We start from the raw sequence: 60948 nt of genomic DNA, 5'->3' as shown, positions 1-60948 counted from the left end.
CCTATTTTGTGCTAAAGACTCATTCTTTGGTAATTTTTCAGGGCAAAGACTCGATCTTGGTCTCTACACGCCACAAGGAAGCATTTAGGCTACAATCTCTTCTTCTCCGGTGGTCTTTCAAGCAACTCCGGTCATCTTCCACAAATTCCGGCGAAATTTTCCGGCGACCCTCAAGATTTTTCCGGCGATTTGATACCGTGCGCACTCCAGTCTTGACAAGGCACCCAAAAGATCCAAGGTAACTCACGGTGCTTCTAGTTCTCGGTCCACCCCTTCTATGTTTGTGAATGACAAAGCTAGGGAGCGTTTTGAACATGCTAGACTCCATAGGAAACCAATCCCTGAGCGTGGATTTAATTCATTTATCATCGATTTATTTTGGAGACACAAATAGAAAGAAGAGGGTGGAACCATTTTGTAGCACAACCGAATGCAGCCGTGGTTCCGGTTGTGCGTGAGTTTTATGCCAATGCCCAGAGGGGAATGAGTTTAAGGCGTTTGTAAGGGGACGTCGAGTCCCGTTTGATTCAAGGACAATCAATGATATGTTGGGTTTGCCGTCAGTGGATGATTCGGTGTTTCAGGCGTGGGTGCTTAACCCGGATTATGATTTGATCATTCGCACACTATGTTATCCGGGCACCATGTGGAAACAACCGGGGACGTACACGGTTTTTCTTGAAAAAATTTTGAAAATGGAGGAGGCTTTGTGGTATGCCTTTTTGTCGAAGAGATTGATGTCGGTCGGGCATACAAGTGATGTGCAGCGTGAGCGGGCGGTTGTTCTTTATGCCCTCTGTACTGGGATGGCGATTGATGTGGGCAGGCTTATTTTCGGACAGCTCACCATGTGTATTGATAGCAGCAACTTAGCTTTTTACTTCCCGACGATCGTGACTGAGCTGTGTGCCCGAGCGGGGGTGATATTCGAGGATGATGATGAGTGGTTGCAGCCGATGCAAGCCATTGACGAGGCTCTTTATATATCCAAGAGGGAGAAGAGACAGGCTGAGCTACCCGCGGAGGTATTTTTCGGTTATGGGCGAGCAGCTCAACCACCTCCAGCCTTAGGACATGCACCACCACCTCCGCAGCCACGCCGCCGTGCCTTACGAGATCGCGTCGCCGAACTGGGCGCTTGGGCCAATTATCAGACTCAGTACCAGGCCGTCAATCAAGCTCACGTTCAGAACATCGAGTACCTGGTGCAAGGGATCTCCACTCATTTGGGCATCGACACTTCCGGCCGGCCACCTACGCCCGCATACCTGCCACCCTTCCATTTTCAGTACAATTATCCTATGCCCCCAGCAGCTGACGAGGGAGTTCCACCGCCCGAGCATGAGGAGGATGACGATTTCTGATCAGGGGAGTTTACTATTTCCCCTTTCTTTTTATTTTGCATATTCTGTCGTTGCATTTGCATTCATATGTTTTTTATGTTTTTAGTGTTTGTTTCGTTTTATGCTATGAGGGCATTGCACAACTCTAGTATGAGGGGGGGTAGATTGTTTTGTTTGTTAAAGTAATTGGTTTTAAGTCGTTTAGTATTGCATGTTTGGTGTCGTTTATGGTGAGAAGACATAGTTTATGAGCCAATGATGATGATTAAATTGAAAAAAAAAATAAATAAATAATTGGTATGGATTGGGTCACTTCATGAATGGTACTCCTAATTGTTAAAGCATGAATTTTGGTACAAAGTTTGAACTTTTGAGCACATATGTGTGGGTGCTAGAATTTTGTAGGAATTATGGTGAAATTTGAAGGTCTTGTGTGGTTAACTTGAAAGGCATCATGTATGAGTTGATTTGGCATGTGAACCCGTGAAAATAAGTCACTAACTGGGACCTTGAATGAGAATATTTGATTTGCCTTGAACTTTACATATACCTCCTCTCCAATGCACTGAATTAAAATGTCATACTCCTAACCAGCTGTAATCCAAAGTTATACTTTCTTCACCTAGGGAGTACATGTGTGAAAATTGTGCATCAAGAAAAGGAAAAACATGTTGAAATAACAAAGTTTCTTGCAAAATAACTTTGAGAAAAAGGAGATGTAAGGTGAGGGGGAGCCGAAATAAAAGGAATGGAATTCTATTCCTAGGCTAAAAGTTGGAGATGTAAGGAGACGAGGAAAGTCAGACGAAAAGTCTTGACGATTGCACAATGAAAATGATCGGTGTACTCCCAACTTTTAGCCACTTGAGCTTATTTTCCTTCCTTTCGACACCCTTGTCTACACTGAAGAAGTGAATAAAGTTCAATTTATGGTTAGTGATAAATGGACACGGGGGTGCATGCTAGTGAGACTTGTATTGAAGTGTTAATTGAGTGACTCGCATGATTTGATAATTGATCTATTTGAAGTACGAATGACTAGACCCATCATGACACACACACACGTTCAAATTAGTGTCAAGATTTATGTGGAGATGAGAACGAGTATTCGGTTGTGATTTGACTTGATTATGGTTTGTATGTGGGAAAGTTCACTGAGGCATGAGCATAAAAGTTGTTAACTCACCATTGACATTTACTTGTGTTGGTTTTTCTTGTTTGAGTTTTTTTTTGTGTTTGTGGTGTTTGTTTAGAATCTCGTGCTTTAACCTATTTTACTCGAGGGCGAGCAAAAGGTTAGTATGAGGGGGTTGATAGGACTCGATTTTACGTGTTTTTAGTGTTGGTTTTGAGTCGCATTCATGCATCATATTAGTTTGTTTTAGTTTAATTGTGCATTTTTCTAGCATTATTTAGCATATGACTGATCTCGTGTATTTTGTGGTTATTTTGTAGGAATTGAACCAAAAAGTGGGATAGAAGTGTACCACCATATTCGACGTATTTCGCTAGGGCGGTCAAAAGTGACCGCCCCAGCGAAACCAGGGACATGGCCGAGAAAGCTGATTCGAAGTATCTCGCTAGGGCGGACACAATTGACCGCCCTAGCGAGAAGCAGATCCGGAAAGATTTGTTTCCAAATTTTATGGACTCTATCCGACCACCTAACCTAATACACGAGAGGGGCGCCGTTTTCAGGGATCTTATCATCATATTTTCGATTTTTCTTAGAGAAGAAGGCTAGGAGCAAAGGAGATTTCAAAGACCTCGATATTTCCACGCGTCGTGGCCGTCATCCATCGTCACATTTAGTATTTTCATTATTCAGTATTTTATTTCATACATTGATTGTGGTTTTTATTATGAATTTTAGTAGCTAAACTCTATATTTGTTGGGATTTGAGGGGATCCTACCCAGTACTCGGTGTTGAACATTATTTATCGACGTTTTTATTAGTGATTTGTTTATGCTATTGTTCTTTCTTGTTTCAATCGAAGCCTAGCTAACTTCCTTTGATTATTTCGTATTGTTGATGATTTCGAGAGAATAGTTAACAATAGAATCGAATAGTATAAACCGCGGATTTACAATTTTAGTAGATATACGGAATTGGATACATGTCGATAGTGATAATTCACCCGAATGAGAGCTAGTGGATTCCATAGAACGTACTGCAATCTTGAACTGTTAAATAATTGAGGACACTTGAATACTGCATGTTTATGATTAATATTAATATAGCTCGACAGAGTATATTAATTAGTCTAGGGAATTCCGTCGAATGCACAAGTAAAAGTCGAGTATAATTATTTAAACACGAGTGGTAGGTGAACTGATAATTCCCAACAAATTCATTCTCATTTAATTTATTCCAAATTAATCATTGCTTCCTTGAATACGTTTTTCTTGCGTTTTAATTATTTTAGTTGTTTAAGTTACATTAGTTTAATCATCCAATCATTTTATCGTTACTAAAGAATTTTTACTTGAAAATAAAAATAGTGTAACACAGTCCTCGTGGATCGATACTCGTATTCACTTGCGTTTACTAAAACTTGACTATCGTGCACTTGCGATATTTAAATCGAGCTTTCAATTATAAAATAAATTTTGGGACTATTCACTGTGCAAGTTTTGCTCGATCATATTACCCTGTCTGAACTGCTGTCGAAACTGTGGCTGTTGGGGTCGTTGCGAATACTGAGGACCTCTCTGTCTAATGATCCCGGTTTCAGCTCCCTTGGCTCGATCAAGAGCCTCAGCAAAAGTGTTAGGCCTTCTAGTATTAACCAAGGTATATATATCTGGGTTAAGACCATTTATGAAGTGATTGGCCTTAGCTTCTTCATCGGATGCTACATGAGGAGCAAATCTCAGTAAATTCGAGAACTTAGCAACATAGTCCTCAATATTCAGATTTCCCTGCTTTAAATTTGCAAACTCGGCTCCTCTATCTTTCCTGTAAAAAGTAGGAAAGAAACGCTGATAAAATTCAGATTTAAAGATATCCCAGGTAACAATCGTACCTCGACCCTCTAAAGCTTTCTTGGTCATGATCCACCAACTCTTAGCAAAATCTAATAACTGATGAACAACTAATTTGATTCTACGATCATCTGGATACTCAAGAGATTCAAATAATTGATCCATATTCTCCAACCAATTCTCACACTCTAATTCATTCTCTGTACCCTTCAACATCGGTGGGTGCAAAGACTGAAATCTGGCTAACAGTGTTTCCATCGGAGTAGGAGTTATATCCATCTGAGTATGAGTAGCATTGCCCTGATCTTGTGCCACCGGTACGTCCTGTCTAGGTCTACCACGAGTAGCCATGTCGAATATACAATAGATCAAAAAAATATAAAATCACAATATCATAATCATCTCGATCTTGTATCAATCATCTCTGGCTCTCGAGACTCAACAATCTCAAAACAATCTCGAATAAAGCTCAACAATATAATATCTCAATTTAAATCATGTATTTCACATCATAGCACAATGAAAATGCTAGCAAATATATCACATGATAAAGCAATTCAAACTGACTCGATCTACCCTTTTCCCAAATATCTTACGCTCTGATACCACCTAATGTGGGGCCCCGGGTCCGATTTCTAATACTATTAATTATAATTGTAACAAACCAAATGATTGAGTAAAATACATAATTTGTTGTTCACAAATCCACATAAACATCATCAAAATAATTTAAATGTTTCACATGTTTAAAATATAATTTTCAACATGCCAAAATAAAATAGTGAACCAAAGAAATCCAAACATCATCACATAGCTCCTAAGACCCGAGAATACCACTCTAACTCGTATCTCCTCACCTGGAACTGGACTCTGGCATCCCAAGCCTCGCCTCACCTACCGTCAAGCACATGAAAACAAGAGGTAGCCGACATGCCGGTGAGTATAAACCCAGTATGATACAATCAATAACATATGAGAATTAAAATTTCATATAGTTCATATGAATTCATAAAGATTCAATATAATGCAATGCATGATCAGAAGCTATGGGCTATCAATAAATCTCAAGATCAAGTGAATCATCTGGTCATAGGGTACCCAAGGGAATAGAATCACCCAACAACATCCACCGACTCATCCGCTCGGGGTGGATTTCTGTGTTCTACAATCCCAGGACTATGGTGCACCTATAGAGAGTGTTCAGGCCATAGCAGCGACCTCCGCATACACTATGCCAACTCAATTATAGCCCCATACGTCCAACAAATCGATAAATCAAGGCGACCTCCGCCATATCAAATCTGAATCAACAAGTGGCTCAATATGCAATGTCATGATGCAAATCAATATCATCATATCGGTATCATAATCAACTCATCTAAATACAACAATCATCATCAAATCACCAATAGTTCATCAAGCCATAGAGTTTTCAATTTAAAATAAAAATGATACTTTTACCTTGTATGTTACCGACCGTAACATACCTTTCAAATATTACCAAAAGAAGATCGAAATGCGTAGGTGAGAAGTCTTGCACCTTTGAATTCTACTATAACTCAAGGACTTTGATCATCTATCAAAACAGAGTAATTTCTGTTCAAAATTCATAATTAATTCAATACTGCTTCGAATCAAGATCCGTAAATTTCTTAACCTTAATATGCCATAAAAACATTCATTGAATCATTTCATCAAACACATGGCATGCGTGCTAAAGAAATTAGCTCCTATACTTTGCCATTGGCTTCAATTCTATTTTATATTCAAACCAACACAATTTCAACATCTCCAACATCTCAAATATCAACACAAATATCAATTCTAAACTTCATCCCATTTCCAAACTTGAATAAAAATATAACATACTTACACCATCTTGAAGATCTTGGAGAGAGGATCACAAATCTAACTTCATTTCATAATTTCCTTGAACAAATCTCCCATAGATTGAAGAATAAATTAGGAGATGAAAGGAAAAATGAAGAACCCTAGTTCTAAACCGATAGAGAGAAGAGAAGGAGAAGGAAAATGAGTAAAAAGAGGATCCCATTCGATTTTATGCCTTCCCAAACACCAAAACACGCTTTTTCAACTTGCTGGCCGCCCAAGCGGACATCTTTTTCCGCCCGGGCGCGGAACTCTTGGCCAAAACATTATTTTCCCGAACAAGATCCGCCCGGGAGCACATTGATTCCCGCCCGGGCGCGCACACTGCGCACCTCCACTACAAAGATTGCTTCCGAAACGCCTCTTCCTTTCAAAATTTGGAAAAGTGGTAAACTACAAAGTTGTAGCCCTTTGTCTTTTCTTGAAGCTGTCCAAATTCAGATCATTTGGAGGTCTGCGTAAAAAGTTATGCTAAATCTCCCAACATGTGTCATTGTAGGAACAACGATGCGCATGACACACTTCGGGGCGCTTTTGGCTCGTCTTCCCTAATGATTTGACCAAAACTCAAAATAAGAAAGTTATAGCCTTATGTCATATCTTTCTAATGGAAATGGCCTCACATCAATTGGATCAATATACAAAACATTATTTTAAAAACCACAACTATTGCCACATTTTTCATACCGTTTATGCACTTCCATTACCTATTTAGCTCAAAACCCACCTTTGATTCTACCCATCCATTATCTATTCCATTCTATAACATTCATTACCATTCATATCATAACATAAAGCCAAGAACCATCACAACTACTATCACATTTTAAAAATTCGGGCATTACACATATTGCCACATCAGACAATTTGTAATTAACTATAAGAGGTTGCTTATTAGCAGCTGTTATAAATTGAGTAGTCTTTTTATAATATTTAGAAGGGACAATTCCTTCACTGATGCAATTTACATCAGCTCCTGTATCTAATAAAGCTTCAATAGTGATTTTAAATTTTTTATTAATAATTAATGTTACTTTTGAGTACCATTTTTGAGAAATAATTTGATCAATTTTATTGACCCATACCATTTGATTTATTTCATTATTATTTTTGGATAAATTATTTTCTTCTTCTTCTTCTTCATCAGAAGTAGAATCTTTTTCCCAATTATGATCATTATTAATACTAAGAGTATTTACTCTTTCTTTTAAATATTTTATTTCAGATTTTATCTGATCTATTTCTCCTTTTAATTCAGAAATAGTAGGCTTCCTCTCTTTTTGTTTAGCCTTTTCTAATATTTTATTATAAGAATATAATTCATGTTCTTGTACATTATTTTGTACAAGTTTAGTAGGCTTATGATTTGTCATATTTAAATAATGTTCTATAGCTTTTCTTTTTTCTATAGGATCTTTTATTTGATCTATAAGATCTAAAATGAAAAGTTTCTTCATTTGATATAACATTTATTTCTAATCCCATAAAATTTATGAGACATGTATCACAATCACAATTAGGATCACATATTTTATTTTCTGATATTTCGGAATCATTATCTGAACTACTATTAGAATATTCAGATAATTCGTCAATAATATTTATATAAAAATCTTTTTGTTTTAAATCTTCTTCTTTATTAAGAAGAATATTTATCAATGATTCTTTTAGATCATTGTTTATGTTGAGATTATTAATCTTTTTCTTGACATAACACTTATTAGCTTTATGTAGAATTTTTCCACATTTCCAGCATACTGGAACTTTAGAATCATTTTTTATAGGTTTTTTAAACCTTTTCTTAGAATATTTTTTAGATTTTTCTTTATCTTTTAGATAATGTTTTTTCCTTTTAAAAGGAAATCTTTTCTTTTTCTTATCCCTTTTAGGATATTGTATTGGTTGAAAGCCTATTTGTTCACAAAAATCACCAATAATATTTCTATTTTCTTCTTTTTGCATATCAAGTTGTCTTTTTAACTTGATATCATTACAGAGAGTAATTCCTTCTGCAGTTATTTCCGCAGATAAATCTCCATAAGTAAGAATACTCCAATCTATAGAATTTGTTGGAGATTTAGATTTTAATCTATTTTTTACTCTTTCAGCAAAAAGTACTGGAAGTCCAGAAATAAATTTTTCTTTCCAGAAATTTGCATTGCAATCATTTCTAGTTAAAACTTTTGTCATGAAAACATCTTTATACCATCTAAATTCAGATAATGTTGGACATGTCAAATTCATTAATTGCTCTTGAGATCTATCTAATTGGAGTTCATTAGCTCCAATAAAATTAGATAAAATTGTATAAATAAGTGTATTTACTGCATCTGATTCTTCTCTTCCATTAAGATCAATTATAGAAGAGTTTAAAATTTTATTTTTTGCTTCTCTAGAAAGATAAAAATCCCACCAACCTTAAAGCTGGCCTGTAAAACCAGTAATAATGGCTTGAGCAATTTGCCTATCATTATTACATTTTATCTTTGCTGCAGAGGAGTATATTAACATTTGTTTAATAATAGTCTTAATCTGATATTCAGATTTTCCATCTATATTCCATTCAGTAATGGCTTCTCCATTGAACTGAACATAATCTTTCTTTTCTTCAATTTGAAGATCAACAGGTGTTGCCTTTTACAATTGACACCCTATGCATTTTATTAATTTGCATCTCATCTTCAGAAGAATTTGAAAAATTTTCAAGTTGTTCGGTTTTAGTAATTACCGAAATAGAACCCTTTTCTTTTATATTAAGTTTTTGTAATCGATCTATTAGACCTTCCAAAAAATCATCGTCCTTTTTAGAACTTAAAAGAAAATTTTCTCTTTTAAGATTAGGAGGAGGTTTTATCATTAAAGTTTTTGAACTTTCACCACTAGAAATTCCTTGTTTAGGTTTTGATAAAATTTCTTCAATTCTATTAGTCTGATTTCTCAAAGAGTGTAAAGTAAGATTTGTAAAATTATTTTGTTGAATTATATGGTCAAAATTACCTTGTCCTATCTCTGATTTTATAGGGGTAGCAAAAATTTCTTTATTACCCTTTTTAATTTGTAAAGTAGTAAAAAGGGGATGAATCTCAAAAGATTCTTCTCCTGTTTCATGAACATATAATTTATATGTTGATTCAAGGGTATTTATAAAAGACTCATCTGTAAAATTTGAAAATATTTTATTTCTTGCTGGAAAATATAATTTTTCCATCCATTTGAAAAAATCGAAATTTGATTTAGTTTCTTCAACCCATTCTGTATACCTAGAAGAATATAAATCTTGTTGTTTTGAATTTAAACAACTTAAAAACCATTTTTTCTTATTTAGATTTTTAATCTTTTCCTTCTGAATAGAAGTGTTATTATTAATAACCATTACATTATAACCCATATCAGAAAAAGTAGGAGAATTAGATTTTCTATTATTAACAGAATAACTTCTTTGAAATCGAGAATTACTAGATTCAGGAATATCTACCTTATATTCAGGATGAGATACATTATCGTTTGTCTTTTGAAGACCAGATATACTTATTTTTTCAAAATCTGATATAGAAGAAGTAGAATTTCTACTTTCTTCAAGAAGTTTAATTCGTAAGTGTCTTTGAGATGAGAATTTTATTTCAACATCTCCATCAACATATTGAACTATACTTTCAAGTTTTCTAGATTCCTCTTTAAGAGAAGGAGCAATATTCTCCATTTTCCAGATTTCTGGCAGAGTAACTTGATTCCAATTAATTGTTCTAGGAATCATGATATTGCTTTTAGTAATATCAGTTATAAAAGAGTAGTTTCTCCTCTTTTTGAACTAATTTGATTAGTATTGATTCTAAAATTAGATATTGTTGAATTCATAACTTTGTAACAAATTCTATATAATAGAACAACATTTTCTGTTCCATCTATCATATCAAAGCCTTCTGTTTTTATATTTAAAGTAAGGGCTTTCATGATATTTGGATCAGAAAGAGAAATTGGAAAATTAGGAAAACAACTAAAATGTATTGGTCCTTCGCATAATGAGGACTCTACAATTCCTAATAAGGAATCTTCGAATTTATTATGCCTTTGATCTCATACAAGAATTAAGGCAGAAGTATTTAAACCTAATCTGGTAAGAGGTTTTAAACCTACTTGTATCATTCCCATATGCGTAAATTTATAAGATTGCTTATGAATATTAATAAGATTTTGAGACAATAAACTAAATGAGTCATATCCTCCTTTTAAAGGAATTGCTTCTTCTATGGTTTTAATTATATAATCAGATTTGAAATTAAATCCATTGGATCTATAAATCTTCGTATTAGAAGATGCTGGTATTTTTCAGTTTAGAATATTCTTTTCTAAATTTTCAGAAATAATTAATTCTTTGTTTTTAGTATTACTACTTGAAGATTTATTCTTCGTAAAAGATCGTATTATTTTATCCATTCAGGAATATGATAGATACTGTCAAGGCTTTACCCTGCCTTACCCTTTAGGCTTTACAGGCCTTATGGAACCCGACTTAAGGATTTCTCCTGGGTATAACTACCTTCTTCCTTACAGAATAAAATAATAAGATAGTAATAGAAGAATAACTTTTATTAATTCTTGAAGAATCATGCAAAAATTTAGAAGAAATCGATCAACACTTTAAACAAATTCAAAGGTGTAGCAAACCCCATTCAAATCATCACTAAATGATTTTTATAGTGTATTCATTTCTCACTTTTAAATTCCATAATAATGGGTATTACATGCACCATAATTCTATTCAAAGCGTCAACCCATTTATGCTAGCAAATCAACGTGGGTATGCAACAAAAAATGAGATTAAACCAACGGCAGCAAGGGAATAAGAAACCATTCAAATCCATTCCACTTCTTGACTTGTAACTCTCACCTTAATGCATATAATGGCACCTTTAACACCTCTTGTAACCATCACCTCCATCACATAACATTTCTCCATCCCTGTGACCGAAATAATCAGAGAAAAACAGCAGCTTAGAGGCGTGAGTAACAACAAAAAACAAGAAAGGAAATCTAACTCCGCTCCGCCGCTCGTCTTCGTCGTATTGATTTGTTTTGTGTCAAAACAAATTTCAGGCATGTATATATTGTTGATTTGCTCTTCAATCAAGTCATATTAGATATTTAAATCAGTATATGATCAAGATTCATGAGACAAACCGAAAATGACAGCAAGTAAATGTTTTAAAGAAATTCTGTACAGGCCTCTCGGCCATATTGTTTTTATCATTCACGGTTGCTGAGTTTTGCTGAATCCAGGTGGGTGCTTCGGTTCCAAGCTGTCCAAGCTGCATATAGGCATGCTTCAGAGGGTGTTAGGGTGTTGATAGTCCATTTTTTTTAAGTCCATACACCCAGTATAAAGAATTGACAGCAACAATCCCATTAAGTTGCAGATTTTGTGTTAAAATTGTGTTTTTTGTTGCTTGGAATGAGAGTTCGAATCATGGTTGTCCTAGGGACTGTAGCCATGGTTAGAATCCTCCCTTACATGTCTAGGATGTGATCAAATTATCTTTTTAAAGCTAGGTTCACATATCCATAAAAATTTTACCAAAACAATATAAGTTCATTTCGGCTGTCTTCTTTTGCTGTGTGAGTACACTTCGGTTATGGGGTGTTGTTGGGATTGTGGTTGGCTCCTAGCCCGTAGCCATGGTTCATACAACACTCCATCATGTCTAGATCGAGCCATGGTCGCACAAATGGCCATTGGAACGATACAAGACAACAAAACAATGCAATACATTACACTATAAAGAGAGTGGCTCTCTCAGTTTTGAGCTGTGATTGTCCTAGGTGTTTGCTTGGTTTGTGGTTGGCTTTTAGCCCTTAGCCATGGTTCAAGCCATACCTTAGGATGTTGGTAAGAGTCTTTGGACAGTAGTTCAAGCCCATAGTCAATTATTTCAGGATTTTCACTACAAACACACAAGTTGCTACTGCTGTAATTTGACAGCAACTTTGGGTCACGGTTTTGATGGTGGTTTGAGTTCTTGGTTGGCTTTTAGTCCATGGCCTTGGACTGGACAGTACCCCAATGAGTTAGAAAGGCCATGTTTTTGGCCGTTTGTGAATTGGTTAAGTTTAGAAGTCGTACGAGAATTTACGGTGAAAGATGCCAAAATGACTCTCGAAAGAGTGTTTTATGTTTTTGGATTCCTTTCACCTATTTTCGTGTTTTACAGTTCTTATGCATATTTTTCAGTATATTTGGTATATTTTTAATCATTATTAAACGTCGGTTTAATGTTGGTTCGAGTTGGTACGATACCATAATTTTAAATCAAGTGGTTGGTCCTAATAGTCTCATTGTTGGTTCTATTGTTAAGTTTTTGGTTAGATTGTCAAGTTTAGGTCAAGACAATATTATTTGCATGTGTCACATATTAGAATTAAATCGCAGCAAGCCTGGAAGCGATCCAACTCATCCGGTAAAAATAAGGTTATAATTGTATTACGTGCATAAAAATATAAAATGTTTATTTTTGAGATATATGTTATATGTCTTGTGGCCACCTTATGTTTATGGGTTTGGAAGTCGGTAAGCGCAACCGAGGACCTCTCCACCCGGTGACTTACGACCGGTTTATGATTATGTATGGGTACGGACATCCAGTCCAAGGACTGTGATTGATCTCTACCGCCCAGTATACTGTGGTTTAGTCTGATCAGGCGCTCACGTTATGTTATGGGCCACTAGCTTAGAAACATCATCTCTACCAGAAAATTATGATATGTTATGACAGAGCTCTATTGAGCAAAGCTTTTACGTATGATTTTCAGATATGCACGTAGTTATAATTATTCATGATACGATTTTCACCGTACGCTTTACGATACTTTATTTTTACGTTGCATGCGATTTTATGATATATTTACTTGTTATTCACGATATATACATGTTGAGTCTTTAGACTCACTAGACTTGATTGTTGTAGGTATTGATGAGGTCGAGACTGCGGGCGGAGACCAGTGAGTTATCTTGGGCAGCAGTAGTAAACCCGAGGACCTCATGTTTTAGCTTATGCACCTTTTATCATTCAAACACTATTTTAATATGTTGGATTATTTTTAAGTTGTTGTTGAAACACAATGTCGACTTCCGCTGTTATTTTTAAAGTTTAAAATTATTTACATGATTATTTTATAAATGAGGCGAGTTAATTATTTAATTAGAAAATTTTTAATAATTCCGCAAAAATACAAATACGAAATACGGGCCTTTACACATCCCAGTGGAGAATTGCAGGTTGACAAGTTAAGTTCTCTGTTTCAAACAAGAGATCTTATGCATCGCTTGTCCAGAGAGAGAGAGAGTCTGCTCTTAGGCTGACACTTCAATGCCTAAGAAATATTTTAGAGCTTCCATGTTCCAAGTCCTCCGTTCAAATTCTCTAGACATATAGTTCCAAAGCTTCTCCATCTCACTGGAGTTATTCTCCTATGATAAAGGTTTCGCCAACATAAACAATAAGTAGACTAATATTATCTACATTTCTCCTATGCATAGCTTGCTTAAAAGCAAAATTGTTTGCAAATTTTTCAAGGCTATGAAAGCATTCGACAAATCTATTTAAAGCTTCAACATTTTTGCAATAAACTCATATAAAATGTAAATGGGATTGCATGGACAGAGAATCAGCAGTTCTCCAGAAAGTCACAACAATTCCAAAAAAATTCCAAATTAGGGGCCATTCAACAAAAAAGGATAGGAAATAGTCATTAAAAAGAATATGTTACTCAGCTGCAGTGAACAGCTTAATCACCTTGTTGTCAATACCACGAAATGAAGTGGTATATGGATACTCATTGTCAGCCTCATTTGTGTGATTACATACAACATATAAAATCACCTGAAAAAGCAAGAGCACCATATGCCATGTCAAAGATTTCAAAATGATAGGTAGGACAAGCAGCACAGAGGCATTACGAGAATGAAATAGATTTTCAAATTTAAAAGTCATAAAATGGAAGAAGAATACCTCTATTCCAATTGTGAAGCGCCTTAACCATTTATTTAAATTCTCGAGAAGCAGTAAGGGGTCCTCCACCATTACTCGCATACCGACTCATAGGAGCAAAGAAATTTATAGTTGAATAACCCCAAGTCTTGATCTTTTTTAGAATCCAATTCGAAAACATTCAACAAGGATTCATCAGAAAGCAATCTCAAAGTAAAAGGCAACTTGTATTTATGTTTAAATAATGTAAAATAGTTCAAAAAACAGACTTGTGATCAATAAAGAATTACTGCAGTGACACTAAAAACAAACTCAATGAAGCCCAAGACAAAGATTTTCAGGAGTGAAAAAAACAGAAGACCTCAGTTAAGCATACCAAGTGAGCTCTTGAATTAGGGCGCCTTTGGAACTCCATTTCATCAAACTCAAACACAGGTAACAACTCAACTGCATTGATTCACAGCTCCACAAGGTGGGGTATCTTGCAAGAAAGGAAATTAAGCATTTTCAAATTTTGGAAACCAATTAATTTATCACAGGCAGCACGTTATACGACAAATATAAACATTTTCGATAAAAATGCCTAGTTTCAGTTTTCCACAGAACAAGTATCTAAAAAACGAAAGACATTTTAAAAAGTCCATAACCATTTAACTTAGAAACTAGTGCTGACAATTTGAAAGTCAATCTGCATCATCCTATGAGAGAGAGTAAAAAGTCATATGCTTCTAATAAATGAAAAAAAGGGAGAGAAAAAAACAACATTTTTCATCGATTCTTTTTAGTATTGCTCAATGAGGCTTCATCCGGTCATAAACCCAACTAGGGAACCTCGTCACTGCCATATTCACTGCCCCTTTCAATGTTTCAATATCTTCTCTCTCTGACAGGCCAAACAAATTAACTCTTAATCCTTGATGCACTAAAACTATGTGAAACGTCAACTATTCGTTTTCTTAAAAAGTACTATAATTTTTTTTCCCAAACCTCACATATCATCGGCCGAACCATATAAATTACCTAAAATATTTTTGACATCCTTTTTGAACTAAAACAACAACCTAACATTTTACTAAATCTAAAAATAACATTTGAAAAGTATAGCCCATACTATAACCTCTCAAAAACCACTCAAAACATAAATAAAAAGTCATAAAAATATTTTTAACATAACTTAAAATCATAAATAATAACTAGTGCGGAAAACTAGCGTCGGTCCTCGGGTTATGTGCACCTTCAGTCCAGCAAAGTCAACCATCAAGACCTCCATAAACATTATTATCAATCACCTGCATCAATCACACCTAGTGAGTCTAAAGACTCAGCACGTCATATCCTTGATAACAAATAATACGTATAAAACCACAAGCAACAGTGAAAAATACTTTTACGTAAAAATATCATTTTCATGACATGCATAAATTTCAAAACATAAACATTTTCATGATGCATAAACTTTTAAAACATTTTCATGATCCTTTTTCATAAACATTTTCATAAACATAATCATATCATCCTCAACATATTCATATTCATATCATCATCAACATATACGTATTCTTTTTTCCTTTCGTTGAATTCAGATCGTTAATTGTGACTTTCGTGTTCATCTACGTCTACGTCTACGTGTTGGGCGATGGATCCATCTACATGTAACCACAGTACTGGGCGGCGGTGACACCAGCAACACTCTCACCGGTCAACTGGCCTTTGGCCTTACGTATTAACATATCATCGTATACATATACATATTCATATCCGTATCCAAAGAAACACGATCGTCGGGCTCCCACTGGGACCATAACCCTCACAATATCTCCAACATATCATCGTATTAGTCACAATTACTTCACTTCTTTCAACGTTTCATATTCTCATCACTTTATAAAATTAAACATGCATATAACATTTTTCTTTTAAACCAAGAATGTAACATATCTTTTAACGTTTTCGTTTAATCATAAAACCCATTAGCATTTTAAAATAAACCTTTTAACATATAAAAATCCATAAACATTTTAAAAAAAACATTTTAGCATATTAAATCATAAAAACATCCATAAACATTTAAAATAATCATATTAGCATATAAAACAGCATTCAGGGCACTGCCACGACGTTTACTAATTTCTAGGTGTAAAATGACCGTTTTACCCCTGGACGTAAGATTCCACGTTTTTGACTTTTTCTTAATTTCATTGACTCTAACATGTCACAAATAATTATTTAAGCCTAAATTAAATTCCCCAAAATTTTATTTAGCTTAAATACTAGATTTTTTAATTAATTCGTAATTAGTCGTTTTTAAGGCGTTTTAATCTCGAAAAATTTCAAACTTTAATATAAAATTCCTAAATTAGAAACTTAGGCTTCTAATAATTATTTGAGCTTAAATAAAATTTTTAATAATTTTATTAAGCTTAAATCTAGGCGTTTAATTAATTCTTGATTATCGTTTTAAATGCTTAGACTTACATCCCGGTTTTGACTCTTATTGACTCGAAACTTAATCAAACTTTACCAAACTTAAACCAAAACTTAATAACACCTAAATAACCCATATTCAATCCAATTATAACCCTTGAACAAGCCTAGGAAGCTAGTGAATTTTCTAAACTTAATTTTCGAAGCCTTAGTTTGTTCAAACCCTATCTTGTCCAACCCTTAAACATGTACCCTTAACATGTGGAAAAACATCTCTTCCCATAGCCCTACCATAGCAGCCCCTTTGTGCATCATAACCATAAGTTTTAATGCATAAAAATCAAATTTTTGGTATGCACAAGCCATAAAAACGAAAATACATGAAGGGATTCATATTTTTCATGCACACATGTTTAAACATACATAATATGGTGTGAAAGATGAGAAAAGGAAGAAGTATGGCGTGCCTTTGCGTTTAAAACGCTCGAAATACGAATACCGTAGCGGTGAAAGTCGACGACGAACGGAGGACGATTTCTATTTTTTTCTACCCTTTTCTCTTGTCAAAACTCCACCAAAAACCTACCTTGGGATGCACGGGAGTCGGGTGATCGTTATTGGAAGGAAGAACGAGGAAAAAAAGTGAAGAACGAAGGAGAAAAAAAATCAAAACTCCCTGGCTAGCTAGAAGAATGGCCGCCGTTCTCTTCCTCTTTTACGTGAATGTGTGTGTAGGTGTTGTGTGTGTGTTTGTGTGGGTTTGGTGTAAATAAATAAAAAACAACTAAAAGGCTTTTCTTTTCTTTTTTAATTAATGGGCTTAATCAAATTTTTTTTTTAATTAATAGATTAGACCCATTAAAATTAATAAAATCAATAGGCTTAAATTAAAAAATTTAAAATATATATTTCATAAAAAAAACCCTTATAAAATACATAAAATTTCTTGGTCTTATCAATTAATTTATATTTGACCTTAAAAATTCCAAAATTCTTAAATTATTTAAAATAATTTTTTTCTTAACTAAAAATAAAATTTTATCTTTGAAATCTTTAACACATTAATCATCTCTGGTCCTCCGTCCCCGGCCAACCACCGATATTCGTCTAAAAATCTTTAAATCATGAAATCAAACAAAATTACACAATTAATCATTTAGTCACTCAAAATAAATCATTCAAGCATCAAACTTATTTTAAATAATTAAAAACAATTATTTAATAAAAATATTTTCCCTTATTCGGCCATGGGTCTCCGTTTCTCGGTCGCATATCGAATAACCTTTAAAAATACAGTTTTATGCATCTAACTAGAAAAGTACATTTTAAATGTGTAAAAATGCACACCATATTTAATTCATGCAATTAAAACCATTTAATTAAAATACATAAGAAATTTAATAACTTGTATGCATGTGGTTCGCGTGGACCTTAAAATTTTCGAGGCGTTACACTATGCTATCAAAGCTAAACAACAGCATGTCCCAGACTGCCAATTATTTATTTCCATTACATCGCAACCAATCAGTAGAGGTGAAAACTCCCTATCTCTTTTGTGATACTATTAAGAATGGTATTGACCCTAGGCTTGCCTCTTCATAGCTGATAGAGGTATGCTACTTATAATGATCGGAGGGATATCAATCTCGATTTATTTTGCTTTCCTAACGTCTGAAAGGATTTTCTGTCCTTATTTTGCTAAGATGATTATTATGTAGTAGCAAGTCTCACTATGAACACTACATTGATAACGAAAATATCAGTCCAAGTTGATGTTGGGTATGGTGCCCAAAAACAAATGATTTTATTAATGTGAGAAATATTTCAATATTGTTTTTGCATGCATGTTATTTGATGCTTTATAAATATCTGGAATCCCAAGATTATTATTATGTGATTTTAAATATTTGTATATAAGTGTTATATACATGAGGATAATATTTAAAATATAATGATCTAAATATGTCCGCAATTAGAAATTAAAGTTGGGATCTTTAATTTAAAATTGTTAGCGTGGTTCATTTTAGAATGATCTTATCCGGATTATTGTTAATGAGATTATTATGAAAACGCTTTATATAATTTGATTATATAGGATTGGAGCAGATTAATTTTGAATCTCTATAAATTTCCGGATCACATTGAGAATTCAATATTAATCAATGATGGTCATATATGAGTCAATCTTAATTCTGAGTAATTAATAAACTCCTATTTATGATATTGTGTTTTTTGACATATCGAGTAATGACACAAATAATGGTGTCAAAAGTTCTTGGTACATTGGAAATACAATAAAATAAATAGCTGGGAATATTAATATACAAAACGAAATCCATTCCTTCATAAAAAGAAGATAGATAAATTGTTCCCTTAAGTGTTGATTCGGGACTTGAATAATAAGAGCGCTCAATTTATGATTAGATCATAAACATATTATTCATTAGAGAATCAATGGGACTTAAGGAAAAAGATATTATTAAAGAGGTTAATCGGAAATTACCTAGCTTTAATTATGGACAATTTATGGAGGATTGATTCACATGTAGTGACTATATCAATGGACTATTCATTTTTGTTGAGTAATTTTATATCTATTTTTTCAAGAGTGCAATTCCAAGTTTATAGTGGAATAACTTTGGAATTAATAAAATTAATATATGTAAATTAAAGAGTTTAATTTATTATTAATTTTATTGGAGCTTGAAATTATAGGTCCATAGTTCCCCATGCCATCTCCGATTTACTTCGAACACTTATGATAAATAATTGATTTATCAACTTAAAATTTTTGAATTTTAAGTCATTGCTCAATTTCAATTTGTACTCATCTCAATCAATTAATTTTGAATTAATTGTCAAACAATAATTTGTGATAGCGATCACAAAAGATATACATTCCAAAATATTTAATTTTGAATTATTAATATCAATTATTCTCTTTGAAATATTTATTTGATAAATATTTGAGAAACTAATTTTTGAATTATGATGGAGATAAGATCTTCTTCATTATTCATGATGATCTTTGTTATATATATATATATATATTTATATATATATATATATATATATATATAAAGATATGGAATGACATATATATATATATATAATATAATACTAGATTGAGTGGTGGAGGAGATAAGATCTCCTCCACTTCAATCACGTGAAGTCACTTCCCTCTTTTGAGGGAAGTGATATCAGTTTTATATAAAAAGTTGTTTTTATGTTATATATATATAGAATAAAATAAAAAGATTGAGTAGTTGAGGAGATATGATCTCCTCCATCACGTAAAGCTTCTCAAATTTGAATAAAAAGTTGTTTTTATTTCATATATATATAGTATATATATTTTTGGGATGAAAGATCTTAACAAATTGAGAGATATTCTACACAATAATATATTCTCTCTTGATTTTTCTCAATGGTTGAGATTTATAAATAGAGAATTATATCATTGTACGAAAAGACAGAAAAAGAGAGCAATACAGAAATATACTAAAAAGTTTTTGGTGACGCCCACACGTCAGTTCGTTGATTCGAGAGAGTAGGCGTGGAAGAACTACGGTGTCATAGCTCTCAGTATTCCAATCTCATTCGACGAAGGTATATTATATATCTTGTTGATTATTTATTAAATTAATATAGATATTGATCGTTCAACATTTGGTGATTAATGTTGTTTAATACGATTCGATCTATGCCAAGCTTCCGCAAATATGTTTTTTTTTTTGAAAAATACGGTTTGAGAAACCAACAATTGGTATCAGAGCGGTCAATACTCTATACTAATTTAATTTTTTTTAGAGATTTGTTTTCTCTATGTTTCGGATACTTTCATGCCCTTTTACCTTGGTTGGTCTATGATTAGATAGTGTACTGCTTCGTAATATATTTTCCAGTAATCAGCATGATTTTGATTGTTACATTCATGTTGATGTATGGACTAATCAATGAATATTATGAATTTAATTGTTAAACTTCAATAATTGTCATCATTGATTTATATTTTAAAATGTTTAAAATTTATTTTAAATATTAAATATCGATCATGATTATCTGTGATGTTATTCTACAACAAATTGTGAATTTGTTTTACCTGTCTCGGTTCCTATGTCACGTGCATGATATATTTAATATGCATCTCAATTTGCTTTTCCAATCTCGGTTTCCTATGTCACGTACATGATATATTTTATATCCATGATGTTTGTTTTGATGTGTTCAAGGCATGTACATGTGATTTTTTTTTTTTAAATATTATTCTTGTACTGCTTGTGGCTTGTGGTGCCCCTTTTGTAATGCTTACTGTATGTACAATTTTAAATTGTTCACGGCGTGTGCATATTTATTTTTTGTACTGCTTGTGGTGTATATTTTATGATGCACACGATATTTATAATTTTAAACTGTTTAAAATTATAGGACTTGATAATTTAAAATGTTTAAATTGATCAAGAGTTTTATAGAATAAGAGTTATTTTATAAATTGAATATTGGTGATTTAAAATGTTTAAATTCACTATTTATTATAAAATAAGAGTTATTTTATAAATCAAATACATTTTTGTAAAATAATGAGTGGGAGCGGGTAATATGACAATATTAACCTTTGGTCTCCACCGTTAGAACAACACCGTGAGTTTTTTGTAGCGCTTCGAGACGTTTTTATTATGTCCTCCCTACGGAGAGTGTCTACTAATTACAATAGCAAGGTTGTTTTCCATGAGATAAAATTTTAAAATGTATTTTAGTTTTGACCTACCCTACGGTGGCAATTACTAAATTAAGTTTTAAAATCTGATACGGTGGGTTACATTCATAAAGAAGTAATTAAATTAGTTAATTATCTTTTTGACTAAAATTTATAAGAAATTAAAAGATGCTAGAAATATGAGATATTTTAGATAGCATTTATTAATTGAGAAAGTCTTATTATAATTAGCAATTTTTTGACCTACCCTACGGCGGCATTTAATTGTGGTGATTATAATTCTTTAAGACTCAAGTAACATGTTTTGTGTATTATCATTTGCTTTTCTGCATTCTATTACTTTGTCTTTAAATTTTTTTGTGATATTTATGCAACTGCACATTGAAAATATTTCTCACTTTTTTCAGAAAATATGTCAAATCCTATTCTACTTCTTCTTGCATCGCAAGTTTTGACTGGTGAAAATTTTTCTAAATGGAAAAGCAACATGAATATCCTCTTGATCAATGAAAGTTACCATTTTGTCCTCAAGGAGGATTGTCCTCCAGTGCCTCCAGCTAATGCTTCAAGGACTGTGTCACAAGCATATAACAATTGGATTGTTGCAAACAACAAGGCACGTTGCTACCTGTTAGCAGCAATGAATGAAGTGCTTAGAACTAAGCATGAAGCCTTTGAGACTGCTAAAGAGATTATGGAATCTCTACAACAAATGTTTGGACGTCCATCTGAACAAGCACGCTATGAAGCTGTGAAAGCAGTTATGAATTGCAAGATGAAGAACGGTTCTTCAGTTCGTGAGCATGTGTTGAAAATGATTAATCATTTCAATGATGCTGATATCAATGGTGCGAACATTGATGAAAAAACACAAGTTGGCATGATCCTAGAGACACTTTCTCCTGCTTTTCTCCAATTTAGGACAAACTATGTTATGAATCATAGGACATGTAATATGACAGAACTCCTAAATGAGCTGCAAAGTTATGAATCTCTGATAGATGATAACAATGGCAAGGCAAATGTTGCCGAAGCTAATGTGGCTGTGGGAAAAGCTTCTTCTTCTAAGAATAAAAAGAAGAAAAATGTGGGAAAGTTTAAGGGCAAGAAAAAGATTCAAAAGAAGAATTGGAAGGGTGCTGAACCCAAACCAAAAGGAAAATGTTTCCATTGCAACGTGGATGGCCATTGGAAAAGGAACTGTAAGAAGTACCTTGATGAGCTGAAACAAAAAAAGAAACAAGGTAAATTAGATTTACTAGTCATGGAAACATGCTTTGTTGAGAATGATTTCTCAAGCTGGATAATTGATTCAGGGGCGTCTAACCATGTTTGTGTTTCTTTGCAGATGCTGGAGTCGTCCAGGGATCTTGATGAGGGAGCTTTCATGATGAGAGTAGGCAATGGGGAAAGATTATCAGCGACGGCAGTTGGGACAGTGCGACTGTCATTTAAGAATAATAAATATTTGATTTTGAACAATGTTTATTTTATTCCTGGTTTCCAACGCAATTTGATTTCAGTTTCGAAGTTGCATGAACAATTTATTTATGTTTCTTTTGATATTGACTCTGTTTCAATTAATAAGAATGGTATGAATATTTGTTCTGGTTATGTTGAGAATGGTCTATTTTTTATTAAGCCAATTTCACATAATTTACTTCAAACTGAAATGTTCAAAGTCGCTGAACCAACCCCTAAGAGAAGAAAGATTTCTGATGAAAATAATGATACATATTTGTGGCATTTAAGGCTTGGTCATATCAATGTAGAAAGGATAGAAAGACTAGTAAAGGATGGTCCTTTGAAAGAGTTAAAACTAAGTACTCTACCAGTATGTGAATCCTGTCTTGAAGGAAAGATGACCAAAAGACAATTTTTGGCAAAAGGTAAAAGAGCTACAACACCTCTAGATATTATACATTCCGATGTATGTGGACCTTTGAATGTCAAAGCAAGAGGAGGTTATGAATATTTCATCACTTTCATTGATGACTATTCAAGATATGGATATGCATATTTGATGCAAAGAAAGTCCGAAACTTTTGAAAAGTTCAAACAATTCCGTGCTGAAGTAGAAAATCAACTTGGCAAATCAATCAAGACTCTTCGATCAGATCGAGGAGGAGAATACATGGATTATGAATTCAAGAACCACTTGATTGAAAATGGAATATTGTCACAGCTCACAGCACCTGGAACACCACAACAAAATGGTGTAGCCGAAAGAAGAAATCGAACTTTGCTCGACATGATGAGATCAATGTTAAGTTATTCTTCTCTGCCTAATTCATTTTGGGGTTATGCACTGGATACAGCAGTATACATTTTGAATATTGTTCCATCTAAGTCAATCCCTAAAACTCCCCTAGAGTTGTGGAATGGTCACAAACCTAGTTTGAGACACATCCGCATGTGGGGGTGTCCTGCACACGTGTTAAAGGGAAAGACTGGAAAGTTGGAACCTCGTTCAGAAGTGTGTATTTTTGTAGGCTATCCCAAGGGGACAAGAGGAGGTCTGTTTTATAATGCTACTGAAAACAAAGTGTTTGTATCGACAAATGCTACTTTTCTTGAGCATAAATACATTGCAGATTTCAAACCCAGAAGTAAAGTAGTTCTGGAAGAGTTGTTGGCTGATGAGATTAGCCCCATACCAACAAAATTTGTTGAACAAGAAAGAATGGAGACCAATACTCAAGGTCCAACACCCTCGCCTCCACGACGACATAGTGAAAGGGAAATAAGATTGCCTATTCGCTATCGTGAACTAGGTGAAGCACAAGTTGCAGTCACTGATGGAGGTGACGATGATCCATTGACATATAAGATGGCAATGGTTGATGTTGATCAAGAAAAATGGCAAGAAGCCATGAAACTCGAAATGGAGTCTATGTACTCGAATTCGGTCTGGATACTTGTAGATCAACCTGAAGGTATTAAGCCTATTGGTAGCAAATGGATCTACAAGAGAAAGAGAGGGCCCGATGGGAAAGTCGAGACTTTCAAGGCTAGATTAGTGGCAAAGGGTTTTACCCAAAAAGAAGGAGTAGACTATGAGGATACTTTCTCTCCAGTTGCCATGCTAAAATCTATCCGGATTCTCTTGTCCATTGCTGCTCATTATGATTATGAGATATGGCAAATGGACGTTAAGACGGCTTTCTTAAACGGTCATCTTGAGGAAACCATTTATATGGTACAACCAGAAGGTTTCGTAGTTAAAGGCCAAGAGCAGAAAGTCTGCCAGCTGCAAAGATCCATTTATGGACTTAAGCAAGCTTCTAGATCATGGAACATAAAATTTGATGAAGCTATAAAATCTTATGGTTTTCATCAAAATATGGGTGAACCTTGTGTATACAAGAAAATCGAAGGACAAAAGGTGGTCTTCTTAGTTCTTTATGTAGATGATATTTTGCTCATTGGGAATGATGTGGAAATTTTATCTAGCATAAAGAATTGGCTAGCCAGCAAATTCCAAATGAAAGATTTGGGAGAAGCAAGTTACATTCTTGGAATTAAGATTATTCGAGATCGGAAAAATAAACTTGTGGCATTGTCTCAAGCATCATACATTGACAAGGTGCTTGTCAGATTTGCGATGCAAAACTCCAAGAAAGGAAGCTTGCCTTCTAGACATGGAGTTCATCTCTCAAAAGAGCAGTGTCCCAAAACACCGCAAGAAGAAGAGACAATGAGACGGGTTCCCTATGCATCAGCAGTTGGTAGTCTCATGTATGCAATGTTGTGTACAAGACCCGACATATGCTTTGCAGTGGGAGTGGTTAGCCGATATCAGTCAAATCCAGGATTAGATCATTGGGTTGCAGTGAAGCATATACTCAAATATCTGAGAAGGACTAGAAACTATATGCTAGTATATTCTATTGGGGATTTGATTCCTATTGGATATACAGATTCTGATTTCCAATCAGATAGGGACTCTAGAAAGTCTACTTCCGGTGCGGTGTTCACTTTAGGAAATGGTGCCATTATATGGAGGAGTGTCAAGCAAACTTGTGTTGCTGATTCAACTATGGAGGCCGAGTATGTAGCAGCTTGTGAAGCAGCAAAAGAGGCTGTTTGGCTTCGTGAGTTCTTGAGAGATCTGGAAGTTGTTCCAAACCTGCATGAACCAATCAAGCTCTATTGTGATAATAGTGGAGCGGTGGCCAATGCCAAAGAACCTAGAAACCACCGCAGAGGAAAACACATAGAGAGAAAATTTCACTTGATAAGAGACATTATCAAGAGAGGAGATGTTTCAGTTCAAAAGATCCCTTCTGCGAACAATGTAGCTGATCCATTTACTAAGACATTGCCTGCTCGAAGTTTTGAGCAACACCTTGAAGGGATGGGACTCAAAAACATGTCTCATTTGCTTTAAGGGCAAGTGGGAGATTGTTGGGTATGGTGCCCAAAAACAAATGATTTTATTAATGTGAGAAATATTTCAATATTGTTTTTGCATGCATGTTATTTGATGCTTTATAAATATCTGGAATCCCAAGATTATTATTATGTGATTTTAAATATTTGTATATAAGTGTTATATACATGAGGATAATATTTAAAATATAATGATCTAAATATGTCCGCAATTAGAAATTAAAGTTGGGATCTTTAATTTAAAATTGTTAGCGTGGTTCATTTTAGAATGATCTTATCCGGATTATTGTTAATGAGATTATTATGAAAACGCTTTATATAATTAGATTATATAGGATTGGAGCAGATTAATTTTGAATCTCTATAAATTTCCGGATCACATTGAGAATTCAATATTAATCAATGATGGTCATATATGAGTCAATCTTAATTCTGAGTAATTAATAAACTCCTATTTATGATATTGTGTTTTTTGACATATCGAGTAATGACACAAATAATGGTGTCAAAAGTTCTTGGTACATTGGAAATACAATAAAATAAATAGCTGGGAATATTAATATACAAAACGAAATCCATTCCTTCATAAAAAGAAGATAGATAAATTGTTCTCTTAAGTGTTGATTCGGGACTTGAATAATAAGAGCGCTCAATTTATGATTAGATCATAAACATATTATTCATTAGAGAATCAATGGGACTTAAGGAAAAAGATATTATTAAAGAGGTTAATCGGAAATTACCTAGCTTTAATTATGGACAATTTATGGAGGATTGATTCACATGTAGTGACTATATCAATGGACTATTCATTTTTGTTGAGTAATTTTATATGTATTTTTTCAAGAGTGCAATTCCAAGTTTATAGTGGAATAACTTTGGAATTAATAAAATTAATATATGTAAATTAAAGAGTTTAATTTATTATTAATTTTATTGGAGCTTGAAATTATAGGTCCATAGTTCCCCATGCCATCTCCGATTTACTTCGAACACTTATGATAAATAATTGATTTATCAACTTAAAATTTTTGAATTTTAAGTCATTGCTCAATTTCAATTTGTACTCATCTCAATCAATTAATTTTGAATTAATTGTCAAACAATAATTTGTGATAGAGATCACAAAAGATATACATTCCAAAATATTTAATTTTGAATTATTAATATCAATTATTCTCTTTGAAATATTTATTTGATAAATATTTGAGAAACTAATTTTTGAATTATGATGGAGATAAGATCTTCTTCATTATTCATGATGATCTTTGTTATATATATATATATATATATATATATATATATATATATATATATATATATATATATATATATATATAAAGATATGGAATGACATATATATATATATATAATATAATACTAGATTGAGTGGTGGAGGAGATAAGATCTCCTCCACTTCAATCACGTGAAGTCACTTCCCTCTTTTGAGGGAAGTGATATCAGTTTTATATAAAAAGTTGTTTTTATGTTATATATATATAGAATAAAATAAAAAGATTGAGTAGTTGAGGAGATATGATCTCCTCCATCACGTAAAGCTTCTCAAATTTGAATAAAAAGTTGTTTTTATTTCATATATATATAGTATATATATTTTTGGGATGAAAGATCTTAACAAATTGAGAGATATTCTACACAATAATATATTCTCTCTTGATTTTTCTCAATGGTTGAGATTTATAAATAGAGAATTATATCATTGTACGAAAAGACAGAAAAAGAGAGCAATACAGAAATATACTAAAAAGTTTTTGGTGACGCCCACACGTCAGTTCGTTGATTCGAGAGAGTAGGCGTGGAAGAACTACGGTGTCATAGCTCTCAGTATTCCAATCTCATTCGACGAAGGTATATTATATATCTTGTTGATTATTTATTAAATTAATATAGATATTGATCGTTCAACATTTGGTGATTAATGTTGTTTAATACGATTCGATCTATGCCAAGCTTCCGCAAATATGTTTTTTTTTTTGAAAAATACGGTTTGAGAAACCAACAGTTGAAACTGATCTGGGATGGAGACACAAATGTAGGATTGACCCTGGAAAGAAAAATGATGCTCATTCAAAGCAATGGTATGTCTTGACAATGCAAACAAAAGGGTACTGCAATAACATTGACCCTTTAAAAGGATAAAGCAAACACACCAAAAATACGATCTATAAAATGTTAGTATCGTGTACAAAATTAAATGTTGAAATATCGTTTATAATTGCATGTTAATAATACCTTCTCAATCACACCAAGGTAGCTTCCACAAATACTTGGATACAGCCCACTAGATTTATCAGCTGTAAAAGCACGGACATTCATTTCATATATAACAAGATCCTTCTGCAAAACCAGTGGGCAATGTCCTGCAGTCAAAATAATCAAATATGTGAAAAATATACAAAGTACTAACGCAAACCTCAGAGACAAACTAAAAATATTTACTAATGTGATGCCATCAAAGGACGGACATAGATGGCATTTATTACGAATAACACATAAAAACCGAGACACCAAGCTGCACCACCAGTTATGGCAGATTCAAGGCAATCAAGTGACACACTGGGGTTGCAATTTATTGTGAACAAACACACCAAAACTAGCACAGTAGAACCCAACAGGCACCATTAATGGGGGTGTAGCTATTTTGAATTAACATACCAGAAACATCACCCCAATTAGGCAATACCAGTAATGGAAGGTTGAGGACTCTGGATGAACACAACCAATCAGTTTTATAAAATACAAAAGGAGCTATTTGTGCAATAGTTCAACTGGACAATAACAATTCCCATTTGTATAGAACAGAAGATTAATAAAGATCCTACAAATAAGAATTTCACAACTTTCACATTGAACTTCGGTAAAGTAAAATCAGACTGTCCATAACGTTGTTTATTTAACTAATCGCATGGAACCAACCAACCCACCCACACCAAAACCTCAACCCAAAAATGTGCAATGTGAAATCTATTGTAAAGCATATTATACCAAGGAAAAAGAGTCATTTTAGATACTTTAACCTCCTGCCCAGCCTTAACTCAAATGGATATTGTCAATAAATGTGATTAAGTATTTTAAATAATAGATTTTGATTGGATAAAATTAAATCTGGTAAAATAAGATGTGATTTTTTGATTCGTTGGGATTATTTTCTGCTTCTTTTCCTATGTAATTGACAATTAGTACTAAAATTATTATCAGAAAATAATAAGAAATCTAGGGTTTTCTCTTCCCTATCTTGCTCTTTACTTTTCTGCAGATATACCAAGCGACTACGAGAAGAACCGACGTCCTCCAATTATGAAAACCAATTAGTATCTCCAACAAAACAAATAGGGAGAGCACCATTCACTTTGTTCATATTGATTACCTCAGGTATGCCAGGAGCCTTGTAGTCTTCCCCCCAGTCAAATGGCAAGCTGTCAAAATCATAAGTTCCGAAGAATGTAGACATCGTATTGTTGGTATCACCAAATACCCTGCGTCCTTCAATAAGCTTCGCATATGGATCAATTAAAATATTTCGATATCAAAACGATGCCCTTTATCCCAATCATGGGGACCATCAACTCGGTAGCCATAGAAGATATCGTGACGCGGCAAATCCTAATAAATAAAAAAGAATAATTTACCATCAAAGTATTAACTTGACTTGATCTTATTCGCAAACAATTTACCATCAAGTATTAACTTGACGCAAACAATACTAACCACGAAATGAAGATTAATAAAAAAGAAGGCGATTTCTTGATAAGTTAAGATCTTAAACCGATTTACTCTCGCTAAGGTTTTAGATATCACAACTTTCAAACACTTGTATCTTTATTCAGGAGAAATATATGAGCCTTTTATAAATGGAAATACACCCTTGTATTTATCTTACGTTTTACGCCATTGAGTTCGTATTTATCTTACATTTTTAATGATTAAATATAAGAAAATATAAGAAAAATACAAACAAAGAGGGGTGTATGCAATGTTAGAAATTGTTGCGATACTCACGAGAAATTAAGGGTCCAATCCCCGCGACCTGATCGGGCAGGTCGATCCCCGTAATTTTCGCAGCGGCAAACATTGTTCGTTAACGACAAACGAAATAAATTTTTCGGACACCGTATGCTCTCATCGCCCCCATCTTCAAGGTCATCTACTAAGCTTTTGAAGGAAAATAGTTTCCACTTCCCCGTGCCTTTGACTCCTCTGCTAAAATAGTCCTTAGTAGGAAAAATAAAGCTTCAACCTCTTCACCTTCTAACTCATCTGCTAGGTGATGCTTACCAGGAAAATAAAACTATTAGCTCATCATCTCATAAACTTCTCTGTTAAGCCGGGCCTTTGCAGAAAAATAATAATTCAACACCTCCACCCTCTAACTCCTCTGCTAAGCCGGGCCTTAGTAGGAAAATAAAATTCATCAGCTCCCATCTAACTCCTCTGCTAGGTGATACCTATGCAGGAAAAAATAAAATTCAACACCTCCACCCTCTAACTCCTCTGCTAAGCCGGGCCTTAGCAGGAAATTAAAATTCATCACCTCCCATCTAACTCCTCTGCTAGGTGATACCTATGCAGGAAAAAATAAAATTCAACACCTACACCCTCTAACTTCTTGTTAAATATAAAAATTGTACATTAATTAAATGTTTTTATAATATAAATTTATAGTTTTTGTTTTATTAAATGTTTAAATATTATATGTTTTATAATAAATTGCATAAAAAATAAGTTGTTGTGTAATTATAAGTTTTTACTATTTTTACAGGTTCGATAAAACAAGAATAACCTTGCCGTTGCAAATGGGATTAAGATGATTCTTGGACCTGTAGAAAGTTGATGATAATATCTACAATATTGGTGTCAAGCATGAGATAAAAATCTTCTCACATTTGGGATTAAATTAAGCAACAAATAAAGTTACCGAAGAAATGGCAATTTTACCATGCTCTAGTATTTTGACCATATCTCTCAAATTAAATTACTTGGTCAAATGATCTGAAAAAAATACCACAACTAGACAACTCAATTATCCACATGTTTCTTTTTATGTGAAGAAGCAAATTCGGAGAAGAAGATTTTCAAAAGTGATGTGTAATATAATATAATATCTTGGAACACCAATGAAGACTTTTATGTAAAAAATAATATTTTATTTGTGGTTGTCTCCCCAAATTTGGCTATAAATAGGGGTGCATTGTAATGTATTGAGATATCTCTCATTCTATGAACAAACCTTTGAGTTCATAATATTTCTCTCTATATTTTTTATTTATTTCTTCATTTAAAGACAATTAGCATGTTAATTTCATATTCAAAGTTTTACACTTTGAATAATGAATAGCTAACTTCCTAAAGTTGAGATGATAAGGTGAAACTCTTGGCATGATAATAAGGTTATTAAAAGATAAGAATCTATGTTTTATATTATTTAATCATTATTTATTGTTTTTGTTATATTTATTTATTTAAGCATTTTTATACCCTACTTATAAGTGGGAGTTTTGATTTATTGTTGCTATATGTTACACTAAATTCTTGGAACCATTTAAATGTTAGTTTGGCATTACCAACCATTTAAAGTGGATGCCTTGATTTATTATATATAAATATATTATAATATTAAATTCTTGGAACCATTTAAATGTTAGTTTGGTTTTACCAACCATTTAACTTGGACTCCTTGATTTATTATATATGAATATATCATAGTATTAATTTATTGGTACCATTTAAATGTTTGTTTGGTTTTACCAACCATTTAAAGTGGGAACCTTGATTTAGTGTTTACAAATATATATAGCATAATAAATACTTGACCACATTTATAAGTTTTGGTTTATATTATATACTTATAAAATAATAATATATAACATAATATAAATATGATTATTTAATATATTGGAACCATTTTATTAAGTGGATTTCAATATTGTTCGTTAATGTTAACTTTATTAAAATACCAAGAGTGAATCTTTTAATCTCAACTATTTAAATTAAAATTTGAACAATTAAAATTTACCCATTAAAGATTCAAACAATTAAAATTAAAAAGAAACAAAAACAAAAACAAAACAAAAAGATATTGTAGTGGACTTGTAATTACCTTAGCTTCCCTGTGGATACGATATCGGACTCACCGAATTATATTACTTGTGGACAACCTGCTCTTGGGAGTGCAACAATCAAAGTGACAACAAGTTTTTGGCGCCGTTGCCGGGGAAGTATAATTTAATTTCAAGTCTATTTAATTTTATTTATATTTTATTTTTCTTTCTTTGAATTTTTATTGCTTTTGTGTGTTTTTCATCTTTTCTTTTGCATTTGTATGAGCATTATTTGTCACGTACACTTAGTGGTCGACTCATTGGAAATAACCCTTTATTTTCACAAAACATGGCGGAAGAACCCATCCAAGAAAATGAAGATGAAATTCAATCTCAACATGATCATGATAGGCGAAGAACACTTAGAGATCAAATGAATCATACACGTACTAGTGCACCTTCATGTCTAGTTTTTCCCCCTGATGCATCTCATTTCAATTTTAAGCCTGGTATTATCCAACTTTTACCCAACTTTCATGGCTTAGATTCTGAAAATCCATACATGCATTTACGAGAATTGGAAGAAGTGTGCAACACATATAATGATCTAAATTGTAGCATGAACACCATTCGACTTAAGCTTTTTCCTTTTTCTTTAAAAGATAAAGCTAAAACTTGGCTACAAAATCTTAGATCGGGATCCATTCGAACTTGGGATGAATTGCAACAACAATTTTTGAAAAAGTTTTTTCCATCTCATAGAACAAATTCTTTCAAAAGGCAAATCATCACTTTCACTCAAAAACAAGGAGAAACTTTTTATCAATGTTGGGATAGATATAAAGAATTGCTTAATCTTTGTCCTCATCATGGTTTTGAAATTTGGAGAGTTGTTTCTCAATTTTATGAAGGCTTAACACCTAAAGATAGGCAAATGGTTGAATTTATGTGTAATGGAACATTTGAAGATAAAGATCCAAACGAGGCAATTGAGTATCTCGATTCATTAGCTGAAAATTCTCAAAATTGGGATACGATAGGTACAATTGAACCATCAAACAAGATTCAATCTCCCACATCTGGTGGAAGTATGTATACACTCAAGGATGAACATGATCTCCAAGCAAGATTTACCTCTTTGGCAAGAAAAGTTGAGGCACTTGAACTGAAAAAGAATGGTCAATTAAAATCTGTTCAAGAAATTGCATGTCACATCTGTGATACAAGTGATCATTCTATAAAAGATTGTCCCACTTTGCCTTCTTTTAAAGAATGTATCCATGAACAAGCCAATGTTTTAAACAATTTCAAAAGGCCAAATTTTGAACCATTTTCTCAAAGTTACAATCCAGTTGGCGAAATCATCTAAATTTTAGTTGGAGGAATGATAATGCTGCACAATTTTCACAACCACATTTCCAAAATCAACAAAATTTTCAAAATTATGCACCTTATGTTCCTCCACCTAAAAGGAATTTGGAAGATATATTGAATTCTTTCATTACAAAGCAAGAGTCTATCAATACTCAAACTGCTCAAACCATGACAGATTTGAAAGATACTCTTGCTAAATTTTCATCTGCCCTTAATGTTCATGAAAAAAGGTAAATTTCCTTCACAACCACAGCCTAATCCCAAGGATCATCATTCACAAACTGGAACTTCTGGAACTCAATCGATGGATCAGGTAAAATCTGTTATTACCCTTCACAGTGGTAAGGTTGTGGAAAAATCCATTCTTGAACCTCGTGAAGATGATGATCAATCAACTCCAAAGGGTAGGGAAGTGGAACCCATAACTTGCGAAGAGGAGGATCAACAGATAGCGCCACCACCATTCCCTCATGCATTAAAAAATACAAAAAAATCAAATTTGAATTCTGATATATATGATATTTTTAAACAAGTAAAAGTTAATATTCCTTTATTAGATGCAATAAAGTGGGTACCATCATATGCCAAATTTTTGAAAGACTTGTGCACTGTGAAAAGAAAATTGAATGTGAAAAAGAAAGAATTTTTAGCCGAACAAGTAAGTGCAATCATTCAAAATAATAATGGTTTGAAATACAAAGACCCAGGTTGTCCTACTATTTCTTGTATTATCGGAGAACGAAAGATTAAAAAAGCCTTGCTTGATCTTGGAGCTAGTTTGAATTTACTTCCATATTCAGTTTATCAAGAACTCAATCTAGGCGAGTTAAAACCTACTTCGGTAACACTTTTACTTGCTGATAGATCTGTTAAAGTGCCAAGAGGTATGGTAGAAGACGTGTTGGTCTAAGTTGATAACTTTGTATATCCTATCGATTTCATAGTTTTAGATACACAACCTATTGAAGCTTGTAATGAAATTCCTGTAATTTTAGGTCGTCCATTTTTAGCAACTTCTTATGCTCTTATAAATTGCAGGAATGGAATAATGAAGTTGTCATTTGGTAACATGACCTTGGAGCTTAATGTGTTTAATCTTTGTAAGCAACCACATGACAAAGGAGATGAAAGTGAAGATGAAAATCTTATTGAAACTCTTGTGGAAGAAAACATTCAAGAAGGGAGTACTCGTGATCAATTAGATATTTGTTCAATTGATACTGTTAAAGAAAAAATTGAAATTGATCTTGATGATTTTATTAGGTATCACCCGTTACCAGGATCAGAAAAAGAATTTGAGGCGAAATATGATAACAAAGATGAACCACCCATATTGGAGTTAAAACCATTGCCAGAAGAATTAAAGTATGCATTCCTTGGAGAAGATGAAACATATCCGGTGGTAATTTCTTCTAAACAATCAAGTAATCAAGAAGGTAAATTAGTTGATATGCATAAAAGACATAAAAATGCAATTGGTTGGACACTAAAAGATCTTAAGGGCATTAATCCACTAATTTGCACTCACAAAATTCACTTATAAGAAAATGCTAAAACATCTCAACAACCACAAAAGAGATTAAATCTACACATGAAAGATGTTGTGAAAACTGAAGTTTTCAAACTACTTGATGTTGGAATTATCTACCCTATTTCTGATAGTAAGTGGGTAAGCCCAACACAAGTAGTTCCAAAAATATCTGGCATCACAGTGATAAAAAATGAAAAAGGTGAATTGTTAACAAGTCGAGTCCCATCTAGTTGGCAGATGTGTATTGATTATAGAAAATTAAATGATGCCACTAGAAAAGATCATTTTCCATTACCATTTTTGGATCAAATTTTAGAAAGAGTAGCAGGTCATTCCTACTACTGTTTTCTTGATGGATATTCACGTTATTATCAAATTCCCATTGCACTCGAAGATCAAGAAAAAACTACAATCACGTGTCCTTTTGGAACATTTGCATTCAGAAGGATGCCATTTGGTTTATGCAATGCCCCAGCAACATTTCAAAGATGTATGCTAAGCATTTTTAGCGACATGGTTGAAAACTGTTTGGAGATTTTCATGGATGATTTAACTGTTTTTGAGAGTACATTTGATAATTTTCTTGAAAATTTGGAAAAAGTTTTAAAAAGATGTGAAGAAAAAGGTCTTATTTTAAATTGGAAAAAATGTCATTACATGATTACTTCTGGAATTGTTTTGGGACATGTCGTGTCATCTCATGGAATTGAAATTGATAAAGCAAAAGTTGATGTCATTGCCAATTTACCCCCTCCAAAAACCATTAAAGAAATTCGCTCATTTTTGGGACATGCTGGATTTTATAGGAGGTTTATAAAGGACTTTAGTTTAATCTCTATACCCATTTGTAACCTCTTAACAAAAGACAGTGCATTTGAGTGGACTCAAGAATGTCAAAATGCTTTTGATAAAATCATTCGACATTTAACATCAGCTCCTATCATGCAACCTCCTGATTGGTCTTTACCATTTGAAATCATGTGCGATGCGAGTGATTATGCAGTCGGTGCAGTATTAGGTCAAAGAAAAAACGGTAAGCCTTATATGATATATTATGCAAGTAGAACTTTAAACAATGCTCAAATGAATTATTCCACAACTGAAAAAGAACTACTTGCTGTAATATTTGCATTAGATAAATTTCGTTCTTATTTGATTGGATCAACAACTATTGTGTTTACTGATCATTCTGCTATTAGATATTTGTTGACCAAACAGGATGCAAAGCCACGACTGATACGATGGATTTTGTTGCTCCAAGAATTTGACATTGTAATCAAAGATAAAAAAGGAACCGAGAATGTCATAGCTGATCATTTATCGAGACTAACAATAGGATCATCTTGTGAAATGGCACCAATTGATGATAATTTTCCTGATGAACATCTATTTTCAGTTACTACTATACCTTGGTTTGCTAACATAGTAAATTTTTTTGTGACAGGAAAAATGCCATCGCAATAGAGTTCCCAAGATAAAAAAAAATTTTTGAATGAGGTAAAAAACTTTTATTGGGATGATCAGTATCTATTCAAGTATTGTCCAGATCAAATTTTTTGACGTTGCATACCCGACAATGAGGTTAGTAGTGTCATTAAATTTTGTCATTCAGATGCATGCGGAGGACATTTTTCTGCAAAGAAAACAGCTGCAAAAATCCTGCAGTGTGGATTTTATTGGCCCACTTTGTTTACAGACACCCACGAAATCTGCAAGATCTGTGAAAATTGTCAAAAATTGGGTGCGATTTCAAAAAGAAACATGATGCCTTTGAATCCTATCATTGAAATTGAAATCTTTGACTGTTGGGGAATTGATTTTATGGGACCTTTTCCACAGTCGTTTGGATACTTGTATATTTTAGTTACAGTGAGGCAATTCCATGTCGAACAAATGATCATAAAATCGTCATCAAATTTTTGAAAGAAAATATTTTTAGTAGATTTGGAATTCCTCGAGCCATGATAAGTGATGGGGGAACTCACTTTGTTAATAAATAATTTGCTTCATTAATGAAAAAATATGGTATTACTCACAAAGTAACTACTCCTTATCATCCTCAAACAAATGGACAAGTTGAATTAGTTAATAGGGAGATAAAGCAAATTTTGGAAAAAACTGTTAACTCAAATAGAAAATATTGGTCTCTGCGACTTAATGATGCACTTTGGGCATATCGAACAGCTTTTAAAACATCATTGAATATGTTTCCCTATAGGTTGGTTTAGGGAAAACATTGTCATTTGCCTGTGGAATTGGAACATAAAGCTTATTGGGCGATCAAAACTTTTAATTCAAGCATGGATGAGGCCAGCAAATTGCGTAAATTGCAACTTAATGAACTTGATGAACTCAGAAATGACGTGTATGAGAATTCAAGGATTTATAAAGCAAAAATCAAATCATTTCATGATAAAACAATTTTTAGAAAATCTTTTGAGATTGGTAAAAAAGTTTTGCTTTATAATTCTCGACTTCACATATTCCCAGGAAAATTACGATCAAGATGGACAGGCCCATATATTGTAAAACATGTGTATCCTTATGGAGCTGTGGAAATTGAAAATCCTAAAAATGGTGATGTTTTTAAAGTAAATGGACAAAGACTTAAACCATTTTTAGAAAATGAAATCTTTAAAGAAGAGTTTATTTCCCTTTCCGATCCTTGATTTTTTGTGTTGAATTTAATTTTGTTTGTTTTTATTTCAGGTTTCCTTAATCTTTTTATTTTTCCGGTTAAATGGCGGATAACGGTACTCCGTGGCTCTCATAGTCGGTTTAATCAGTTTCCCACAATTGCTGATACAAAAATTAACAAAAAAAAAACTTCATTTCTTTTCTTTTCAAAATGGATGAAATTCTCTCAAAAATTTGTAAATATTTTCCCTCTGTTTCTGAAAATGTTCTAAGAAAAATTTATGCAGGAAGGTGTGAAAGATTGAGATTGCTAATGCAAAAAGGAATTCCAGAAGATATTTGTCTTGTAATAGAAGCTAAGGTCCGATTAGGAGAAGAAGTTCCACAATCATTGCTCATTCGGTATTTGCCTAGATTAGGAAAAAGCACTTATGCGAAAAAACGAAGGGTCAAAAGGTTAGGGGTTTGTCATAAGTGTGCAAGATGGACTTGTGACACACGATGCAGATCTTTGGGATGTGTTTCCAATAACAGAGAAGATAATATTTATTTCATTAAGAATAGGCTGAGTAATGAGTCTTTAGATAACATCTTATTGACTCTTGAGACGCATTCTAGTGGACACGTGCATATTGAACTTCTCCGTTTATGAAAACAATTCCAAAATGAGCGTCATCTTAATAGTCTTGGGAATCCGACTAAAAAAGACCATGTTTGCCAATTTATAAGAAAATTGGATGGGAAGCATATCCTCGACTCATAGAAGGCGTTGAAGCCGTTTCTAGACGTAAAACCAGAGGAAAATTGTGAGCCACAATCACACTACTGTTTATATGCATGTGTTTCATTATTGTTTTTACTGTTTATTCTGTTTACAGCTGTGACCCATTGTTTTGTCATGATAACATATTACCCCTATAAAATCTCTCATTTTTCTCTCTATTTTCGCAGACCAAAAAGAAAGTAAAAACATGGCGGGATCCTCTACACAATCATTGAAAAATATTTGTGTATTTTGTGGGTCGAGTCCTGGAAAAAATGTAGTGTTTATAGAAGCAGCGAATAATCTTGGAAAGATATTGGCTGAGAGAAAAATTCACTTGGTATATGGAGGAGGTAATATTGGGTTAATGAGATCTGTTTCAACATCTGCTCATCTTGGAGGTAGTCAGGTTTTGGGTATTATTCCTACAGCTTTAGCTGAAGGAAATATTACAGGTGTTACGATTGGAGAGGAATTAAAAGTTTCTTCTATGTATGAAAGAATCACAAAAATGATTGAAAATTCGGATGCTTTTATCGCACTACCAGGTGGTTTTGGTACATTAGAGGAAATTTTTCATATTGTTTCTTGGGCACAACTTAATATCCATAATAAACCTATGGGCTTGTTGAATATCAATAATTATTATGACAGTTTGTTGACATTTCTTGATAAAGCTGTGGAACAGAATTTCATTTCAGAAAATTCACGACGGATGCTCATCTCTGCTTCGACTGCCGACCAATTAATTGATGATTTGGAAGCTTTTGTTCATAAGCCTGATCCGATGATAGCAAAGATCAATTGGTCGCAATCAAGCAGTAAGAAAAGAAAGTTGGATCATTGATTCAAAAGTCGTGGATTGGTTTGCGTTTGTTTCAGTTTGTTATCTTCAATAAAAATTCAACACCTCCTATCTAACTCCTCTGCTAGGTGATACCTATGCAGGAAAAAATAAAATTCAACACCTCCACCCTCTAACTCCTCTGCTAAGCCGGGCCTTAGCAGGGAAAATCAAACTTAAACTCCTCACCCTCTGACTCCTCTATTAGGCTCAGCCCAAGTAGGTAAATGAAATTCAACACCTCCACCCTCTAACTCCTCTGCTAGGCGATGCCTTAGCAGGAAAATAAAATTCAACACCTCCACCCTCTAACTCCTCTGCTAGGTCGGGCCTTAGCAGGAAAATAAAATTCAACACCTCCACCCTCTAACTGCTCTGCTAGGCGATGCCTTAGCAGGAAACTAAAATTCAACACCTCCACCCTCTAACTCCTCTGCTAGGCGATGCCTTAGCAGAAAAATAAAATTCAACACCTCCACCCTCTAACTCCTCTGCTAGGTCGGGCCTTAGCAGGAAAATAAAATTCAACACCTCCACCCTCTAACTCCTCTGCTCGGTCGGGTCTTAGCAGGAAAATAAAAATTCATCACCTCCACTGTGAAGTCCCGAAAATTTTAGATCCATATGAACCACGTGTGTGCAAGTTAATAAATTTCTTATGCATTTTATTAAAGGATTTTAATACATGCTTATTTCATTATATTAATTATTTATGTTTAATTGATGCAAGATAAAATGTTTCTTGAGTTTTATGTTTCAGGCGAATATTCGATGCGAGATCGATGAAAGGAGACCGGGACAATTTTTAGTAAATTTTAAAAAGTGTTATTTTATTTTAAGTTAGGTTTGAGGCATTTTAAATGATTTATGAAGTTTTAATATTTTTAAAGCTTAATTTAATTTATTAAGTGATTTTAAGATTTTAAACTTTTGAGATTTAAAACATGTATATTTTAATTCAAATTTAGGGATGATTTTTAGTGATTTAATGGAGAGATTTTATTTTAAGTTAGGATTGGGTATTTTAAATAATTTATGAAGTTTTAATAGTAGTAAAGTCTAATTTAAATATTAAGTTATTTTAGGAGTTTATATTTTTAAAAGTTTATTAATAGTGGATTTTATTTTAAGTTAGGGATGTATTATTTGTAGTAAAGAGTTATCATTTTTATTTAGTATAGTAATTGATTATTAGTATTTTATTTTATTAAGTTAAAATCCTTAATTATTTTTAATTAAATAATTTATTTAAATTTGCAAGCACACACACTTTGAATATTTTATACACATGTATTATTCATTTTATTCTTAGTCAAACACATTAACCATTTGTCTCCTAATGCACACATACACAAATATTTTAATTTAAATTTACACACAACTCACACATTCACACACACATATACACGTACACACACACATGCAAAACAAAACACAAAAACAAACCTTTCAAACCTTTTGACTAAGGAGATGGAAATGTTTCCCAAACTCTCCATTCTCAATCACTTCTCCAATTATTTCCTCTCCGCTCTCCCTTCATCAAACGCATCTTCTTTATAAAATTCCAGCAAGTTTAGTTTAGTTTTATTCAAAGAAAAATAGAGCAAAGTTCATCCTGGATCGTCTCCCGTATCATCTCCGCTTCGGTATCGTCGTTATGGTATTTTTTAAATATCAAAAGGCACGTATATTCTGTTCTTGATGCATCCATCTTGTCATATTATGCGTTGTGTTGTTATTTATGCGAAAGTTATATGTGCGATGCGTAGAAGTTTGAGCAATCACGTCTAGATCAAGTTTGAAACTATTTTGGATCACCAAATTCACGTTTTTGATGTTCTGAAAAATACTGCGATTTTTCAGTAAAGATTTTGAGAAAACTTTTAACTACAAAACGTAGATATTTTTGATACGTTCGATTTGATATAAGATTCGAGTTATTTGGATAAAAGTTGAGTGAGTTATGGGGTTTTTCGTGGGACTGCTCAAATTACGTTTTTGGAAAATTATGTATTGATGTGTTCTTGAGAATTTCTTGTTGCAGGCTTCGTTGGAAATCATTGGAGGTCCCTTGCTGTGTTTAGGAGTGTCCATTGAGTTGATCATGTGAATTTTTGAGGTGTCGTTTCTGGGTGATTAAGTTGTGCATGCATTAGAAGTCATAGGGAACTCATGTGCAGGATTTTTGGGGACGAACTAGCGCAGGGGGGTGAACTAGTGCCGGACTAGCGCCGCAGCGCCGCACAGAGGGCGCTGCAGCGCTGCCAGTACGTGACAGGCAGCGCCTAGGCGCTGCAGAGCAGCGCCGCAGCGCTGCTGGCACGCACCAGGCAGCGCCTAGGCGCCAGTCTAGCGCTGCAGCGCTGTTTGGGATCATTGAACCGTGTTTTAAGCAAAGTCCACGTCCTTCCGATTTTGGGAAAAATTTATAGTATGCTTGAGTTTGATGTCACGGTTTAGTATTATGCTTTTCAAGGTCGAGTCATGGGAATTTTAGAATGTCCTAGGAGGCGTTTGAGCTGGAGAGTAAGCATGCTAAGTATGTTTAAGTTATGCAAGTTAAGTATGCAAATTCATGTTAGTATGTGCAACAACGACCCCAGTCGAAGTCCAACGAATCCCTCAACGCCAAGTAAGTATGTATGACGTGCAAAGAAAATATTTTAAATTTTTGAGGTATGCTAAATGTCTTGTGACCAAAAGTGAATGGGTTTGGAAGTCGATGAACGTGGCCGAGGACCTCTCCACCCCGTTAAATTATGAACGGATTTGAAGTTAGGATTGGAAAGCGTTAAATTATGAACGGGGACCAATCCGCCCGTTAAATTATGAACGGGTTAGATCGTGGTTGTGAAGCGTTAAATTATGAACGTGGATCAACTGGCCTGTTAAATTATGAATAGAGATCTCATGTATGTGGCAGTGGATACGTCCTTGTCAGCCCAGTACTGTGGTTTGTCTGATCAGATATTTATTATGTTATGGGTCACTTGCTTTGAAACATCCTCTACGAAAATGATGAAGTTACGTATGTTCAAGTATGTTCAAGTATGCAGTATGTTTATGAAAGTTTATGATGATGGCACGTCAGAGTATGTATGTACGTATGTTCAAAGTTATTATGCAAAGTTCAAGCTATTATTCAAGTTTAAGTTTCAAAGTATGTATGTTTAAGGTTTAAGGTTATTATGAAAGTTTTAAATTTATTATGAAAGTTAAAGTTTATTATGCAAGTTCAAGTTTCAAGTATGTATGCTCTATTTTGAAGTTGCATGTGATTTTATTATGTAGTACTTGTTATTCCCAGTTTATACGTGTTGAGTCTTTAGACTCACTAGACTTGATCGATGCAGGTGCTTATGTTGATGAGGAGACAGGAGGTGGCGACCAAGTGGCAGGCTTGGACTGAGCGGGAGGCTAAACCCGAGGACCGCCAAGTTTATGTTTTATGAACATTTTAAAATACTCTGATTTTACGTTTCGATGGGAAATAATTTGAACAAGTATTTTGTGAACCATTTTATTAGATGATGTTTTGAACAACTATATCTTATGGGGGAATTGGTTGTAATATTTTATGGCAAATGTTGAAGGTTATTTTATGTTAAAGAAAATTTTTAATTTTTCCGCAAATTTTGAATGGTAAAAAGTACGGTACGTTACAGCACCCTCTAACTCCTCTGCTAAGCCGGCCTTAGCAGAAAAATATAAATTCAACACCTCCACCCTCTAACTCCTCTGCTAGGTCGGGCCTTAGCAGGAAAATAAAAATTCAACACCTCCACCCTCTAACTCCTCTGCTAGGTCGGGCCTTAGCAGGAAAATAACAATTCACCACCTCCATCCTCTAACTCCTCTGCTAAGCCTGATCTTAGCAGGAAAATAAAAATTCATCACCTCCACCCTCTAACTCCTCTGCTAAGCCGGGCCTTAGCAGGAAAATATAAATTCAACACCTCCACCCTCTAACTCCTCTGCTAAGCCGGGTCTTAGCAGGAAAATAAAAATTCAACACCTCCACCCTCTAACTCCTCTGCTAGGTCGGGCGTTAGCAGGAAAATATAAATTCAACACCTCCACCCTCTAACTCCTCTACTAAGTCGGGTCTTAGCAGGAAAATAAAAATTCATCACCTCCACCCTCTAACTCCTCTGTTAAGCCGGGTCTTAGTAGGAAAATAAAATTCGACGTCACCACCCCCTAACTCCTCTGCTAGGTGATACCTTAGCAGGAAAATAAAAATTCTCCACCTTCACCCTCTAACTCCTCTGCTAGATGACGCCATAGCAGGAAAATAAAAAGTCGACACCTCCACCCTCTAACTCCACTGCTAGGTGGCACCTTAGCAGGAAAATAAAAATTCTCCACCTTCATCCTCTAACTCCTCTGGTAGGCGACGCCATAGCAGAAAAATAAAACTCTCACCTCATCATATCGTAACTCTTCTGCTAAGCCGGGCCATAGCAGGGAAAATCAAACTTCAACCTCTTCACCCTCTGATTCCTCTACTAGGCTCAGCCCAAGTAGGTAAAATTTTAGTTCCACCTCCTCACCCCGGACTCCTCTACTAGGCGATGCCTTAGTAGGAAACTAAAATTTTTCTCCACTTCAACTTTGCTCTTCTGCTAGGCGATGCCTTTGCAGGAAAATTAATTCTCCTCCTCTCAAACTCTACTCCTCTGCTAGGCGATGCCTTAGCAGGAAAAATTTAATTTTTCTCCACCCAACTCTGCTCCTCTGCTAGGCGATGCCATAGCAGGAAAATAAATTTTTCTCCACCTCAACTCTGCTCCTCTGCTAGGCGATGCCTTAGCAGGAAAATAAATTTTTCTCCACCCCAACTCTGCTCCTCTGCTAGGCAATGCCTTAGCAGGAAAATAAAATTTTTCCCACTTTCATAATACACCACCATTCATAAACTGAAAAGAAGAAATTGATTTATTGAATTTCAACTGATTACATGAGAAAATGCAAAGATGAAATACATCAACAATAAATTCAAGATTAATATTTTCTGAGGTGGTAAGCATTTCAGGATCTCTTTGAAGCTTTGCCCTGCGTTTTCTCCATCTTTTCTGCTCCTCTTATACCTCTCTGGGACAAAGTCACTCACTTCTTCCTCTCTGAATCATGTGAACCTCTACACGCGCTCTTTTCCTCTCCTCCCTCACTACCCCTTCATAACATCACCGCGCGACCTCCTGGTCCCCGCACAAGACTCCAACTCCCTTCTGAAATCCTTAAGGGCTGGTCTCCCTTAAATTCCATTGTAAGCGAATGGGGTGTCCACCACGGTAAATGTTATCATCTTTGTTACCCGCCGAGGATCAGTCCCCAAGGATAGGGGAAGAACAATCTAACCCAAAGGCGGGATGGCTTGTCCGACAAACCCATACAGCGGGGTGGATATCGGCTCAAACTCAAACCCTTCCATGTTCATTTGATCCAACGTGCTCTTGAACAAGACGTTCACGGAGCTTCCATTATCAATAAATATCCTCACCACATCATAATTGGCAATGGTGGTCGTTACCACCAAGGAATCGTTATGTGGAGTCACAATGCCTCGGAGGTCTTCCGGCCCAAAGCTGATGACGGGGTCTTGTGGTAAGTCTGCACCCCTTGATATCTCCAAGTTCTCAAACCTTCTCCCAAGTGCCTTCCAAGCTCGCCCAGAGTCTCCATCAGTAGCACCCCCCGATATCATGTGAATCACTCCTCTCGTAGGGTGGTTATCCTCATTCATTCTCCTCCTCGGTTCGACGGGCTCCTGATGGACATCTTGGCATCGACATTCCCCTCTCTGCCCCCCGATCCTCTGATTTATCCCTGGAGGGCCTTGACCACGCCTAGGGGACGAGCGAGACCTATTTTGACTCCTGTATGAGGATCCTTCTCGTCTATCCCGCGAAGGCAATCTAGCACTGCTCTTAGCCCTTCGCGACCTCTCCCACCTCCCCTCGGGCTCTCTCACTTCCATCACCTCGTCACGACTCCTATCTAGAGGAACATGTGATGAGAATTGTCTTTTGTCCCTAGCTTTATCCTCCTCCCTTTCCCCTGCGCCCCTCTTCCTTCGTCCTCTTTCCACTCTCTCAACTCTTCCTCCCCCGGGACGCTGCTCCATCCTCTTGTGTCGCTGAACATCCTCTAAATTTACATATTTTTCCGCCCGAACTAACAAATTATCATAGCTCGACGGAGGTTTCTTGACAAGTGATTTGAAAAATTCTCCTCCTAAAAGTCCCTGGGTAAAGGCACTTATCACGATGTCAGGAGTGACCGCTGGTATCTCCAACGCTGCGTTGTTGAAACGCTGGACAAACTCTCGCAAAGTTTCAGCCTCTTGTTGTTTCACCACAAACAGGCTCAAATAGTTTTTTTGGTGTTTTTTTCTAATAGCGAATCTGTGCAAAAAAGCAGCGGAAAAATCCTCGAAAGATCGTATGGAGTTGGGCAGCAAGGTGTTAAACCATTGTTGGGCTGACCTCACCAACGTGCCCAGAAAAACCCTGCACCTGACCCAATCTGAATATTGATGCAACAGAGCCGCATTCTCAAATCTCCCCAAGTGTTCTTCGGGGTCCGTATGTCCATCATATTCTTCAACGTTTGACTGTCGGAAATTTGGAGGAAGCCCCTCTTCCAAAATGGCGAGGGAAAAATGACTTCCTTTCTTGGGCGCTGCAGCTCTGTTTCCCAACTGCTGTCTCATCATCCGTATCTCCCTCCACATCTCCTCCATCTCCGGATTCTCCTCACTGGGGAGGGGTCGCATCTCCTCTACCCTACTCTTACTACCCTCCACATTCTCCTCTCGCTCCTGGCGAGCGGCCTGCTCTTCTGAAAACATTGACTCTTGATTCCCCTTTATGGCCTCATCCACTGTCCGGGTGATAAATTGTCTCAACTGTTCTAGGGTCAAGTTCCCTACATTCTCATTGGAACGGGGTTGCTCGACCCTTGTCTCGTGAAGGGACTGCTCGGTTCTTGTCTCTTGACGAGGTTGTTCATGTCTCGTCTCAAGACGCGGTTGTTCCTGTCTTGTCTCAACATGAGATTGTTCAGGTCCCCTCTGAGGACGCGATGATGCTGAGGTAGCTCTTCTACTTCCTTTCTTGCCTACCATCTCTATGTCTCAACTCAAGTGTTCCCACAGACGGCGCCAAGAAGCGAGGGTCGGCAAGGGGATCAGCGTGTGAATATGTGGGAGCGTGCGGTTGTTAGACGAGGAGAAGCTGTGAATGGAGTGGAGATTGTTGAGCAGTAGAGGAAACATGCACAACTCGCACCCGGTAACTCGGGGACAGCACAACTAATCAAACTTCGAACCTGTGATTCAGTTCGACTCGGGAGGGGGAGACTGGTGATTCCCCATGGATTAGCCCACTACCCCTGGCCCATCCCCAGCCCAAAGGGAAGACAGGCCCACCAAGGGCCCTAGACCAAATGGAAGACAGGCCCACCAAGGGCCCAGGTATTCTCCTATAAATACCAGGTTTGGATGATCAGTTGATATATTCACTATATTATTTTCAGCAGCGCCCTTAGCAGCTCACCACATATATCATCAGTCTCTGACTTGAGCGTCGGAGGGGCTACGCCAGGACACCCTCCTGGCCCCCTCCTAACTGTCTTATTTGTGATTTCAGGCCCAGGTTAATTCTGAAGCCCGTGTCTGGACTAGTGACGCTCGCTGGGATTGGACCCTTAATTTCCCATGAGTATCATGTTGGATTTATTTGCTACTTTTCACAAACTTCAAAAGTGGTATATGCAATATTTAAACATATGATAAGAAGATGCATGAGAGAATTTATCTTTAGAGATCAACACAAATGTAGACTTGCAATATTTTTTATTGATAAGAGATCCAATTTTGAATATTGCATTTATCTCGTGCAAAATCTGATAGCATGGAGGAGTAAAAAGCAAACTGTGATGGCTCAAGCAACTGTTGTAACAGAGTTTAGGTCAATAGCTTGGGAAATCTGTTGTGGCTGTGATCAACTTGGAAGTTGAAAATCAAATGGAAAGTGTCACTAAAGCTTATAGTTGTAATTTGCCTACAACCCTATACAAATTGATAGGACAAAAGAAGTCGAGGCTGATAGACACTCGATAATGGAGAAGCTTGATAGCGGCTTATTTTCTTCTAAATTTGTGTCTACAAGTGATCAAGTAGCAGTTTCTAGCCATAGGATAGCCTAATGTGGTTTGTCAAAGATTATAAAGTAAGCTTGGAATGAAAGGCATCCCACTCACCAGCTTGAAGGGGACTATCAGGAAGTATGATATATATATTTAGAAAATATTTGGGAATTGTCAAAAAATTTCGTACTATAATTTAACTTATTTCATTTTTAGAGGATTTTTCCCACTTCTTTTGTTCACTGTCATTGTACATATTCTAGGATAATTTGTGATGAATAACAAGATCAGAATTACTTTCTTTTTGTTCATACACGTATTTAACTAGTAAAAAAGTTTGTTAAGTTACCATTGCATTGCACTGGTAAGTATGAATAAACTAAAAGCATTATTAAGCAACCATTAATGTTAATCAACCTTATTATATTGAACCATGATCTTCAAAAATTCTATTCAGATTTTTATTGATTTAGAAATAAGCAATCAAGGAAAAGGTTGAAGTACTTGCAGTTGAAGATGAGATTAAGCTGAATACCTAAAAGGGACTTATGAGAAAAAATAAGTATAGACTCGATAACATTGGGATGACAGTATTAACTTGAAAGTGAGCCCTACGTGCTTGATACAAAGTCTTTTATGAAATCGATATCGGTTCCTTTCCCACTTTGATTGATTCATTCCTCATTTACAGAAATAAAATTATCCGATATATCTTAAGTCAATACATAAATTTACTCGTGAAAAATTTACAGTTTAACAAGGTCACGGAAACAAAGACTATATTAATAAATAAACTACCTCAACACAGATGTGCCATATGTCTCCAGTTTTATTGACCAGTGGGTCCAATGATATTGTACCTTTACCACTAGCTATAGCTTTTGGTAAAACGGCAAGCGCTCGATCCTACATTTGGTATTAAAGCCAAGGTCACGGGTTCGATTCCCATTGACTGCAAGAAGTGCAATTATTGGGAGGGAGATTGTTGGGTGCAATAATTGTCCCTGCTTGGTAGAGCGATCGAACCGTGGTGCTTGAGCTGATGTGCGGTTTAAAAGATTTGAGTTGCACCATTACCACTAGCTATAGCTTTTGGTAAAGCGGCAAGTGCTCGGTCCTACAAAATCGATATCGGTTCCTTTCCCACTTTGATTGATTAATTCCTCATTTACAGGAATAAAATTATCCGATATATCTTAAGTCAATACATAAATTTACTCGTGGAAAAATTACAGTTTAACAAGGTCACGAAATAAAGACTATATTAATAAAAAAAACTACCTCAACACAGATGTGCCATATGTCTCCAGTTTTATTGACCAGTGGGTCCAATGATATTGTAATCATCCCTTGATCATCTATGTTCTGTGTTTCTCTGAACACACATATAAAAGGTTTTCAAATGAAAGCCACATTTTAGAGATAGATCTCCTCTGTCATGAATAATGTTGGCCACTTAGTTTTTTACAGAAAAAACATATATGTTTAAAACATAATTACATAGAATCGAGATATGAACAGACACTAACAGAGATAGTATATTAAATGAACATGTACATCAACATTACTGATATATCAGAAAACCAACGACATTAAATCGCATTAAAGTTTGAGACAGGGATGCACTCGTGAATGTATTGTAGTTTATCGAACAGAACTTCGGCTATTAAAGTACAATTGAAGTATTAGATTCTTCATAAAGATCTCTTCAAGTATAAAATATGAAATAAAAATATATGGATTATTAAAATGGATTGTCTACATACATACTAAAGTGTGTGTGATAGGAAGTGATAGTAAGTAGAGTGTGAGAGATATAACTTGTGAGGCTACATATCTAAAGAAACGGGCTGAATGAAAGGAAAAAGTAACATCGATATATTTCTCATCTTTGAAATTTAAGATACAGCAAAAAACCCTCCGCTGGTTTCCAAATTTGTCAAATACATCCGAAGTATATAATTGACACCATAACATTTTGCCATTTTGAATTTTTTTAGGCTATGCTGCCTAGCTTGTCCATGAAGTTTCGATGTCATAAACATATATTTGAAGTATCCGTGCATCATGGCTAGAACTACAGTTCATATATCAAACTAGTTCACCAAAATTTCAGGGCAAAAATTAAACAATGACAAAATTTTGTATTATATAGATGATAAAGGAAACTCGGTCAAATAATTTTGTTCGACCCAATATCAAAAAAGGAAAAAGACAAAATTGGCTTCCAACAGAAAATGGCACATAACTTATGAACCAAACATCACATGATGATGTTAGAGTAGATGCCCTGTAAGCCAACTGTTGGCTGGGGAATTTATTGACTCAAGTGAAATAAACAATCTTTATTTTAATATAATTTACTTTTTAATGGTTTCGTTATACTTTATCTGTATACCCATGCAAGCAGCATAGATAAAGTCCTTGATTATGCTTTAATACAAATGAATCGTAATTCGATGTTGAAACTCATTTGTAAACACTGCATATTCTAAATTCGTTCCTAGTCGATTCAGCCGCCTAAAACAGGGATAAAGGTCGCTTGAGCTCGAGACTAGCTTCTGTGATGTTGTGTACTGCGTTTCTTGGTAAGGGCATAGAGATGTCTAAACATGCAGATGGGTAGTCATATGATGATTATACCGAACAACCCTCCCTCGGACTTTCCAAGTGGTTATCATTCATCGAGAGGATAAGTCCGTGGTTATGATTGTACACCATTAGTCCTTACGACCCGGGACAACACTGAGGCTCTATATGCTAGGGCTGTGCTTTGACTCGTTTACCGGCTCCAGGAGAGTCATCAGGTGGCGAGGTTGGGTATAGTTGCGACACATATAGGAGCCAGTGAATTGTAGTCGGGTATTCACCGCTCACCTACGGATGTGGATATCCTATGTGATCTAATGTAATAATAGTGCATGGAATCTCTGGCCAGAGTATGAGATGTACGTTGGAGAAGGAGTTCTCTAATAGTACACGCGATGCCACTATTATAGTTAACACATAGTTATCGAATTAATATGCAACCCTCGATGAACCAATGGTTGCAGATTCGATCGGGATATATGAGATGAAGGGACCGTACTGTACGTTAATCATAATCGACTGGTTCTTGCAGGCACTATCATTGATACCTAGGGGATCATGGGGCGATGCTACTAGACACTCTTACCATGATCCGATGGGTCCAATCAGAAATGAGTTCTGACATTCTTGATCAAAGTATTGATGAAAAGAATGGGGCTAACTAGGGTAAGCCCGAATAAGAATAAATGTTATTCTGAATCACAAAGAGTTGTGAACCCACGGCTAGCTGTATCCCTGAACCATTGAGGGTCACACAAGTACTGGATTGTTTGTTCCCGTTGAGAGAATAAATTCAAGAAGTTGAATTTATATTATATAGTAAATTCAAAGAGTTGAATTTATGATAATTAAATTTTGAGAGAATAAATTCAAGGAGTTGAATTTATAAAATTTGAGAATTTAATTTATTAAACTCAAAAGTTGAGTTTATTAAATATTAAATTTTGGAGGTGATAAAATTAAAGAAGTTGAATTTATAACTAAATAATAAATTCAAATGTTGAATTTATAATTGATTTAATTTATTAAACTCAAATGTTGAGTTTATTAAATGTTAAATTAAAACTGGTGGGAAGTATGTTTAATGGTCTTCTAGGAGTAGAAGTCCAACATACTAGATAATTAAAGTTCTTAATGGACTTTGATTAATTAATTAAACTAGTTGGACTAGCCCAATTAATTAATCAAGCACATTAATGTTAATTATGATAATTAGGTCATGGAATTTTTATTTTAAAATTTTTTGACCTAAAATCATAGCCTCCACTAATTTGGATTGTGAGATCTACGAGAATCAACAACCATAATCCTCCAAATATTTAGTTTGCTTAATTAATTAGATTAATTAAGTAAAGATAATAAAAAGAAATATTAAGATTTCTTTATTCTCAAATCTGCACAAGAATCATCCGAAAGTTTCAAAAACAAGATTGGCTAGAATATGACACAATTTTTAGAATCCTTAATTAACTTAATTAATTAGATTAATTAAGTAAATTATGGGTTAGAAATAAAATAATGATTTGATTATTATTTAAAAGGAAGATAGCAGCCGAAACAAACACATAAAAATCCTAGAGTTTTCGGCTCTTCCCAAGGATGATTGTTGATGCTGGTTTTTGAACCAAAATTTTGTTTAATCAATCTCAATGAAAAATCCTTCTAAATTTCTAGTGCAATTTAGTAAGAGGAACAAATCTTCTAGTCGTGGACCTAATTCGGAGATTGAAGAAAGTTCGTAGGGACTTACATCAAGAGCTATCTCCGCTAAACTCGGAATAGTTGGAGTCAAGTGACTTGTTCACCAAAAGTATTAAAATCTAAACATCCTATGTATGTTTAATTATGAAAACCATACGAGCGTCCAAATCAAATATATTTTGATTGTCAAAATAAAATAAAAATTTTTAAACTTCCACTGCGTTTGGACGCGTAAAAAACCGGGATCCAACAGATGAGATATGAAACAAACACAGAACATGGAAAAACAGAAAGTTCCTGATATGAGAAGAAATCCATTCAAACCTCTTTTGAGGAAACAAGCAAAGTGTAACAGCTGTAGCATTTTGGGAGAAAATAGTAAAATTGGTTCCACTTTCAACCTCTGACACTCCTAGGGGTTGTGCTTCACCTGGAAAAACTTTAAGTGATGGCACCTCTAACTGGGATGATTCTTCCTAGAGTACAGAAACAAGAGGAGGAAAAGTATTTATTCACAAACAAGCCTGATACAATATCAAAAAACACTTTTTTATCATAATCATGAAAATGAAGTCTTAGAGCTTCAATTATGCAAAAATATTTTCAAATAAAAAAATTTCTAATGCCAAACAAACTTGGTGATCATGCTCAATCACATTTGCTGATGAAAGACACTCACTGAAACTTTGAAAGAAGTAACGGACAAAAGAACTAGGCTTCAATGGTAATAAATGTAGTAGATACAAGTAAACAAAACGAACAATTGATTTTGTGTCGCCACATCGCCCCAAAAGAAATAGGTCATATGCTTTCAGATATACAAAAAAGTATCGCATCCAAATATCAGCCAGAGATAAAACTACCATACAAATAAATTAATTCCAATTCAAAGAAAATAACATCAAATACTCTAATAGAAAGCATATATATTCCAAAAAAACAATGACACGCCATGCCAACAGTAAACTGAAATATGATCACTAAACATGTAGTCTACACATGATACAATACGTGAACTAAAATGACATACATCACTGTATCCTCCTTCATCGACGCATTTCATCAAACAGTAAATGTTGAAAATCAGAAACAATATAATTATGCTATTAAAATTGCAAGGATGCAAGTGCGAGCATCCTATAGACAAACCTCCTCAACAACAACGTCCATTCTTTCTCCTGCTGGACTTGCATAAACGAAAACATTCCTTTGGCTCCTTACACCCAACTCCTGTTAGAGTAGATGCCTTGCGAGCCAACGGTTGACTAGGGAATTTATTGACTCAACTGTAATAAACAATCTTTATTTTAATATAATTTAAATTTTCATGGTTTGTTATATCTTTATCTGTATAACCATGTGAACAACATAGATAAAGACCTTGATTATACTTTAATACAAATGAATCGTAATTCGATGTTGAAACTCATTTGTAAACATCGTATGATCTAAATTCGTTCCTAGTCGATTCAGCCGCCTAAAACATGGATAAAGGTCGCTTAAGCTCGAGACTACCATCTGTGATGTTGTGTACTGCGTTTCTTGGTAAGGGAATAGAGATGTCAAAACATACAGATGGGTAGTCATATGATGATTACACCGAACAACCCTCCTCGAACTTTCCAAGTGTTTATCATTCATCGAGAGGATAAGTCCGTGGTTATGATTGTACACCATTAGTCCTTACGACCCGGGACAACACTGAGGCTCTATATGCTAGGGCCGTGCTTTGACTCGTTTACCGGCTTCAGGAGAGTCATCAGGTGGTGAGGTTGGGTATAGTTGCGACACATATAGGAGCCAGTGCATTGTAGTCGGAGATTCACCTCTCATCTACGGGTGTGGATATCCTATGTGATCTAATGTAATAATAGTGCATGGAATCTCTGGCCAGAGTATGAGATGTACGTTGGTGAAGGAGTTCTCCAATAGTACACGCGATGCCACTTTTATAGTTATCACATAGTTATCGAATTAATATGCAACCCTCGATAAACCAATGGTTGCAGATTCGATCGGGATATATGAGATGAAGGGACCGTAATGTACGTTAATCATAATCGACTGATTCTTGCAGACACTATCAGTGATACCTAGAGGATCATGGGGCCATGCTACTAGACGCTCTTACCATGATCCGATGGGTGCAATCAGAAATGAATTCTGACATTCTTGATCAAGGTGTTGATGAAAAGAATGGGGCTAACTAGGGTAAACCCGAATAAAAGATTATGTCCTGAATCACAAAGAGTTGTGAACCCACGGGTAGCTGTATCCCTGAACCATTGAGGGTCACACAAGCACTGGATCATTTGTTCCCGTTGACATAATAAATTCAAGGAGTTGAATTTATATTATGATAGAGTAAATTCAAATAGTTGAATTTATGATAATTAAATTTTGACAAAATAAATTCAAGGAGTTGAATTTATGAGATAGTAAATTCAAGAAGTTGAATTTATGAAATTTAGAGAGAATAAAATTCAAGGAGTTGAATTTATAAAATTTGATAATTTAATTTATTAAACTCAAAAGTTGAGTTTATTAAATATTAAATTTTGGAGGTGATAAAACTCAAGGAGTTGAATTTATAATTTAAATATTAAATTCAAATGTTGAATTTATAATGTATTTAATTTATTAAGCTCAAAGGTTGAGTTTATTAAATATTAAATTAAATATAGTATAAAGTATGTTTAATGGGCTTGTAGGAGTACAAGTCCAACATACTAAATAATTAAAGTTCTTAATGGACTTTGATTAATTAATTAAACTAGTTGGGCTAGCCCAATTAATTAATTAAGCCCATTAATGTTAATTATGTGTATTAGGTTTTGGCTTAATTATAAATAAGAGTGATCAAGCCATAACCCTAGCCTCCACCTTCACAATTTTCGAAAATCACAAGTTTTTCTCTCCAAAATTTCGGTCACTTCTTTTTGAAGAAAAGTTTGAGCCGTCTCTCATACTTTGATCTCCAATGCAAAATCTCTTCTACTTTTCTAGTGCAAATTAGAAGAGGATCAAACCATCTAGTCGTGGACCTGATTAGAAGAAATGAGTCCTTGAAGAAAGTTCGTAGGGATTTCATCAAGAGCTATCTCTGCTAAACCCGGAATAGTTGGAGCCGTGTGATTAATTCACCAAAGGTATAATATTTTAACGCCCTATGAATGTTTATGATAAAACCATACAAGTTCCCAAACATAAACATATTTTGATTGTCAAAATAAATTAAAAATTTTAAAACTTCCACTGCGTTCGGAGCACGAGAAAACCGAGATCCAATAACTCCTGCCTTGCCTGAGCCATTTATTTAAAGCAAATAATGATACTTCTTTAATGAAAACTATTGGCACTATACTATGATAAAAAAAAGGTAGCAATGGAGCTTACATTTCAAGAAGATATAGGCATACACCTGGAAGCATATGACGCTCGATCACCTGAATTTGATCTGCAAGTAAAACTCCCACAAAAGAAGCCCACCAAAGTTTAAAACCACATGGTATATGTGCACTACATACATAAACAGATAGGTGGCAAAAGCAAAACTGAAGTCCATAAGAATGGTTAGCTAATCATACCACATTATATTAAATATTAATTAATTCAAATTAAATACGTAAATATAATTTTTAAGTATGAAATGCTATATTTTTTGACACACACAAATATATATAATTGAGATTATAACACAAATGTGTATGTTTCAGATATGAAGTGATTCATATTGGTAAGAAATTGTCGATGCATCCAAACAAGCACTTCTATGAAGAGGAAGTACGAATAACATTGTAAAATAAATTACCAAAATTGACAAAAAAAAAAAAATAGATGTAATAGCCGAGCCCGGTGTACGGTACGGTTTAAGTTTCGTATGATTATTGTTTATTTGGTTTTGTGATTTAGATGTTTAGAATTGTGTTATGGGTTATAGTATAGTTGGTATTATTATTTGTTGTCATGGTTGATATCGTTAGTTGATTGTGTTGTTGTTGTTGCGGCGTTTGGTTTGATTTTAGTTGCCTTAGAGTTTTGTTCCTGCCGTGACCAGACCGCACCCGCACTCATGCAAGGACCGCACCCGCGGTCATATTTTATGGATTTTGGTGAGTTTGGCCGAGAGAACACCGCACCTGCGGTAGAGTTGGCACCGCACCCGCGGTGATTGTAGGACCGCACCCGCGGTTGTATTTTTCTGGGAACTGTTTGAGGGCCGAAACAGCAGCGCACCCGCGGTGCTTGTTGGAGTGCACCCGCGGTGATGAACAGTACAGGTATGGGCGAAGTTTTTAGTTCACTTTTGGAGAAGTTGACTTCATTTCTTCCCCTTCTTTTCTCCTATTCTCGATTTTCTCTCTAGGAACCAAGGGTTTTTCCCATTTTCTTTCATTTCCAATCTTTGATTCAAGCTTCTTGTTGGATTTTCGAGTTGAGATCGAGGTTCTTGGTTGCTCTAGGAAGCTAAGGTAAGCTTTTGGTTGTGTTATTTATTGGTTTTGGAAAAGAGAGATTGTGGATTGTTTTATAAGTTGGTTTAATGGATTATTTGACTTGGGTTCTTGGATATTGAGTTGATGTTGGTTCTATTTATGAATTATTGTTGTAGGATTTCATCAAGAGTATAGTTTGGAGGTTTCTATTGGTTTGTAAGTGGAATTTCATTCCTTTGCTCACATGATATTATGTATGGTGTTTTGAAGGTTTAAATGTGTTATTCCCTTCAATTGCGTTATAGTTATATATTGATTCATTTGATATATATATTGGAGGCATTTTATGTCTCAATTATAGAACAAGGGAATACAAGAGATTATTATTTGCAAAGTGTTTGATGAAATGCCAAAGAGAGAGTTCAAATGGAATTATGGATTGATAGATACATAGTCAGAGATTGCATGCAATTAGTTGATCAACGCCCATAGGCTTATATCCCTCAGAGTTGTCGATTTATATCGATGGGATATAGGTGTTCAGAGACAGAGTTACTATATAGATGTCAATCCATACCAGAGAAAAGAGAAATATCATCTTATTGTTTCTATTGCTATGATATTCATATTTCAGAGTTGATGATATTTAATGCTTTAAAGTCATGATTTTCAGAGTATGTTATGTTCATTGTTATGTAAGAGTTCCACTTGCTGAGTTTTATACTCATTTCTGTTATTTTCATGTGATGCAGATAAGAGTGACCAGCCGGGACGTTGATGTTGGCCGGAGTCATATGCATAGAAGAGGGATGTGAAGGCTATTTTGGCTAGCATTTTGACATGATCATAGGAATGATATTTTGTATTTTGTTGTATCATTTGAATGATCATGTATATACTTTTGATTTCAAATAATTGTAAATGTTTTTGTTTAATAAAATGTTAGTCCTTCCTCCCTTCAAAGAAAATTTTTAATTTCCGCTGTATTTTATTTAAAATTGGGTCGAGGTGTCACATTTAGTGGTATCAGAGCACCGTTCTTCTGACCAATGCATATGACTTCGTCTACTTTCAACGATCCGGGTATGTTTTCTTTTGCATCTATTTATTGTTATCTATTGATTGGTATTTTTTGAGCACATTGTAGAGTATCCCTTCTAAGAGGAAAGCCGCAGAGGGTGAGGATAGTTCTTCCTCTAGAGTTGTCGATTAGTTCGGCAAGTTGTTAAAAGAGCAGGCTAAAGTTCATAGTGAGCAGATCCAACAGTTGTTGCGTATGCAAGAAGCAGGCCAAGGCAGAGGGCAGGGTAGAGGTCAAGTGGCTCAGGCCGTTGGTACCGACAGCATCTTTACTTCTTTCAAGAGAATGGATACGCCAGAATTTGCAGGTAGCACTGATCCTTTAGTGGCCGTCGAATGGGTCAAGGCTCTTGAGGCGATCTTCGATCATCTCAATTATTCAGACAGAGACAGAATCAGCTGTGCAGTGTTCATGTTGGTTAAGGCTGCCCGCATTTGGTGGAATGCGACCAAGGTTGGTGTTGATCTACCGACATTAAAGTGGTCAGAGTTCACTGATTTGTTCTATGACAAGTATTTCCCCGACGCACTTCGAGCGAGGAAGGTTACAGAGTTCTTGGAGCTTCGTCAGGGTGGCATGAATGTTGATGAGTATATTCTCAAGTTTGAAGAGGGTTGTTTATTTACTCCGTACATTGCTTCCAACGACAAAGACAAAGGTGCTCATTTTATTCGAGGCCTTAGAGTAGAGATTCGAAGAGACATTAATATGTCGAAAGCCGTGTCATTCAAGGAAATTGTGTCTAAGGCTTTGTTGGCCGAGCAGGACGAGAAAGACATTGCCAAGGAAAGACAGGTGAGACATCAGGCCTTTGCTCAGAGGGGTCAGGTATCGAATCAAAGAGGCAAAGATCATTTCAAAGGGAAAGGCAAGATTGAATCGAGTCCTAAGCCACCGGCAGTTCCATCTGATCCCGAGAAACTTTTGTGTACTAAGTGCGGCAGACATCATCGAGGAGAGTGCAGATTTGGCACTCATACTTGTTACCGTTGTGGCACTGCAGGCCACATTGCCAAAGACTGTCCAAAGGGAACCAGTAAAGAGAGAGTTCAGGGGCGCATTTTCACGATGGCAAAGGAAGGTATTAATCATGATTCTTCTGTGATCTCTAGCACTATTTTGATTTCAGGCAGGGTAGCTACGACATTGATTGATACAGGTGCTACTCATTCTTTTATGTCTGAATTGTTTTTGAGATCTTTGGGTATAGTTCCTTATGTTCTTCCCCTCCAGCTTAGTGTTGTTTTGCCTTCGGGGGATGTGTTGTGCCCGACATCTATTGTTTATGCATGCCCTGTTCGTATTGAGGAGCGAGTTGTTTTTGCTGATTTGATTGTTATCCCGATGGTTGCCTTTGATGTTATTCTTGGCATGGATTGGCTATCGACCTATCGTGCTGTTATTGATTGTGTTGCTAAGACGGTGACCTTTGCAGATGATGGCCAGGGAGGTATGCTCGCCAGTGCAGGTACTTCGCTGGTCCTTCCTTTTATTTCGTGTCTTGAGGCTGAGAAGTTATTGTTTAGAGGTTGTGTTGGATTTTTGGCTTCTATTGTGGATATGGATAAACTTGTGAAGTTGAATATTGATGATATTGATGTTGTGAGGGAGTTTGCTGATGTGTTTGAGGATGATGTGCCGGGTTTGCCGCCGGACAGAGATGTTGAGTTTGTGATTGATCTAGTCCCAGGTACGGTTCCTATTTCTAAGGCTCCGTGCAGAATGGCCCCTACAGAGATGAAAGAGTTGAAGGCGCAGTTGCAGGATCTTTTAGATAAAGGTTTCATTCGACCGAGTTCTTCGCCTTGGGGAGCTCCGGTCTTTTCGTAAAGAAGAAGGATGGGTCGTTGCGTCTTTGCATTGATTACAGAGAGCTCAACAAAGTGACTATCAAGAATAAGTATCCGTTGCCACGGATAGATGATTTGTTTGATCAACTGCATGGGGCTAGAGTGTTCTCGAAGATTGATATGAGATCTGGCTACTACCAGTTGAAGGTTAGGGAGTCTGATATCCCTAAGACTGCGTTCCGGACCAGGTACGGTCATTATGAATTTCTTGTGATGTCTTTTGGTCTGACCAATGCTCCTTCAGTCTTTATGGATCTGATGAACCGTGTGTTCAAGCCGTATTTGGATAGCTTCGTCATTGTTTTAATCGACGATATTCTAATCTATTCCGAGGCCAGAGAGCTTCATTCAGAGCACCTCAGAGCTGTCCTTCAGTTGTTGAGAGAGAGGAGACTGTTTGCCAAGTTGAAGAAGTGTGAGTTCTGGTTGGAGCATATTTCTTTTCTAGGCCATGTTGTTTCGAAGGATGGCATAGCAGTTGATCCAGTGAAGATTGAGGCGATTCAGAAGTGGCCTATTCCTACTACTGTGTCAGAGGTACGCAGTTTCCTTGGTTTGGCGGGTTACTATCGTCGTTTCATTTCAGATTTCTCCAAGATTGCCCTGCCGTTAACCAATCTGACAAGGAAGACTGTGAAGTTCGAGTGGTCCGTTGATTGCCAAAGTGGATTTCAAGAGTTGAAAGATAAGTTGACGACAGCTCCTGTTCTTGCATTGCCCAGTGGTTCAGAGGATTTTGTTGTTTTTACAGATGCATCGAAGAAGGGACTTGGAGCAGTGCTGATGCAGCGTGGGAAAGTCATAGCCTATGCTTCTCGCCAGTTGAAGGACTATGAGAAGAATTATCCGACGCATGATTTGGAGCTGGCAGCTGTGGTTTTTGCCTTGAAAATTTGGAGACACAACTTATATGGTGAAAAGTGTGAGATCTTCACAGACCACAAGAGTTTGAAGTATCTGTTTTCTCAGAAAGAGCTCAACATGCGACAGAGGAGGTGGTTAGAGCTTGTCAAAGACTATGATGTGACGATCAGTTATCACCCAGGGAAGGCGAATGTTGTAGCGGATGCTTTGAGCCGTAAGTCGAGTTCTTCCTTGAGTTCTTTGATTCAGAGACCGTTGTTGATGGATTTGCAGCGAGAGGAGATTGCTTTAGTGGTTCCGGGGACCTTTGCTCGCTTTTCAGCGTTGGTTATTCGGGCTACTTTGACGGACAGGATCCGTAGAGAGCAGATTGTTGATGTTCAGTTGACAGAGTTGAGAGCTAGAGTAGAAGAGAGAGGTAAGTCAGAGTTTGGGTTGAATGGAGACGGATTGGTGACTTTCAGAGGCCGTATTTGTGTTCCTGTTGGTGATGATATTCGGCGAGACATTTTGACAGAGGCTCATACCGCGCCATATTCGATACATCCAGGCAGCACCAAGATGTATCAAGATCTTCGTCGACTCTATTGGTGGCCAGGTATGAAGAAGGATATTGCCATGTTTATTTCTCAGTGCCTGAATTGTCAGCAGGTGAAGATCGAGCACCAGAGACCTGCTGGGACATTGTTGTCATTGCCGATTCCTCAGTGGAAGTGGGAGCATATTTCGATGGATTTTGTGACTGGTCTTCCCAGAACGCAGAAGGGTTTTGATTCCATTTGGGTTATTGTTGATCGGTTGACCAAGTCAACGCATTTTCTCCCAGTCAAGACGACGTATTCCATGAATCAGTAAGCTGAGGAGTACGTAGCAGAGATTGTTAGACTTCATGGTGTTCCAGTGTCGATCGTGTCTGATCGTGACCCTAGATTTACTTCAGAGTTTTGGAAAAGTTTGCACAGAGCTATGGGTTCACGGTTAGCGTTTAGTACAGCTTATCACCCTCATAGCGACGGTCAGTCAGAGAGAGTCATTCAGATTCTAGAGGACATGCTCAGAGCTTGTACCATTGATTATCCTGGTAGCTGGGATTCTAAGTTGCATCTTGTTGAGTTCACGTACAATAACAGCTACCAAGCGACGATTGGCATGGCTCCGTATGAAGCTCTTTATGGCAAGAAGTGTACATCTCCCTTGTATTGGGATGAGATTGGCGAGAGGAAGATGTTGGGTCCAGAGTTGGTACAACAGACAGCTGATGTTGTTGCTGTTATTCCAGAGAGGATGAAGACGGCACAGTCGAGACAGAAGAGCTATGCTGATGTGCGCCGTAG

The 60948-nt window shown here is 35.4% G+C and overlaps 1 protein-coding gene, 2 long non-coding RNA genes and 1 other non-coding gene across 4 annotated transcripts; 1 reads left to right on the top strand and 3 right to left on the bottom strand.

Moving 5' to 3' along the window:
- Positions 1-14233: 14233 nt before the first annotated feature.
- LOC140811715 (uncharacterized) lies at positions 14234-47952 on the bottom strand. The gene is made up of 4 exons (XR_012113510.1): positions 47892-47952; positions 29123-29358; positions 27988-28092; positions 14234-14682 (listed from the first exon to the last, which is right to left on the bottom strand). It is a non-coding gene; the product is annotated as an uncharacterized lncRNA (long non-coding RNA).
- LOC140811705 (uncharacterized) lies at positions 21755-23127 on the top strand. Its single transcript, XM_073169762.1, has 2 exons — positions 21755-22586; positions 22691-23127. The coding sequence occupies exons 1-2, from the start codon at positions 21755-21757 to the stop codon at positions 22714-22716; spliced, it is 858 nt and encodes a 285-aa protein (XP_073025863.1). The 3' UTR covers positions 22717-23127.
- LOC140815291 (small nucleolar RNA R71) lies at positions 32561-32669 on the bottom strand. The gene has a single exon (XR_012114329.1). It is a non-coding gene; the product is annotated as a small nucleolar RNA R71 (small nucleolar RNA).
- Positions 47953-48369: 417 nt separating the features above from the next.
- Positions 48370-52614, bottom strand: LOC140811698 (uncharacterized). The gene is made up of 3 exons (XR_012113508.1): positions 52533-52614; positions 51708-51859; positions 48370-48468 (listed from the first exon to the last, which is right to left on the bottom strand). It is a non-coding gene; the product is annotated as an uncharacterized lncRNA (long non-coding RNA).
- Positions 52615-60948: the final 8334 nt, after the last annotated feature.

Source organism: Primulina eburnea, chromosome 1, assembly GCF_022965805.1.
Source record: "Primulina eburnea isolate SZY01 chromosome 1, ASM2296580v1, whole genome shotgun sequence".
In the NCBI taxonomy this organism is placed as follows: domain Eukaryota; kingdom Viridiplantae; phylum Streptophyta; class Magnoliopsida; order Lamiales; family Gesneriaceae; genus Primulina; species Primulina eburnea.
The sequence above is the reverse complement of the archived record's forward strand: the minus strand, read 5'-3'. Positions and strand labels throughout refer to the sequence as shown.

Bases quoted from the DNA above. Each gene is read 5' to 3' on its own strand.
- LOC140811705 (XM_073169762.1), top strand. From the start codon at position 21,755: ATGTCAAATCCTATTCTACTTCTTCTTGCATCGCAAGTTTTGACTGGT. The intron at 22,587-22,690 runs GTAAATTAGATT...GTTTCTTTGCAG, and splicing joins GAAACAAAAAAAGAAACAAG to ATGCTGGAGTCGTCCAGGGA.